Source organism: Nansenia antarctica (assembly GCF_963989245.1).
Source record: "Nansenia antarctica genome assembly, chromosome: 1".
Lineage (NCBI taxonomy): Eukaryota > Metazoa > Chordata > Actinopteri > Argentiniformes > Microstomatidae > Nansenia > Nansenia antarctica.
This window is the reverse complement of record NC_137674.1, coordinates 1,417,373-1,488,847: the sequence shown is the minus strand read 5'-3', so window position 1 is coordinate 1,488,847 and position 71,475 is coordinate 1,417,373. Positions and strand designations below refer to the sequence as shown.

Sequence of the window (71,475 nt, the reverse complement as noted above, 5' to 3'; positions counted from 1 at the left end):
CTCAAAGGTCTGGTCCTCTTTGCCTGGTTCGTATCGCAGACGCTGGAAATCTATCCAGCGGTATCGCTGTTTGTGGCCACCTCCAATTCCATGCGTACGAATTTTACCTATACGACACAGGTAAAAAAATACATTCAAACTTACAGTTTTAGTTGTGAAGAGTCTGTCAAATGGATCAAATCGGAACCCTTACGCCACCTGTGTGATCTCGGCCCCCAGTCTTTTTCATCCCGATTGGCCTGATCGTGTATTTCTCCCTTTGCTTCCAAAAGGTTCGGTTCTGATCCAGAGGAGCGGTTGTGAGGAACCCTCTGCATTGTCTCAACGCCCCGCAGAAATGTAAAGGTGTGGTGGGAATAAGAAGAGATTTGGAGTTGGCCTGAGCTCTGAATACGGTCTGTCCCACAGCCTGAGAAAACACAATGAAATCAGCTTAGAATGTGTCATATAATACTAACTGACACGACGATGTATGATATAGAAAGGCGTAGCCTACCTGAGAGGGTAACAGAGCCGCTCTGGAGAGAGAGAGAGAGTGCAGAGCCCGAGCTAGAGATGACACCGCCATGAGGATCCCCCACTGGACGTCGACGCTGATGATTAAACAACTAAGATGAGTCGTTTAATAACTGACAGAGAAAGGGTTGGGTTGCATGCAAAACCCCCATGTCTACCCCTGGCGGCTGGCGCACAACAAGCTCTGACATTAGAAACATTTCATAGTCTAAATAGTTGAGATTAGTTAGACAGGAGACAAAAATAGCGGATAATTCACGTGATTAAATAAATAGGCACGACACAGACTACTATAACAACACACCATATGTGTCACAGAATAAAGTGATGAAATGTAATCGAGGAAGGAGGTTGTACTGGGATTGAGACGGGATATTGGCAACTATCCAGGGCAGAAGACAATCATAGTCCTTCCCGTGCCATCCTCTACTCTAAATGGAAAACAGCCTGGACCTACAGACTAGGGCTGTTACGATTAGTCGACGTCGCCGACGTCATCGACTACGTCAATACGTCGGTTTGCGTAATATGCGTCGGGTAGTCGTCAATTTTAAAAAACAAACTTTTTTTTTTTTTTATAAGCAAAAAAAAAAAGCTAAAATGAAATGGCCTATCACAGAAGTACGTCTGCAATGAACGAGCACCTCAAGCGAAAGCATCCTGGAGCTCTTTGTGAAGACAGCCGCAAGATAGCACCACCGTAAGTCACCATTGTATTTCTGTTCACTTTTCCGGCCGTGTATGAGTGAAAAATGGATAGCTACTAGCTAATGTTACACAAGCAATGTAGCTCACCACAATTTGTATGTCTTGTCTTCTGGTGTTAGTAACGTTAGCTATGTAGCTGGCTAGCTACGGTAGCCTATTGTCATTGTGGTGCTCGCACCTACTGTACGTTATCTAGCTCGTAGCTCGCATGCTACGTTAGCATCAATTTAGCTAATCATAACATAGCAGCGAGAGTAACGTTAGCTAGCTATGTAGCTACTAGCTAGCTATGTGTTGTGGTGATGGACATACTTCTAAATGGCCATGTTGGCATTCAAGTTGGCTAAACATAGCAGTGAGGTGGAAATTAAGGGGCCTACACATGTTTTATTTTTGTATTTTTTTGTATTTTTTTCCGAACAGTAAAAAAAAAAACTTTAAATTAGTCGTTAGACTAATCGACTAACCGAAAAATAATTGCTAGATTAATCGTTAGAAAAATAGTCGTTTGGGACAGCCCTACTACAGACCATGGTTAAAAACATTTGCACAAAGAAATGCACTGCGTCACTTCAAGTGGGAATAGGCTGATTGCATTTGACTACATTTAGTTACATGTATTACTGTCTAGTGCTGAAATAGCAATAATGTGTGTGGCTGCCTATCAAGATGGACAGAAAGTTTAGTGGTTCGTAAAACCAACCTATGCCAAATAATACAGTCCACTCTCAAAAGAGCAGCCGTGTACCAGAGAGTACGTATACGAGGGTACCTATAGCTATAGTCTTTATTGGTATTTATTAACTTTAAAATGACACTTGCTACTTCGTGATTGAGTGCCTGACGCATTTGATTTGATATTTGTTTGGGGGTTGGAGGGAGGGACCCGAATGTCGACCTTGCAAGGGGCGGGGGGGCCCCAGACAGACTGCCTGTCTCCTGCTTGTTCATCATCGTTAGGCTGCACAGCTGATCCGTCTGTTAAGACGCCATCACACATCAGATGAGGAACACTGAGGTTTGGCTGACAGCAGCATCCCCGGGACGTCACTCCCCCCAACAGGATGAACATTGCTGTTTTTGCACATAGTACATATATGCTACTGTACATGTTATTGATAACCACTGCATTGTACATATCTACTGTATATCTTACTGTACTTACCTCGCCCCTGCCTGTACATAGCCTATATCTGTACACCTATGGCTTCACTATGCACTGGCTGGATGCCAAATGCATCTCGTTGTCACTGACACTGTACTTGTTCTATGGCAATGACAATTAAATTGAATCTGAATCTGACACACACACACTGACACACACACTGACACACACACTGACACACACACACACACACACACACTGACGCACACACTGACACACACGCACACACAGTCGCACATGTGCAGCAGAGACATCTCGCTTTCTAACTATATTGTGCGTTCCTTTGCTGAACCCCAGGTCATCCCTAACATGACCTAATGACCCCGTAGTGACCTGTGTTATAACGTTCCTACCTTTCACGTGTTTCAGACGCACAGAGCTGCAGATGTGTGTGGCTGTGTCCTTCACTGGATAAGTAAACGCCAGCACACTGCGTCGCGTGTGGATGACGTATACATCCGCAGATCAGAGTCAAAGGGTTGCCAGATGGGATTGACAATTTCCAGCCTAACCACACAGTCTAAAAACCGCTAAATCATCTCGCGAGATTTATCAAAATAAACCTGGATATTTTAGAAGTCTCGCGAGATTTATCAGAATAAACCTGGATTTTCCATTAGAGACCTTTGGAGTATCCCCCAGGACATCTCCCGTAAGAAAACAATCATATTTACCAACAGTATGAGTATATGTATTTTGTAAACAGGTGCTGTTCTGAACAAAGAACTGCATAACTGCAAGTCCATTCTAAAGGTCAAGTCTCATGGGTGGACGTGACCCCCCCCCCCCTGGACACTGCCCCTCTGCTGAACAGCCTCTGTCTGTTTGTCAGGCCTCTGTCTGTCTGTCTGTCTGTTTGTCTGTTTGTCAGGCCCCACTGTGGCCTGAGTCTGGCTGGTGAGTCACACGCAGGTGAGAATGGTTTCTCCTTAACAGGTCCATCGTCTGTTCTCACTAGGTAGGACCTAGGAGCTGCAGCCTGTTCGATATCACTGTTCCCCGAGTGTTGCTCTGTGGGCAGCCGTACGCTCTGGCCTGGGTGCATAACAGGAAGGCGACATACGGTACTCTGTGACTCGTGTTGTAGCGCTGCTTGTCGCTCCTTCCCCAAACATTTCTGCTCTCCAGAACTGCCCGATGTTGGGCCAGTGTGGAGCACTTTGGCAGCTAAGGAGAGAGCGCTCCAAAGCGCTTTACAATGGCCTCTCATTCACCTATACATTCACACACCAATGGCTGGTAAGCTACCATGCAAGGCGCCGGCCCGCTCTTTGGGAGCAATTTGGGGTACAGTGTCTTGCCCAGGGACACTTTGACATGTGGCCAGCCGGGGTTCGAACCGCTGATCTGCCAACCTTTTTTGTTATTACACTCTTCATTCCATTGGACAGATACAGTGAAGACAGACAGGAAAGCAAGGAGAAGAAGGGAGAGAGAGGGCATGTCTGCAGGGTATGACCCGGACTCTAACCCGTGCCGACATGGGCATATGTGTGCACTGCAGACCACGGTGCCAGACCACTGGACCACCCCAGGCCACCCACAGCCCTTTTATTGTAGCAACAGCTATAACAACAGCTATAACAACAGCTATAACAACAGCTTCTCCAATTGCTTGGGGACATCGGGGGCTGCTGGTGATGTGAGTGAAAGCGTACTCAGTAGCCTTTTCAGTAGCAAAGTATTTGAAGATGGGGCACAGACATACTGCGGCCCGTTGTCTAACATCACTGTGACATCACACACCCCATGGAGGCCCCAGGACCTTCCTCAAGGCCGATATTACAGCGTTGGCTGTAGCTTCACAGAGATAAATGGTAAATGGACTGACTTATACGGCGCCTAATTCCAAAGCGCTTTACAATGGCCTCTCATTCACCCATTCACACACACATTCACACACCAAAGCTACCAGGTGTAACAGAGTTGGGAATGTATGTTTAGCTGTGGTGAATGTAGATGAGTTTCGCCGTGCTTTGAGCAGCCCTGGTTGTTGTTGGAGCCCCCCTTTGGAGTTTGGGTGTACTGCAGGTCTGCACGTTCGTTTGTCCTTCTCTTGTTGCCGTACTTGCGGTGGTGCGTCAGAAAATGGCCGCCAGATTAATGGGTATGTGCGCATGTAAAACGCTCCTCGTGTTTTGTTATTTGTATGGAGAATCTTGTAATGTAGGGTGAAAATGTTGGTGTAGTACTGTGCTGTTTGTTTTTACATGTATTGTGATGTATTGTGATGATGTGAAACAGAACATTTATTGTATGTTGTTTTGAACGTGCAGATTCACAAGCAGACCAGAGAAGAATTGTGTTCTATATGTCTTCTCTGCAGGTATGTCGCTCCACATGTTGTTTGTAATTGTTATTTGTAATGTTTGAGGGAAGTTTGTGTTCTTTCTGTGAACAAACTGTCCTGATGTGAAATGTACATAGACGGTGGACCGAGAAAATGGCCGCCAGATTAATGGATTCACAAGCAGACCAGAGAAGAATTGTGTTCTATATGTCTTCTCTGCAGGTCAAATAAACGAATTAAATGAAAGAAGTTTGGCTGTTTGACCATCGTTACACTGGTGCCGTGACACGTCGATCTCAAGATCAGCTGAACGCCGATCTCCGTGGATGCTGCGTGGATGCCAGGTCTTAGTGTGATAGATCAAGTGTGGTCAGAGTATTATAGTAAATGGTCATTCAGTCTGAGGTCTGTGATTATATCAGTTTAAAAAGTGCTTTGATTGTTTTGGTTTTTATGTCCTGCTGTAACTTTATATTTTTTTTTAACATTATTATTATTATTATTTTTTTCATTCAGTAATATTACACAACGCAAGTCTGTACCACTATGGCTCAGAGGCCAGGTTTTAATGATGAGATTTTTGCCAGTCCAGTGTTGCCTATGGGGAGGGGTGCATGGGGGGCATGTCAGAGCAGAGCAGACAGTGCTGTCATAGACATTGACAGTGCTGTCAATAGTAGGGAGGTGGGGTGTTCCCAGTTGTTTACTGACAGTGGTAGAGGCACAGGGTCAGGTCAGGACCCAGGTTGTGCTGCTGTCGGACAGTTTACAGGGGAGGCTCCTCCCACATCCACACCCAGTGTTAATGACACTGAAGCTCTTCATCACCTTTCAGACATGATGGGTCAGCTAGGTGCTCAGATTGGCGAGTCCATTGTAACCAAGTTAATTTCAGCTGGTGTAGTTCACTCAAGTAGTATGAGCAGTGCACACCTCAACTGCACATCGCCTCCAGATCCTGTAACTGATCCTAATGTTGTTAGACAGGAGGTTCCGTGCGTTACTGTGAATGTAACATCAGACAGGGAACCACCAATGTTCCGAGATGATAGTTCTGATAAGTGTTCAGTCCAGGACTGGATTGACATGTCTAAAGCTTATCTGAGAAAGCAGAAATGTCCAATGCATGAACAGGCTGAGGAGATACTGGCAAGGCTGATGGGTAAGGCAAAGGATGTTGTGAGGGTTGGTTTGCGAAGCGATCAGACACTTGATGTGAAGCAGAACCCTGATCTCATCTATGATATCCTTCTCAAGTACTTCAGTGATGTGTCATCATGCCTCCCGTTGTCAGATTTCTATGCCACTCTACCCAGACCCAATGAGAACCCTGTAGACTACTGGTTGAGGATCAACAAAGCAGCTGATGTAGCTGGTGAGGGCCTTCGCAGACAAGGTAGGAGGATGGAGAACGTGGGTGAAGAGGTAGCACGGATGTTTGTCAGGCATTGCCCGGACTCTGGACTATCCCGTATTCTGGAATGCAAGGCTATTGAGGAGTGGAGCTCACGAGACATACAGTTGAAGATTGATAATTATCAGAGAGAGCTGAGAGCCTCTGGCAGGACCGGTAGTTTTGTGCCATTGAAGAGCCATGCCACCGCCCTCCACACTGTGCAGTCTCATCCAGAGCCTTCGATTCAGTCTGTGTCTGAGCAGTGTTCCACCCAGTACCCCCCTTCTCCTGCCCATAGTCCAGTGTACCACACACAGTGTCCGCCTTCTACCCTCATTCCTTCCCAGGACCATGCTTTAGGCCAGCTTCCGTGCCACTCCTCCGCGACTGCTGTGGCCCAGAACACTCAGCAATCTGAAGACAGGATTCTTGCTCGCATTATGGAGAGGCTGGAGCAGATGATGGGGAAAGTGCAGCAGCGTGACAGTGCTCCTCGTGGCGGAAGATACCAGGGTGGCGCCCGTGAGAAGGCCTGCCGAGTCTGTGATGACAGTAGACACACTACCATCTCACACTGCATGTCAGAGAAGCTGTGCTTTGTCTGTTTAGCCCCAGGTCACACAAAAGTTGAGTGTCCCACCAGGTCGTCCCGAGCACCTCAGCCTCAGGGAAACTAGGTGGCCTGTATTCAGAGGGAGAAAGTATAGGTCGCCAAGTAAACTCCCATTGTGAGGACGAATCTAGTGCTGAGACAGTGTATATAGCTCTCAAAAACTCAAGTGATAACTCTGAAGATATTGTTTATCAGAATACGCATACAATTAGTGGTAGTGACAGCCTTTTCTACACACCTGTGACAGTTGGTAATACAGTGACTCTAAATGCTATGCTAGACAGTGGGTCTATGGCTTGTACAATGAGTAAGACGGCAGAGGGAAAGCTTAGAGAGGTTGGAGTTGCTACAGAGCATAACCAGTTCAGTTCAAATGTGGTGCTTGTTGGCTGTGGTGGTCGCCGTGTCAAGCCTGAGTCAGCTTTCAACGTGGAAATGGAGGTGTATGGCTGTAGGATTATGGTTCCCACTCTGGTAGTTGAAGGCCAGCATGATGAGTTGATACTAGGCACCAATGTTATTAAATATATCCTCCGGCAGTATAAGCAAAGTGATGGCTACTGGAAGGCTGTGTCTACGCCCTGTCCTGCTGGCGATCCAGAATCTGAACAGTTTCTCTCGATGCTCGCTGGTCTGAACCGTTGGCGAGGTGACGTCATACCTGACAAGATAGGCACAGTCAGGTGCAACTCAGCCGTGTGTCTTGAGCCTGGTCGGGAGTACCTGATGTGGGGCAAGCTACCCAAGTCCACTATTGTGTCTCCTGGTAGCGCTGTGATGACAGAGCCCACATCGTGTCGCTCAGCTCCAAGAGGGGTTCTGGTGGCCAGAGTTGTTACTCCTTTGTGGGGAGACGGATGGGTTCCATTGAAGCTGATCAACTCGTCCGACAGGCCCGTCTTGGTAAGACGCAATGCTAAATTGGCCGACGTCTTCTCCTGCATTGCGCTCGAGGACATGGATGAGACCGGACCTGCTGAGGTCCCACTACTCAGTTGCTGTCAAGTAACCCCGTCCAGTGAAAATGCGGCCCGCACTGTTGATGAGGAACTGAAGTACATGGGATTGAGTGGGCTCGACATACACTCCTGTGACGTGTCTGAACAGTGTAGAAGCAAGATGGCTGACCTGGTTGTGCGCTACAAGGACATCTTCTCACGCCATCACCTGGATTGTGGAGAGGCAAAGGGCTTCATACATCGCATTCACCTCTCAGATCACAGGCCATTCCGGCTCCCATTCAGACGAGTGCCCCCCAGTCAGTATCAGAAGTTGCGCCAAGTACTGAGTGAGATGGAGGAGAAAGATATAATCAGGAAGTCAACCAGTGAATATGCATCTCCGTTGGTTCTTGTATGGAAAAAGAACGGAGATCTCCGTATCTGTACAGACTTTCGCTGGCTGAACAAGAGGACCCTGAAGGATGCTCACCCTCTCCCTCACCAGGCCGACTGCTTAGCTGCACTTGGAGGTAACTCCTTGTTTAGTACTATGGATCTAACCTCAGGGTTTTATAACATGCCACTACACGAGGATGACAGAAAGTACTCTGCCTTTACAACACCTATGGGCTTGTATGAGTATAATCGCCTCCCGCAGGGCCTCTGTAATAGTCCTGGGAGCTTCATGCGTATGATGACTAGCATTTTCGGAGACCAGAACTATCTGAGCTTACTGGTTTATCTGGATGATTTATTGGTGTACGCCCCTGATGAGAGGACAGCTCTGGAACGCTTGGAGATGGTGTTCAGTAGACTGCGTGGTCATAACCTGAAATTGGCCCCCAAGAAGTGTTTTTTTCTCCGGAAATCCGTCAAATTCCTCGGCCACATAATTAATGACAACGGTGTGTTGACTGATCCCAGCAAAGTTGAGAGCATCGCAAAGATGACAAGTGCTGACCTGATGGAAGCGGACGGTGTAACCCCCTCACAGAAACGAATCAGATCTTTCTTGGGGATGATCAATTATTACCAGCACTTTGTGCCTAGCTTCTCCGCTATTGCAAAGCCTCTCTTCTCTCTGTTGACGGGCCAGAAGAGAAAAGGGAAGGTGAAACAGTCCAAACAAAGGTCACAAAGCAGGAAGTTGAAGGTTACTGACTGGACCCCCGAAACGGAGCAGGCTTTCCAGAAGCTGAAAACGGCGCTGGTTGAGACGGCTGTCCTGGCTCACCCTGATTTCAGCCGTCCCTTCATGCTGTCAACGGACGCGTCCCTTGATGGCATCGGTGCTGTCCTGTCGCAGATCCAAGAGGGTGAAGACCGAGCGAGGCCAATCGCATTCGCCAGCAAGTCCCTCTCTCAGTCTCAGAGAAACTACCCAGCCCATCGGTTGGAATTCCTAGCCTTGAAGTGGAGTGTCTGTGACAAGTTTAGCCATTGGTTGAAGGGGCATGATTTCACTGTTTGGACAGACAATAATCCATTGACTCATATCATGACGAAGCCCAAGCTGGACTGCTGCGAGCAACGATGGGTGGCTAAGTTAGCGAGCTATAACTTCGACATCAAGTACGTGCCAGGCCCACAGAATGTTGTCGCTGATGCCTTGAGTCGTGTGCCTTTCGTCAAGCAGAGAGTCAGTCACAGATTACTTGAAGAGCCCTACAAGAATCTCCTCTCCGAAGTCCAGGATGTGTCGAGTGCTTCTGTACAGGACGCCTTCCGGTCGTCCAATGATAGTGGTGACACTCCACGCCAGGCAGAGAGTTACGCTCAAAGTGTCCCATCACCTCTGCATGTCCACGCTCAGTCTATGGAGATGGATGAAGTGTCTGTTGTTCTACAGTCATATGACGATCTGTGGGAGGTCGGAGCAAGAACGCGTGCTGTAGCAGTCTTGCACCATTTGCCTCAGTTAGTCCCAGGTGGTCAGGACTCACTTCCTGCTTACAGTGAGAAGGAACTCCGGGATGAACAGCTCAGAGACAGAACTCTCTCTCGAGTCTTGTACTATGTGGAGAGACATCGGAGACCCTCCAGGAGAGAGAGAGATAAGGAATCAGTCACAGTCATGAGGTACCTGAAGCACTGGGAGAAACTTGTTGTGAGCAATGGGATACTCTACAGAGTCTCGAGGGATCAAGTCGTGAAGTCAAAACGCCGCCAGTATGTGGTTCCTGAGTCTAAGAAAGTTGAAGTTCTGAGAGGTGTTCATGACCATGCCGGCCATCAAGGTCAGTTCAGGAGTCTTGGCTTGGCCAGACAGAGGTTCTTCTGGCTCAACCTCGACAGAGACGTAAGAGACTACGTCCGTAACTGCCAGCGGTGTATTGTCAGTAAGACTGTTGAACCTGCTGCGAGGGCGCCTTTGCAGAGTATCACATCAACCAGGCCACTTCAGCTGGTTTGCATTGATTTCTGGTCAGCGGAGGACTCAAGGAACAAGTCAGTTGATGTGTTAGTTGTTACTGACCATTTTACAAGAATGGCCCAGGCATTCCCCTGCAAAGATCAGTCAGCCAAACAGGTGGCGAGAGTTCTATGGGACAAGTTCTTCTGCGTCTTTGGGTTCCCAGAACGTATCCATAGCGACCAGGGAGCTAGCTTCGAGAGTCAACTAGTGAGTGAGCTGCTCAGAGTCTCCGGTGTCAGAAAGTCGCACACAACCCCGTATCACCCGATGGGTAACGGTAGTGTGGAACGTTTCAATAGAACTCTCGGTAACATGATCCGAGCGCTTGAACCAGAGGCAAAAATCAACTGGCCGAGGCGTTTGCAAACTCTGACGTTCATGTACAATAGCACAGCGCATGAGTCAACTGGCTATGCACCTTTCTATCTGATGTTCGGGCGTACTCCTCGTCTCCCTGTCGATATACTCTTCCGGACAGTCCTGAATGATCCAGCTGTGGTCAGCTACGACAAGTATGTGATGTCTCTCACGAAGGATCTGAGAGAAGCTATGGTCATAGCCCAGGAACATGTCATAAAAGAACAGCACCGTCACACAGAGCTCTACAACAGACGAGTAAAAGGGCCCACCATTGACGTCGGAGACCGTGTGCTGTTGGCGAACAAGAGAGAGAGAGGAAAGAGAAAGGTGGCTGATCGTTGGGAGTCTACTGTATACACTGTGGTGGATAGGAACTCTGAGACTCACACATATAGGATACAAGACACTGTCACTGGACGAGAGAAGGTAGTCCACCGTAATCTATTGTTGTTGGTGAACTTTCTGCCGGTGTATGATACGAGTGTGATCTCTGACCCAGTTTCATCCCTGTCTGCTGTTCATACATCAAATGAGCCAAGTGATATGTCCGTGTCGGAAGTGGAACAGGATTCCTTGCCTGGGGAAGTGAGTAGAGGAACCGCGTTCGAGTCGGAGAGAGTGGATTCCTGTCCTGGGAGTGAGGGAGGGGAGGTTGAAGACATGGAGTATGGGGGAAGAGCTGTTCGGGAGAGGGATGTTCCCTTGACTGTTCCAGAGCCCAAGGATCCCAAGGGAAGAACCCTGGAGTGGGTCACCCAGTTACCATTCCCTGACCACTCACGGACAGAGGCTACTAACACTGTAGTGTCTTCAGTCTCGTTTGCCCCTCAGAGGGTTCCCGAGCAGATGGCTGAGGAGCAAATGGTAGATCAGTCCATTAACTCTGATTCTAGATTTGTGGTTAGCGCTGATGATTGTACTGATGTTTCTGGTAACACAAATCAGACAGATGATGCTAGTGACACACAGCGTACTGACACTTTAGCTTCTGTCACACAGTGTGAACATCCTAGTACAGTCACACAGGTCAAGTCCAAGTTTGGTCGCCTTATCAAACCGGTTGACAGATTGATATATACTATGTCAGGACAAGACATTATTCAAGACACTAAGTCAAACATTCGAGCTGTTTGCAGGTCAGTGTTCCAGGCTTCCCACAGTTAGATAAGCCGAAGCTCAGTTCAGTGCATGTATACACTGTGCACACTGACATCCTATGACATATAGGTTTGTTCGTTATTCTGATTGTTTCATAAGAGGTTGTGGCCTCTTGAAGGCTAGTAATACACAGTGAAAATAGGGTCTTGTGGGGTGTAGAACGCATCCTACCGCCAGTAGTTGGTTGGAGAGGTAGTTTACCTCTCTTTCCACTTCATCCTTATAGGATACTTTTCAAGTTGGCTGTCCTGTCCTTTGGCGGCCCTATGTAATAGTGTAAAAAGTAAAAAGTAGTATTTAAATGTATAGTTGCTGCTCAAGGTTGGCGAAATTCAGGGGAGGTGGGTGTAACAGAGTTGGGAATGTATGTTTAGCTGTGGTGAATGTAGATGAGTTTCGCCGTGCTTTGAGCAGCCCTGGTTGTTGTTGGAGCCCCCCTTTGGAGTTTGGGTGTACTGCAGGTCTGCACGTTCGTTTGTCCTTCTCTTGTTGCCGTACTTGCGGTGGTGCGTCAGAAAATGGCCGCCAGATTAATGGGTATGTGCGCATGTAAAACGCTCCTCGTGTTTTGTTATTTGTATGGAGAATCTTGTAATGTAGGGTGAAAATGTTGGTGTAGTACTGTGCTGTTTGTTTTTACATGTATTGTGATGTATTGTGATGATGTGAAACAGAACATTTATTGTATGTTGTTTTGAACGTGCAGATTCACAAGCAGACCAGAGAAGAATTGTGTTCTATATGTCTTCTCTGCAGGTATGTCGCTCCACATGTTGTTTGTAATTGTTATTTGTAATGTTTGAGGGAAGTTTGTGTTCTTTCTGTGAACAAACTGTCCTGATGTGAAATGTACATAGACGGTGGACCGAGAAAATGGCCGCCAGATTAATGGATTCACAAGCAGACCAGAGAAGAATTGTGTTCTATATGTCTTCTCTGCAGGTCAAATAAACGAATTAAATGAAAGAAGTTTGGCTGTTTGACCATCGTTACACATGCAAGGCGCCGGGCCCGCTCATTGGGAGCAAATTGGGGTTAAGTGTCTTGCTTAAGGACACCTCGACATGTGGCCAGCCGGGGCTCGAACCGCCGATCTGCCAACCTTGCGATCATTAGGCCCTGGCTCAACCTCCTGAACCACAGCCGCCCCAGAGATGAGCCACTTCAATGTAGGGAGCTTCCTTCTCCCAGAATAAACAGGTCAGTGCCAAGGCCTCTCTGGTACGGGTGCTGCTGTTATCAGTGGTTCTCTCTGTACTGCTCTGTGTTTCACACAAGTGTTGCACCGTTCCACTTTCTGGCTGATATGGACAGACAGCCCCGGTCTCACTTTGATGGAATACCCCCCAGGCCACCGACTGAGTTAAATAAATAATTGGGGAGAACATTTATTATTATTATATTATTATATCATATATAATGTATTATTATAATTATAATACTTTAATAGCAACAACAATAATAATTCATAATACATAATACATAATAATTATAATTCCATGGAATGACGCCAGTCACAGAAGAGAAACAAACCCAAACAGAAACATGCCCCCGCCGCCCAACACTGTTGGGTTAGACTGGGGGACTGCGTTCGTACATTTGCTCTGAGAAATATGACCAGCACTCATGGAATGGCCTCTTGTCCAATCAAATTACTCGGTCCCCTTTATGACGTTGAACCCAGTGTTGCGTTCCGGCGCTTTCAGAGTAAGTTTACGAACGCAGCCAGCCTTTCGAAAACAAACGACATGACGTCATATTAACCCTATGCATGCAAAGCCTGCTGGGGGATCTTTTCACCAGCGGCCATTTTGGATTTAAAGGGGCTGATCCAGCTGTCACGGACACACTCCCTCGGTGAGTCTCTGTTTCATATCTAACATACATACTTACATATATCTGATGTTTAATATAAATATAAATATGTTATAGGTTGGCTAAGATATTAAGATACGATGTCCCGGAGTGAAGCCGGTTGTAATCGAGCTAACTGGCGGTCCGCTCGAGGGACTAGGGCATAACTAACCGGTTAGCTTCTAGCTGCGACCTGGCTAGGCTAGCAGGCTAGCTACCACCGCAGGGTTCTCTGGTTATCACTGGGTGAGATAGTCAACATTACAACATGTCGTGACGTTAGAATTATAAGGTTCTATCTCCATTTCTGGTCAAAATTTAGTTTTTTTTCTTACATAATCTGATCCATTAGGTGTTTATTAATGCCTGTGTGGTGTTGTTTTTAAAATGTTGACATTTTTTAGTTAGTAATTCATAAAATACAAAGGTTCCATCTCACAGAACATAATGGAATGTAAAAACGTTGACGCTCAATATCTCTGAACTGCCCTAAACGGAGATAGAACCTTATCATTCTAAACGGAGATAGAACCTTATCATCCTAAACGGCGATAGAACCTTATCATTCTAAACGGCGATAGAACCTTATCATTCTAAACGGAGATAGAACCTTATCATTCTAAACGGAGATAGAACCTTCTCATTCTAAACGGAGATAGAACCTTATCATTCTAAACGGAGATAGAACCTTCTCATTCTAAACGGAGATAGAACCTTCTCATTCTAAACGGAGATAGAACCTCATCATTCTAAACGGAGATAGAACCTTATCATTCTAAACGGAGATAGAACCTTATCATTCTAAACGGAGATAGAACCTTATCATTCTAAACGGAGATAGAACCTTATCATTCTAAACGGAGATAGAACCTTATCATTCTAAACGGAGATAGAACCTTATCATTCTAAACTCACGATTTGTCATACATGTTTTCTTTATAATCGACAAAAAAAGGGTTGTTCGACTGCTAAACGTGATGCTTTTCGGTGAAACGGGTTGAGGCATGACGTCATGATTTAAGCCTTAACCTAGTCAGCTGGTCTGTCTGTGAAAGATCAACACTGATGTCATGTTGTTTAGTCTGTCTGTGAAAGATCAACACTGACGTCATGTTGTTTAGTCTGTGAAAGATCAACACTGACGTCATGTTGTTTAGTCTGTGAAAGATCAACTCTGATGTCATGTTTAGTTGTCTGTGAAAGATCAACACTGATGTCATGTTGTTTATCTGTGAAAGATCAACACTGATGTAATGTTGTTTAGTCTGTCTGTGAAAGATCAACACTGATGTCATGTTGTTTAGTTGTCTGTGAAAGATCAACACTGACGTCATGTTGTTTAGTCTGTGAAAGATCAACACTGATCATGTCATGTTGTTTAGTCTGTCTGTGAAAGATCAACACTGATGTCATGTTGTTTAGTCTGTGAAAGATCAACACTGACGTCATGTTGTTTAGTTGTCTGTGAAAGATCAACACTGATGTCATGTTGTTTAGTCTGTGAAAGATCAACTCTGATGTCATGTTGTTTAGTCTGTGAAAGATCAACTCTGATGTCATGTTGTTTAGTCTGTGAAAGATCAACACTGATGTAATGTTGTTTAGTCTGTGAAAGATCAACACTGATGTCATGTTGTTTAGTCTGTGAAAGATCAACACTGATGTCATGTTGTTTAGTCTGTCTGTGAAAGATCAACACTGATGTCTGTGAAAGATCAACACTGATGTCATGTTGTTTAGTCTGTGAAAGATCAACTCTGATGTCATGTTGTTTAGTTGTCTGTGAAAGATCAACACTGATGTCTGTGAAAGATCAACACTGATGTCATGTTGTTTAGTCTGTGAAAGATCAACTCTGATGTCATGTTGTTTAGTTGGCACTTCAATGAAAGATTCGCTTATGTTTTCGTCCCTGTATCCAAACACTGCAGAATGTAAACATTAACCGGAGACGCTGGTCATGTTTGGTGACAGGCAACAACGTTAACGATCGCCAGAAGAAAACGTTTTACTAGCTAATTAGTATATACAGTAATTTACTTTACCGTTAATAATTGACGACTCCCTGCTGTGACACAATTACTGGGCAGAATGCATATATTATATTCTGAAATATAATCATATTAGTCTATTTTACCAGCTATATGAGTCAGGGATAGTTTACCCAAAGTAGGCATACGGTTCGGTTGTAAATAAATCTCAACATAGCGTATAGAAGAATGTGAAATCAAAATATTTGTCGCCCATTCAAGCCTGCCATATGGGGAGAACAGCCTTCTGTTGCAAGAGCCGACTGGCAGTGTTGAATCACAGGCCACTGATGGGCCCTCAGCTGCCCCTGTGTCCTGCCACGCCCTCTCTGTTGGCTGGGTCTCTTTGTCTGCCAGGGAAGTGTGTGTGTGTGTGTGTGTGTGTGTGTGTGTGTGTGTGTGTGTGTGTGTGTGGCTGTCATTAATGTATGAATGTAGACAGATCATGTTACATTGTTTTGTGGTTTCCAGCAAGAGTGACAGAGGACAGGAAATGGTGTACATCTCTAGTAAATGTGGACAGGAAATTGTGTACATTTCAATACAGTAACTGTCTGGTTGCAATGCTGGTGTTCTCTTGCTATTTTCTTCTTTTCTACATTTACAATATCAATGAATGGTGACTGGTGGATATAACCATGGTGTTGTTGAGGCGTAAAGAATATCTCTGTCAACTTCCCAGTTGTTTTTTCGGTTTGACAGGATTGTGCTAAAATTCTGTTTTGGAGTTTTGGAGAGGGTGGGATTTTGTCAGCTGTTGGCTGTGAGGATGAATGATGAATGATGTTTATATTTGACTTCTGAAGTCAAGGGAGAGTAGGCGACTTTGAGTGACAGTGCACTGGATGAAAGATGGTGGTGTAAGGGTGATGTGAGGGGAAAGGCCAGCCTGATGATACTGATGCAGGGTGGAGCCCTGTCGGCCTGGAGACACAGGGAGGTTAGGGAAGGGCACTCAGACCTACCAGTGCCAACCACTCAGAGGATGGACCAGCAGCTCTGTCTGATCCTCATGTCCTCTCCCTTACGCAACCTCTCTGGGCAGCCAGCTAAACACATGCGCACACACGCCACAGAGAGGCTGTTAGTAATTTTGCAGTCCTTATGGCGAAGGCAGATAAACTAGAGCAGAGTGAAGTGCAAACCCAGCCATGGCATTTAAGCAGCCTCTCGCTAACAACTCAGACCGTATCTTAGTAAAACGTTTATTAATAAACATCTTGCTTCATTCACAGGTTTCTCCATCACTCTCCTTTTATGGAGGTGTGCTACATATTTATAGGGGACAACATGTTTACTGTACACTTGTTTTTGTTGTTGTTAGGCCATTTCAAGAGAATGAGAATGCAGATTTATTTCCTACTCGTTGAAAACAAAGATAGACGGGTTATTTGTTGTGTGATTGATGTGTCTGTTGCTTTTTCTCTGTTCTCTATTATGCTTTTTAAATCTAGGTTGTCTGAAGGGTTTATATAGCCTAATTGTTGTTATTCTTTTCTTCCAATCATTCTTTTGGAGATTTCCATCTTTTCCCCCCTCTGCTTTTATTTAGTTTCTTATTCCCTGTTGCCATACACAGGTCGCAGTAAGATCTCCCAGTATCAATAAAGGATGCATAAAAAACAAGTGTACAGTAAACATGTTGTCCCCTATAAATATGTATAGTAGCACGCCTCTATAAAAGGAGAGTGATGGAGAAACCTGTGAATGAAGCAAGATGTTTATTAATAAACGTTTTACTAAGATACTCTGGCTGTCTCTGTTTTACTTTTTTCGCTTTTGTTCTTAACAACAATGCTGTTGGAGATCAAAGACAGCTACTCTAATCACTACTAAATATACCGCTGAATCTGCCTTGAAATGTAATTCAGATTCACAGCGTGGTGCAATCTGGCTGCAATCTTTGGGGAGAGCCCTGACTCAGCAGTTTGATCGCTCGGTCATGTCCAGTATCTAGATCAGGACAGCTTTCTCCCCCTCCGTTGAACCTGCTCCTCCCTTCGCAGTGTGGGTGGGGCCGTCCCCGTCTCTGTTGTGTGCTGAGGCTGCTGGCTGTTCAGAGATCTGTGGGAAGGTCACACTTCTGAGGCAGCTTTTGTCCTCCAGAGATCCAGAGATTCTTACCCACATCCGCAAGGAGCCTTTCTCTTGTTTGTATTAGCGTAGCTCGCTAAACGCTAGATGTGATGCAGTTTCTATGGTGACTGCTGTTTTTTCCGGGTGTATTACTGGTGGAGGAGTCATTATTACATCAGCCTCTCTTCTCTCTGCCAAGCTATGAGGATCTGATTTGCTGCTGAAGCTGAGGTTAGTGTTCTGCTCTGGTGCCCGTCTTGCAATTTTCCCTTTTAAATGGTGGCCAGATTGCAGCAGTGCCTGTGGACAGAAGACATTTGTCTGGTTGCTTGTTGACATTTGTTCCCTGTAGCCTGTAGCTGTGGACACCGTTGTTGTCTGTACTTTAACATAGCCAGTAGCAACATACTGCTACTGTAGGCTAGTGTCATTTTGTCTGAACTTTTGTGAAGTTTTAGGCTACTGAAAAAGCAAAATGAAGCTTATTATCTACTCTGCAGTGTGATTAGCTACATGGCAGGATAAACCCATGTTATTATCTGCTTGTACTAACGTTGTACCGTCATCTGCATACAGGAGTGTTCTGCTTTATTGCGCTGATGAATAGACTCCTCCCTAGAACATGACTGGCTTTGTCTCGTGTGTTTGTTGTTATTATTAGGCTACTAGGTATCATACCTCTGCTTATATGAGGATTCAATTAATGGTAGGCAAAGTGTTTGTTCAGAACCAGAAGATCAGGTTTTACAGAGTAATGCCTAACATTGATTTCCTATTGAAGGCAGAGGGGGGGATGGAGGCTGTGTTTTTGCTTAGCCTATAGGGATAAGCGTGTCTGAGCATGTGCATTCTCAAGCCGCTCTGTTGCTGCAAACCTCTATGCACCTCGAAGGAGAAACATGCAGTACCAAGCCCATGGAGAGAATTACTTGGCGCCTGACCACTGTAACTTAGGCTAATGCAGAATTATCAAATGTGTGTAGCTTAATCTCTTTGCCATGGAAATCATTTGGCTCAAACTCTTAGTTTGACAATCGTTTTAGTCAGGTAGTCTCATAAGGTAATGATGTAGGCCAGTACTACCATGTATTACTTAGGCTACAATGCCAGTAATGAGTTCTCCTACCTGTGCCAATTAGAATCAGCTGGGTTAGTGCATGTTGGTGGATACTAGGGATGTGCATAACTCAACATTTTCATGGTCAACATTTTCATTATAATAAGTGGGTGCTACGAACGATGAATAGATTTTTCGATATGTGCCGACATTCACAAAGACAGTGGGTTACAGCAATCGAGATGGCGACGTACATTTGAAAAGTATTTCCATCTTTGGCTATCACCTTGTTCATGCAAATCCTACACACAGCCTCGTCAACGTTTCCTTGTCATTCGGTCAGAAACCGAAATGCGTTGTCCATATTGCGGAAGTTGCTTTTTTTCAGGGACCAACTCGCTTACCTAACACTGTTGCCAGGGATTGATAGATTGATTTCCAGCCCAATGTGATCATAGGTATCCCAATTGGGAGGGAATACGCCCAATCAGGCAACGCTGTTCCCTAATTCTCCGTTCTGAGGAGAAGCTGTCACGTGATGCATCTTTTTAGACAGTTAATTTATTGACAAATTACATTGTTTACAAAAATCACTTTCATAGCATCTTCAACCACACACTCTTAAGGCGTTATATAGCAATTTATGACGTTGTGATAAATGTTACAAATAATAAAGCTAAAAATGAAAACGTTTGGTTTTATGACGGATTTTGATCAAAACCGCCATAAAAAACTATTTTTAGAGGCCGCGGTTTTCGGTTTATCTGTAAAACCGTCCAACCCTATATGGCAGAGCTACAAGTATAGCCTGAAATCAACTTCTCCAAATACAATGATAGCCAACGCTATTCATTGGATATAGTTTAGCCTACACACCTCGTATTTGTCTCATATGCTGACATCTTCCCTGTCTCTCATTTTCTAATAACATGTAGGAACATGTACTAGCATGTTAACAAACTAAATGCTTATGATAATCCTATTTTAAAGCCTATCCTTTAAAAGCAAACTTCTCAAGCCTCTCGCTCAGTAAAAAAAAAGAGAAAAGGGCAAGAGTTTGTGATACCAGAATGCTTCACAGATTAAAACGTGTCCTGCTCTATGTAAATTCAGATCAGAGCTACAGTAGATGCAAAGGCTTGGGCCCGCACCCACACACTTATCTGCCAGGCTGGCATTTTACAGACATGCTTTCACATTGAAATGACACATCAAACTACGGGGCTTATCGTTGGCATTTGAATGCAGATATGCAATTGGAAAGGAGCAGGTTTTCATAGTGTCTCGTCTCACTTTCAAATGCAACACTATTAGTTTCAGCTATGCACTTTTCTGGCCAACAGTATCACTCCTGACAGCAACATGTTTGCTCTTGTCTAGTGAGTGACTGGCTAGGTTTGCGAGATGCAGCGATTATGAATGTTTTAAATGTTTTGCTGACTTTAAGGTTGCCTGTTCATTGACTGCATAGGCTGTGCTATGTCTGGACGCTGTCCACCACTCACTTTTCAGTTGCATTTAGCCGACACACGCATACGTATGTCTGTGCTCTCCCTTTCACAGTTAGGTATTAAGAAGTTTCATACATGTTATGTCTATTACATTAACAGACATATGATTTATAATTTCACTGCCAATTTCACAGCACATTGTATCCTGCGTGTGGATCAGGGCTCGACAGTGCGACTGTTTTGGTCGCATTTGCGAGTGAATATATTTCTGTGCGACTTGGAAATACATTAAATCGCACCAGTGCGACTACTACTGTCATGCGCAGTCAAACGTATGTGTATAAGCGATGAGGGAATGAAAACAGTGAACAGAAACGCGTGTCGCAGAAATGCTTCACGCGAGTCCTATATGCGCTTAAATATGCACATAATGGGTATATGGGATACAGCTCTCATAGTTCGTAGCGCTGTGTTTTGTTAGCCGCTAGCTGCTAGCTGCGTTTGCATCCGGTTTCATTACAAAGAGGTTAACCCTATATGTGCCTGACGTCTAACAACATTCAAATGACTAACTTCATATTTTTTCGGAATTCAATGTATGACACATCATTTGAAAGCTTATGATCCGTAGTTCCAATCCACAACAAGTCACATTTGAAAGTGTTTATGTAATTTTTTTACATTTGAAAGTGTTTTTTGTTTATATATATTTATATTATACAATTTACCAGTCATATTCTGGAATGTGTCTAAATGTTAAAGTTCCATAAGTATAAGCAAAATAAAGTAACAGTTAGTACTTTATAGTGGTAGCATTAAAAAATAAAAAAATAAATGCGAACCGTGAACCGTGACCCAAAAACCGAGGTTCATACCGAACCGTGGGCCAACTGAAATTAATATTCTTACTTCCCCTTTACATTGTGTGAGTCTCCGTTTTTATTACGGCCAAGAGCCGGTTATGATCATTTTGATATGTTATGATTATGATCATTTGTTGTCGTTGACGAAAATTGCGCAATTTTCATTGTGCTACTGAAATTCTTGGTGTGCTACAAAATTTTTCAACATGGTAGCACAGTGCTACCTGGGGAAAAGGTAAGCGTCAAGCCCTGGTGTGGATGTTGGTTGGTCCTGCGTGTTAAAATGAGACGGTAGAGGAGGGACTGGCTGGGTGCTTCGTGACTCACCTGAGACTACAGTCAGCTGCTCATACAACCATTTTCCAAGGTCGGCTGTCTGCACAGTGTAGAACAAACAAACTTCAGCTCTAGGAAATGTTGAAAAAGAACCATCACGTTAGCGGTACTGTTCTAGAGAATGTCATGAAGCTAACTGAATATGTCAAAAGTGCATTTACCTATCTTATCTTTACTTATCTACTTATCTATGCTTTTATGAAAAAGTGAACGATTACCCTAAAATGTTGCACATATTACCCCCACTATCTCTAACACAGACAGAGGAATGCTATAGTAGGATTTAACCATGGGGACATTTGAACACTCTGTACATATTTCTCTTCAGGCCCGACATGGGCTGACGATTTGTCTTGACTTCTTGTATGCTGTGGTAATGGATGGAGGAACTTAAACATGATAAAGCACTGATAGACTGCAGCTTGGCTCAAAGCCTCAGACATTTGTGTTTCCATTTCCAAGAACGGCCCAAAATAAGCCCAGGGCCATGGCCCAAAGGTCCTACCCTGACCATGGCCCAAAGGTCCTACCCTCACCATGGCCCAAAGGTCCTACCCTTACCATGGCCCAAAGGTCCTACCCTCACCATGGCCCAAAGGTCCTACCCTCACCATGGCCCAAAGGTCCTACCCTTACCATGGCCCAAAGGTCCTACCCTCACCTTGGCCCGACGGTCCTACCCTCACCTTGGCCCAAAGGTCCTACCCTCACCATGGCCCAAAGGTCCTACCCTCACCATGGCCCAAAGGTCCTACCCTGACCATGGCCCAAAGGTCCTACCCTCACCTTGGTGTTTTTGTGGACTTTTTTGGGGTCTTGGGTGGGGGACTGGGGGTTGTCTGGCTAGCCTAATGTATGGGATGACTGCTACTTGTATGCATTAAGTTATCTAATGGGGACATTTTCTGGCTGGCTGAGCAATCTCTGCTAGGTTTTGTGTACATTTCCAAAGTCACATTCACAACCACAAAACTCCATGGCCAGTTTCAATGTCATGTTACTGAGAAATTCGCTAGAGTGAATAGAGCAAGCTGCACTCCTACATTTTACATTTACATTTTTGGCATTTAGCAGCAGACGCCTTATTCCAAAGTGACTTACAATCAATACATTTCACTAAGCAAGTGAATCATCAATCCACAAGTCGTAGCAGGAAGAGTAATCTAGCTCAGGCCCGGGGCCATTGGCAGTCTCAATGATAGAAGGAAAAGTTTTTTATAGACACTGGAGAACAGAGAAACAGTACAAGGGGGGCAGTAGAAGTCATAGGGGACACAGTAAAGGGGAAAAGCGGGTGTCTCAGGAGACACAGTGCTGGGGGGTGGTAATGTCTCAGGAGGAGCAGTTAAGGTGTAACCTGAAGAGATGGATCTTCAGTCTACGACGGAACACTCCTCAGAGCATGCTGCACATGACATATCACGCTATGCACCTGTATTATTGGAATACAGGCATGCCTTTCCTAGACATTTTAGAGCAGCTTTTTGTTCAAGGACACCAGGGACATCCTGCTGGGGGCTGTCGTGCTGCTCAGTCATCCCTCAGTCCAGTGTCCATGACGGAGCAGACAGACAGGCAGACCTCCCCTGTCTCTGTCCATGACGGAGCAGACAGACAGGCAGACCTCCCCTGTCTCTGCAGAGCCCTGCCACCACCACACAACCTCTGTTACATTCATCTGTCTTCCCTCTGTCGCACGTCAAGATGCAATCCTGCCCCCGAACCTACTTTTGTTATGCTTCAGCCAAACGTGCTGAATTTTTTCCTGTCCCCACCCCATTGTCGGTGGTGATGTCACCACCCATTTTAGTGATGACGTTTGAATCCCTTCATCTAGTCTTCATGCCTCCATAATCTGACTCTCCACACTGACATCGGGGAGGGGACTGTGGAGCGTTTGTTTCATGACATCCGTCCAATTGTCACACACCACTGGTACCATTTTGATGGAACTTGGGTGAATGATGCGTCTTGCCTTAGAGATTCTGTGTTGGCTTGGGAGTAGAGCCAGACAGATATATCGGATTATACATGTTCTGCACTACAAGCTCCGGTAACTGTACGAAGCAAGACTGATCAAATAAAATAAAATTTCAAAACAGAATCAAATAAGCACTACACATTCCAGTAACTCTTCAGTCTGACTTGTGGAAGCGGTAACCCATTTGGAACATGTTTACTGTATACGTGTGCATGTGTATGGCTGTCATATAGCATCGTGGATCTTGTTGTGATCTTATCATTACCGTAGCAGATAGATTACACGGTGCCTGTCACCCAGGAACAGGGCCCTCTATTATGAAACACTAAGATTAAGACGTGTGTGTGCGTGTGTGTGCATGTGCGTGTGTGTGTGTGTATGTGTGTATGTGTGTGTGTGTGTGTGTGTGTGACAGCTCCTCTGCTGTCAGTCACAGTTACATGGGAAGACTTGGTGGGCCAACAGTGTGAAGAATCGGCTGTAATTGAGCCTAGAGGGTGAGGGAAATACAAGGTTACATGCTCTGGAGCCTCAACTGAGCCAGATCTGAAGGCAGGATAATCACAGCAGTGTTTGAACGCTCTAGTCAAAAATAAAAACAGAATCTGCGTGGCAGGCAAGAGGAGGAGGGTGTCTGCTTTGCTACAGAACCCAGACCTAGCCTATATTAACCCAGACATTTTTCTTCTGTGTTCCTGAAGGCAGGATAAACACAGCAGTGTTTGAATGTCTCTAGTCAAAAATACAAACCAAAATCTGCGTGGCAGGCAATAGGAGGGTGTCTGCTTCTGCTACAGAACCCAGCCCTGTTATTAACCCAGACATTTCTTCTTCTGTGTCTTCTGAATGCAGGATAAACACAATGCAGTGTTTGAACGCTCTAGTCAAAAATAAAAACCAAAATCTGTGTGGCAGGCAATCTCTTCAGGCTACACCTTAACTGAGACATTACTACTGCGTACCTGCTTTTCCTATATTTTCCTTTTCTCTATACTATGCTTCCTAAGACTTCTCCTGCCCCCCTTGTACTGTCTCTCCAGTGTCTATTAATAAAAAATATTCTTTATTTTTTATTTTTACAACGACTGCCAGTGGCCCCTGGCCTGAGCTAGATTACTTCTCCTGCTAGAACTGGTGGATTGATGATTCACTTGCTTAGTCTAATGTATCGATTTTAAGGCGCTTTGGAATAAGGCGTCTGCCAAATGCCATTATGTAAATGTAATTGTGTCTGCTTCGCTACAGCACCACCCAGACCTATTATTAACCCAGCCCATTTGTGTCTTCTGCACCTATATTAACCCAGCCCATTTCTTCTTCTTCTGTGTCCCGTTTCTTCTTCTGTGTGTCTCCTACAGGTCCCCCCCTGCGGTAGATGTCGTCCACCATGGTGTACCCACGGGAAGAGAAGCTGGAGAAGCTGTCCCAGGAGGAGATCATCTCCAACACCAAGCTGGTGATCCAGGGCCTGGAGGCGCTGAAGAACGAGCACAACTCCATCCTGCACAGCCTGCTGGAGACCATCAAGTGTCTGAAGAAGGATGAGGAGGCCAACCTGGTCCATGAGAAGTCCAACCTGCTGCGCAAGAGTGTGGAGATGATCGAGCTGGGGCTGGGCGAAGCACAGGTGAGAATGATGATGATAATAATAGTAATAATAATACATTAGACTTAGTCTGTGGAGATGATCGAGCTGGGCCTCGGGGAAGCACAGGTGAGAATGATGATAATAATAATAGTAATAATAATACATTAGACTTAGTCTGTGGAGATGATCGAGCTGGGCCTCGTGGAAGCACAGGTGAGAATGATGATGATAATAATAGTAATAGTAATAATAATAATAATAATACATTAGACTTATATAGTCTGTGGAGATGATCGAGCTGGGGCTCGGTGAAGCACAGGTGAGAATAATAATAACTTGTATTATAGCGCCTTTCATAAAACCCACATACAATTCTAAAGGGAATGGTCAGACAGACAAAACAGAAAACAAACACAGAAACAGTGACTAGGGGCCAAAGGCCTTGGTGAACAGATGGGTTTTGAGGGCTGATTTGAAGGAGTCCAGGGTGGGGGCGTTGCGGATCACTATGGTAAGATCGGGGACCGGACTGGGGAGGATTCTCAGTGAAATAAGTCAGTTTGTGACACATTTTTCCACCTCTCAGGATTTATTGCTGGTGCAGACAGGAACTCCCTTGTTCTGTATAAAGCTGAAAATAGTGACCATGACTCACCGTGAACCCAGCTAGCAGCCGTCGCTCTCTGTCTTACACCAATAACCTCTCTCCCTTGGCTTCTCTGTCATTTGGTAAACGGACTGACTTATATAGTGCTTTTATCCAAAGCGCTTTACAACGGCCTCTCATTCACCCATTCACACACACATTCACACACCAATGGCGACAAGCTACCATGCAAGGCGCCGGCCCGCTCACTGGGAGCAATTTTGGGGTTCAGTGTCTTGCCCAAGGACACTTCGACATGTGGCCAAGCCGGGGCTCAAACCACCGATCTGCCAACCTTGTGATCATTAGACAGCGGCTCTTACCTCCTGCGCCACAGACGCCCCATTTGCTTGTTCTCTTACCTCTCTTCATAATACTGATGTGGTACCAATTGTCTGTGTGTGAATGTGTGTGTGTGTGTCCCTGTCCAGGTGATGATGGCCCTGTCCAACCACCTGAACGCGGTGGAGTCGGAGAAGCAGAAGCTGCGGGCGCAGGTGAGGCGGCTGTGCCAGGAGAACCAGTGGCTGAGGGACGAGCTGGCCAACACCCAGCAGAAGCTGCAGAAGAGCGAGCAGAACGTGGCCCAGCTGGAGGAGGAGAAGAAGCACCTGGAGTTCATGAACCAGCTGAAGAAGTACGACGATGACGTGTCTCCTACTGTAAGTGTCCAGAAGTGTTTGTGTTATAACACACTTCACACAGACGCACCGTCGGGCTGTTGGGGTTTGGATTGTACATTGCATTTTTAAAAATGTATTTTAATTTTATTTAGCCTTTATTTAACCAGGTCGGGCCCATTGAGACACAATGATCTTTTTTTCCGAGGGAAGCCTGGCCAAGACAGCAGCTTAAAACATCGACTTTCGACAGTTGAAACAGACAAAGCAGAATTACACAATAAAACAACACCAAGTTAACAACAAAACATAGACAACATACAATCTGGCCAGAGCAATAGAATAAAATAATGGGACTTTCATATAAAGCAGGAGCAAGAACGATATGAGGCTGATTCCAAGTTACTCACAAGGTTTTTAAATGTTCCAAGAGAAATTAGTTCCTTCAGGTTCAGAGTGCTCTGTAGTGAATTCCAGGCAGCAGGTGCAAAGTGTGTGAAGGAGTGCTTGCCGAATTCAGTGCGAACTTTGGGGACATTTAGCAGATAACAGTCGTTGGAACGTAAGGAGTAAGTACGGTACTCTGGGTTCTTGAAATATAACCACATAAATATTGGGGGCGTCGCCTAAAATGGCTTTATATGTAAAGGTGTGCCAGTGTGAGAGACAACGTGCAGCCAATGAGGGCCACGGCCACTCAACTCTGCCATATAAGATACAGTGGTGAGTGAGGGCTTTGTCCATTGCATCTCAGGTTTATTGCGAGCTTTCGGTCATAGACCTTCTTCAGGCATAAAGCAGACAAGACTCTGCTTTATGCCTGAAGAAGGTCTATGACTGAAAGCTTGCAATAAACAACGTTTTTTTTTTTTTTGCACAGTGTTTTTGAGTGTGCGGATGCTGTTATTTTGCCCTCTATTGATACTCTTCAGTTCCAGCACCTCAGCAAAGTCTGAACATGGATGAGTGGTGGTGTTTTCACTATTTTGATCTCAGGTTTTTTGTCAGCTTTCGTGTTTTTGTGCCTTGAGTGCAGATCGCAAAAAGGGAGCAGGATCCTTTATGTCCTGTGCTGTAGATCGCTGTCTACAAGAGAGCAGTGTATCAGGCTCAAATGGGTCATTATGTTTATTGATTTCTATGTTTGTCATTAGCTAGCTTTGGTGTTGAAACGGAGGCAAGAATGTGTTATGATAGGCTTAATACTTGCAGAAATATCAGAAAAGATTAATACAATTCCTGTTTAATTCGTTTTGATTATAATGGTGATTGTAATAGAACACACATGATCACTTATTTTACTGGTTCAGTACAGCTTCACTTGGAAACTCAGTGAACCAGCGAGGAAATCTAAAATGAGCCTGAACTTACACAGTTGACGCGTCTCTACTGGGAGGAAGACATTACCTGCAGACCTGGAATGTGATTGACCAGGACCGTATTGATCAAGTGGTTGGGATGAATTCCCAGATATTCCTTCCTTATATTATTACCCTCTCCTGAGTCAGCAGGAATGAGTATTCTTTTGAGGCTGCCCAGCAAATAGGATCTTTTATGGCCCTCCATATACAGCGCCTATAGAAAGTCATCAGACCCCTTCACTTTTTTCACATTTTGTTGTGTTATAGACTCAATTTAAAATTGATAGAAAGAAATGTCATCAATCCACACACAATACCCCATAATGACAAAGTGAAAATGTATTTCTGCAAATGTATTAAAATTGAAACACAGAAATGTGGATAAGTATTCATACCCTTTGCAATGACACTCTTAAAATAAGCTAAAATGCAAAAATGCATTACAAATGCATACAAATCACTCAATACGTTGAATTGAGTCCATCTTAATGCAAGGATAATAGTTCATGTAATTTTGGAATCAATATCTTTGTTTTTATAGAGTCTCTGGTTTTGCATAGGAATCAATTACATACACCTGTCATACTCACCACTGAGGAATTGTGAAATAAAAACACTGAAGAATAGAGGACGGGTTACATTTATTGGTCTTAAGGTTCCTGTGTTGGCCGGTCTAATGGTTCATGGTCTTAAGGTTCCTGTGTTGGTCTAACGGTTCATGTGGTCTGTCAGCAGGAGGAGAAGGACGGGGAGCCCCCCAAGGACTCTCTGGACGACCTCTTCCCCAACGATGAGGAGGAGCACGGCCCCGGCAGTAAGACCAGCCATCCATTTAACAGTCCTCTTACACAGTATTGTAGAGCACCACTGTGGCTTATATCTCCGCTATACTGCAAATGCAGTGGAATTCAGTTGTTACTACCAATGAATTTAAAGTGGAAAATGTACCTTCCCATGATCAACTCAAATCAAATGTTATTTGTATAGCGTATTTCTCACAAAATGTGACCCAAGGAGCAAAAAAGATAAAGCAACAACGAAGATGGACATTTAGAAGGCCAGATTGAATAAGTAGGTTTTGAGGTCTCGCTTAAATGTTTCTAGAGTTTTGGACAATCTCAGGCTCTCAGGTAGGATGTTCCATAGTCTCAGAGCATATATACTGAAAGCTGTCTCTCCGTATCTCTTGGTCCTGGCATATCCCTTGATGAGCCTTTGACCTCTGTGTGACCTCTCTGTGACCCCACAGTGCAGCATCCGCACAACAGTGCGGCGGTGGCCGCGGCCCAGCAGGGGGGCTACGAGATCCCGGCCCGTCTGAGGACCCTCCACAACCTGGTGATCCAGTACGCCTCCCAGGGGAGGTACGAGGTGGCCGTGCCCCTCTGCAAGCAGGCCCTGGAGGACCTGGAGAAGACCTCTGGACATGACCACCCCGACGTGGCCACCATGCTCAACATCCTGGCCCTGGTCTACAGGTGAGCTGACAGAGCTGACAGCCTGGGAACCTGACACCCAACCTGGGATTCAGAGCTCCCTGCTAACCCCTTAATGTCTCTGTCTCTCTCTCACACCCTCTCTCTCTCTCACTCTCTCTCTCTCTCACTCTCTCTCGCTGTCTCTCTCTCTCACTCCCTCTCTCTCTCGCTGTCTCTCTCTCTCTCACTCCCTCTCTCTGTCTCTCTCTCTCTCTCTCACTCTCTCTCTCACTCTCTCTCGCTGTCTCTCTCTCTCTCTCACTCCCTCTCTCTCGCTCCCTCTCTCTCTCTCTCACTCCCTCTCTCTCTCTCGCTCCCTCTCTCTCTCGCTGTCTCTCTCTCACTCCCTCTCTCTGTCTCTCTTTCTCTCTCTCTCTCTCTCTCTCTTTCCGCGTTGTTGAAAATCAACGATACATCGCTAGTCAACTATCACAGCTTGTTTTGTGAGCCTGCTAACAATGTAAAGTAGTGTTATAGTTAACTAGGTAGCAGTGGGGATTACTCACAGAATCCATCGCGTTGCAGTATTTTGGCTTGACTAGCGAGTTTGTTCCGTGTTTCAAAAGAAAAGTCTGAACATTTTGATTGGTTGCCGACATGCGGACCAAACAATCAGACTGTGTCACACATGTGTAGTGTTGTAAAGAAACAAGCATATCCTCAGTGCATAACGTGCATCATTTTAATTCCAGACTTTCTATTGTGCTGCTAGGAAGACTGCACAGTGTTAGTGGTTTGTGTAACTGCAGTCCTCTGAAGACTGCCCAGTGTTAGTGGTGTGTGTAACTGCAGTCCTCTGAAGACTGCCCAGTGTTAGTGGTGTGTGTAACTGCAGTCCTCTGAGATCATGAAGACTGCACAGTGTTAGTGGTGTGTCTAACTGCAGTCCTCTGAAGACTGCACAGTGTCAGTGGTGTGTGTAACTGCAGTCCTCTGAGAAGACTGCACAGTGTCAGTGGTGTGTGTAACTGCAGTCCTCTGAGAAGACTGCACAGTGTCAGTGGTGTGTGTAACTGCAGACTGCCCAGTGTCAGTGGTGTGTGTAACTGCAGTCCTCTGAGATAGGAAGACTGCACAGTGTCAGTGGTGTGTCTAACTGCAGTCCTCTGACTGCCCAGTGTTAGTGGTGTGTATAACTGCAGTCCTCTGAGAAGACTGCACAGTGTCAGTGGTGTGTGTAACTGCAGTCCTCTGAGATCCTGTTTGACCGTGTTCCCTCCTGTCTGCAGGGATCAGAAGACTGCCCAGTGTTAGTGGTGTGTGTAACTGCAGTCCTCTGAGATGAAGACTGCACAGTGTTAGTGGTGTGTGTAACTGCAGTCCTCTGAGATAGGAAGACTGCACAGTGTTAGTGGTGTGTGTAACTGCAGTCCTCTGAGATCAGACTGCACAGTGTTAGTGGTGTGTAACTGCAGTCCTCTGAGAAGACTGCCCAGTGTTAGTGGTGTGTGTAACTGCAGTCCTCTGAGATCCTGTTTGAAGACTGCACAGTGTCAGTGGTGTGTTTAACTGCAGTCCTCTGAGGAAGACTGCCCAGTGTCAGTGGTGTGTCTAACTGCAGTCCTCTGAGATAGGAAGACTGCCCAGTGTTAGTGGTGTGTGTAACTGCAGTCCTCTGAGATAGGAAGACTGCCCAGTGTTAGTGGTGTGTGTAACTGCAGTCCTCTGAGGTCATGTTTGACCGTGTTCCTTCCTGTCTGCAGGGATCAGAACAAATACAAAGAGGCCGCCCATCTGCTGAACGACGCCCTGTCCATCCGGGAGAAGACGCTGGGCAAAGACCACCCCGCGGTAAGGGACTCGCTGTTGTCATGGAAACCGCACACACGCACTACGTGGGCAAAACGATACGGAGTTGAAAGGATTTGTCATCAAGTCAAAGTGTTGGTTTATCATCTACCAATGTCAAGGAAGAAGGTTAACTACTCACACAGCGGTTTGATATGGATTTATCCCTCGTTTGGGTATGAATTTCTGTCACTGGTTTTATTTGCCTGAAAGCCGTCGATCGCGACTGCTCAACACCCCTCTTGTCTCCAGAGCTTACAGAATTGTCAGAAGTCCATAGTATAGAAAGCATCTTAAGACTTCAGACTAATCTAGACAAATCACTAATAACGAATAGCTTTGTGGAGTCTAGCCTACACGTTGACTGTTCAGGAAGGCAGTTAAAGTACAGTGTTAGTCAATGCAGCTCATCTCCTCCCTACCTCCCTTATTTCCTGTGACCCTGTCTCTCCCTAATCCCTCAAGAAATACCTTGCAGGCTGCACTCATACCAGGCTGCACTTATATCAGGCTGCACTTATACCAGGCTGCACTTATACCAGGCTGCACTTATACCAGGCCCAAGTGACTCACTGCTTTTTAGGGGACGATATCCTTTTTCATCACCTGATGACATTGGATAGATATGAGATAGATATAATATATCAATATTTTGGATGAATAAATTGCCATATCGATGGCCGAAAGGCAAAACCTTGTATCTGAAAAAAAATCTAATTTTTTCCCCCACTGTCAGACCCATCATGTTTAGCCTTCCTTGTTGTCGTCATTTGAAGTGAAAACAGCAAATCAGAACATTTTGCCGATGGGAGGTTTTGCATTTCGGCATTTATTTAAGAAAAAAACAGGTTCCTGGTTAAGTAGCAGTACTCCTACCAGTGATCTGACCTGCACTTGTTTTGTTGCGTGTCTCATCCAGGTCGCTGCTACGCTGAACAACCTGGCCGTGCTCTACGGGAAGAGGGGCAAGTACAAGGAGGCTGAGCCGCTGTGCAAGAGGGCCCTGGAGATCAGAGAAAAGGTACACCCTTGTTGGACGTCGCCAAACCTACTACTGGTTCACTTACATCGCCCACGTCACCTCAGAGCATGCTCCCATCACTGCAGGTGGAGGCTCTTTAGTCAAAGAGAATTAATTGATTGAATTAATAATTAAGGGAGATTTATTTTTTGAAATGTCAGTGGAGCATTGTTACACTTGTTACTTAACCTAGGGGAAAAGGTCAAATTATGTTTTTATTGCGTCTGTGTGAAGTTTCAATCAGGTTGTGCCTGTATTTGAGGGAGTTAAAGGGATTAATTCATTGGCTGCAGAACACTGCAGACTGAACAGACAGGCTCTGTTCTCTAGAGACCCAAGCAGCACGCTCTGTATTGATCTGGCTTTTATTAGATTCTTAGGTCAGCCTTGAGTGAAAACAACATATGCTTAGCTTACGCAGAGTGAACATGTTGCCTGTCGAAGGCGACAGGGGAAATGGAGTAAGAGAGGCTAACGCAATGTAAAAGCTAGGGATAGTGAATCGAGAACCGGTTCCAAATTGTTTCGATCCATCAGAATCATACTTCTCCAAGGTTATCGGTTCCTTTTATCGATGCCGGCATTTTTTCTGACACTTACGCGTTGTGAAAACTCATGCGTCATGATGTCGAACTCTCCGTCTGACGTCTGATCGATGTTCATTAATATGCATCGTCCCTTTCCAAATAAAATAAACGTAAACGTCAAACTCTGCGGTGTAGTATCGGAGTGTGACGTTTTATTTAGTCACAACAAGGACGGTATTCAAGCACTCAGGCTATGCCACAACGCCTGGTGTCCGTTCGCAGACTTTGTTTGAGAAAGCTGATAAAGTAGCATGTTATCTATTTAAAATGTGACAAAGTCAAACAAAACGTAAGTAATGTTGTGGATTGTAAGTGGTAGACGACCTGCATGTGGCTGCCACTGAATAATAACGCGCCCGTTGATACTTTGCGCCTCGTGCCAGATAGTGCTACCAATGTGTTAACGTTGAGAATCGATGATGACATCTTATCAATCCCCATCCCTGGTAAAAGCTGGAGCTTCAAAGGTCGAGACACGAGCTAAAATGGTTGTTAGAAGGGAGGCAACAAAACTGCCCACACTGCACTCACTGTGTGATACCTCCCGCAATGCAGAAAACCTGGACAGAATCATGAAATCCAAACAGAATTAGGCAAGTGTGTACGTTGTGCACCAACTGCAGAGCTGGCTTTAAGTCAGCCAGTTAGGGGCTGTTAAAGATATTTGAATGAACTTCATCACTTATTTAAAGGATCAATAGTCCTTTAGACTTTAGACTTTGACAGGGTATGCAGTCTTTGTTGATAGATGTTGTTGTTGTTGTTGTTGTGGTTAGAAGATGTTAGATGTTGTTGTTGTATAGTGAGAAGACAGACTGATTTAGTAGCCTAAATGCAGCTTTTATCTTATGTTCGCCTGGGGTAAAAGGCCCTGCTAACATGTTTTCTTTCTTTTATTTTTTATGATGTCGTATTTGATGTAATGTTTTCTTCTTTTTTTGTAATCAATTATTTATTGCAAAACAGTACACGTGAAAAACTCACATTATTACACCAAACAAAATAAGTGTCTGTCCTGATTTATTTATTTATTATTATCTTACCCCCCCCCCCCACTATAAACACATGAGTAACCCCCCCCCCCCATGGGGATAAGATGTAATGTTTTCTTGAGTGTAAAGTGTGATGTTGTTATTTCCTGTAGTTCTGTTTTAAATTGTTTATAACATCTGAGGCCATATTTACCTGCCCAGGGACTGCTGATGCAATTCTGCTACCCAGCTAACTCAGGGAGAATCAATGACTGTCCATTGTCGCTTTTAAATAAACAAATAAATACAAATGTACAAGGTTCAACATTATCTGCAAATGTTTTTTTTATAGGGCATTTTTTGCAGGTCTGCTGCATCTCCACCTCTTTCTATCGTCTTCCCCACGCAGCACCAACACATTGACTGATGCGCCTGGTTAATGTTACTGACTGTGCTTCATCCGCGTGCGTCCCTCTCAGGTACTAGGCAAGGACCACCCTGACGTGGCCAAGCAGCTGAACAACCTGGCCCTGCTGTGCCAGAACCAGGGCAAGTACGAGGAGGTGGAGTACTACTACTGCCGCGCCCTGGAGATCTACGAGTGTCGGCTCGGCCCCGACGATCCCAACGTGGCCAAGACTAAGAACAACCTGGTGAGGGAGGGAGGGAGGGAGGGGGGGAGGGAGGGAGGGGGGGAGGGGGGTGGGGAGGGAGGGAGGGAGGGAGGGAGGGAGGGAGGGAGGGGGGGAGGGAGGGAGGGGGAGGGGGGTGGCCAAGACCATGAACAACCTGGTGAGGGAGGGAGGGAGGGAGGGAGGGAGGGAGGGGGGAGGGAGGGAAGGAGGGAGGGAGGGAGGGAGGGAGGGAGGGAGGGGAGGGAGGGGGAGGGGGGTGGCCAAGACCATGAACAACCTGGTGAGGGAGGGAGGGAGGGGGAGGGAGGGAGGGAGGGAGGGAGGGAGGGAGGGGGGTGGCCAAGACCATGAACAACCTGGTGAGGAAGGGAGGGAGGGAGAGGGAGGGAGGGAGGGGGAGGGGGGTGGCCAAGACCATGAACAACCTGGTGAGGCCTGCTGGCACACTAGCTCACTCTGGGGGAGGGACGTAGCGTTAGCCTCATAGCATAATTGCTTCACTTGTGGTCAGCCGAGCCATCTTTGTATGTAGTGTCAAAAATGCCAAATGTCAAAAAGATGACTTGGGCAGGAATGTAACAAGCAGGCTGATGTCATAGGCAATACTGCACAGTGAATCAGCAGTGTTAGGAGAGTAGAGTTAGGCAGATATCTCAATTTGGCCATAATATGACTCAGGCAATTATGCTATGAGGCTAACGATGTGTGACAGCAGCTGGTGAAACCGATAACAAGTCGCCAGCCGACGGACCGTTAAGACTTTTATTCTGAAAAATGTAAATACATTTCAGCCTACACTAACTAAGGTAGCAGTGGGGATTACTCACCCAATCCATTGCGTTGCAATGTTTTGGCTTGACTAGCGTGTCACTGATTTTCAACAACGCTGAAATGTATTTACGTTTTTCAGAATAAAAGTCTGAACTGAAAAGTTGGTTGTCGTCGACTTGTTCCCGGTTTCACCAGCTGCTGTCACATATTTAGTTTCAAACTGTGTGTGTGTGTTTCCAAAACATAATTGTCGGTGTGTTAAATGAGTCACATACAGTAATGCTAGGCTAGTGAGACCAGTCTGGTCTGAGAGTCAGTTTTGATGTGCACAACCACTCCCACACACCCGTGGGTGGAACAGTAAGACCGTGCGTGTTTTGGCCGGTACGGTACTTTGTGTTTGACGTGCTTTGTTCCTGAAGAAGTGGCTTGTAAGCGCTCGCTGTGGACGTGTCGATGTTTCGCCTCATTCAGGGCAGATTGTTGTGTTTGAGTGTGTGTATAGAGCTTCACCTTGACGCCTCAGACTGCTGAGTTCTCCTCCTTACACACCGTAGTTTATTAAATACAAAAGCCTATTCAATAGAAATCTCCCTTTTTTATTTGTTCAACTTGTCAAGTTTATGAACATTCCAGAGTCCTTTTTAATGACTCAATATTCCATTAGAGCTTTAGTAAAGGTTCTGAATTCAATGTGATCGGTATTCAGAGAACAGATTGTTTAGAGCAAGGTTTTTTCTCCATTTCCTGGAACGCTCGTCTGAGGCAGCGCGATTGACGCTGGCAATGCAGCTCTTTATAGTTAACTGAATGTCTCTTTTCACAAGTGGGAAATGCTTGATGGTTTCATTGAGCCTGTAGAAGCATGCCGTGTACAAGGACACTGGTTCTGCCTCCTCTGCCAGCTCCCATAGCTCTGCCGCCCACTCGTATACTGTATGATATCGTCTGCCTTGTGACTGAGGGACTGTGTACTGTTGTTAACACTAAGCCTCACCGTAGACTGTATGAACGCTCCATTTGTCATCTGGGGGGGCAGGCTGAGGTAAAAATAATAATTGTGATTAATATAAAATAAAACCACTATAATGTGATTTAATATGGTCGTTCAGTCAGAATCTAGATTTCTCATAAGGCTATTAGTTGATGAAGGTGACGTTGACCTCTACACTTAAATTAAACATGAAAAGGGGGCATGCCCCTAATTATGACACATTTTATTATTCAATATTTTTTTTAAGACACGCTACAGCGACATTGTGGACAATTTACCCACACATTAACCGTTAGAAATGCCTTTGGCAAGTATTATTGGTTTCTGTAGCCTATAAACAAATGCTTAACCAGGCTGTAGCCTACAGTAAATCCATGCACTCATTATTGGAAAGCTGATCACCGATTATATACAATGACATTACCTTATCTAATCACAGACAAATGAAGCTAAATCCACTGGATGTTCATCATAATAATAATAATAATAATAATAATACATTAGACTTATATAGCGCTTCTAGACACTCAAAGACACTTTACAAACTGAAAAGATAGAGTAGTAATAATAAAAAGAAACAAAAGCAAAATAGAAGAAAGTATAGGGGCCTAATTAAGGTAGTGCTGGGGACACATGGGAAGGAGAGGGGGAGAGGGCTAACTGGTGAAGGCAAGCTTGAAGAGGTGGGTTTTGAGGGCCTGTTTAAATGTTGGGAGGGTGTTGGCCTGTCTGATGTGGTTGGGGATCGGTTATACAGTGGATCTGTCTGGAAATCAGTCTCCATAACGTTGCAACCCAGAGGAAGGCACAGAGGTAGCATGTGATTGTTCATGAGCCTATAATATGTGCAGGGGAAATATGTGGATTGAGTAATAGCCTCCATTTGATACAACCTTGATACCAGCAGGGTATCCACAGTGTCTTGAAAAGTATTAAAAGTTGATAAATCAATTTTGGGAAAATCAAGACCCTTAAGTATTAAAGTCTTTTCACGATTTTATGAGGTCTTGAATTTTGTAGGTATTTTTCTGAATTAGACTCTGTCCAAAGAGTTTGAGTCCTAAAAACTTTTAATAAATGTTTGTGAATGTATTAGAATTTTATTAAAAAACAAAGATGAACCGGAAATTCTGTTGTATCATAGTGGTCTAGTCTATTGCAAACTAAGTTAAAGGTCTCACTGATGTAAACGGTTACAGCTCGAAGTGGCGGTGCGGTCTGGAAAATATTGACACAGTCTTTAAAAAGTCTTAGAAAGGTATTGAAATTAACCTCAAGATTCCTGTATATACCCTGACATGTTTCTCTGTTCTCCTCTCCAGGCATCTTGCTTTCTCAAGCAGGGGAAATACAAGGAGGCTGAGATTCTGTACAAAGAGATTCTGACCCGAGCCCACGAGAAAGAATTTGGATCTGTTGATGGTAAGTCTTGATGTTGGTCTGCACGACAATTAAGAAGGGAGGTATATCGTATGATTCCATCACAGAACCTCCATTACAGATCAGGACAGCCAAGCAGTCTAAGGCGCTGGGTTCAGGTTGCAGTCTCTGGAGGCGTCGGTTTGAATCCAACCTTTTTTCCCCCTCAGTAATATAAAATACAGTGGACCCACTGCTTACATGTTACTACCGTAAATATGAACTATGGTGGACATACACAGTACAAACACGGTTTGTCCGAGCATAAAGTAAAACAAAACTAGGATTCCTCTAACCACTTTGTCATGCATTTCTTTATTCCAACACCTCACATGTTTTTTGTTTGATCTCCCCTCAAAAATACAAGTACGGTAAACACTAGTATTTTTAACTTGTGATTAATGATGCTTAATCACAGCCTATTATTGTGAGAACTTGATTGAACATGTTAATGGATTGACAGCACTAATATATATTATATCCATCTATCTCTTGTTTCATATCAGTGAGAGAGGCCACTGATGGACACAGGGTTAACAAGTGGACAGTGTTCTAATCTAGACAGAGTTTCATTGGTCCAGACCAGGCTCTCTCATTGGTCCAGACCAGGCTCCACCACTCAGAGGAAGGAAGGGTCGTGACTCTCAGAGGATTTCTGAACAAACAATCTGAATAAAAGACTTCTTTCCTCAATTAAGAGATTAACTATTCTTGCTGTTATTGCGTCAGGGTGAGCTCAGCTATTTAATGGTCTGCCTTTAGGGATTAAATTACCTAGTGTTGCATTAGTTTAAACATAAATAAATAAATACTTTGCTGAAACTGCTGTGAAGCTGTTTTGCTGAGCAAAACTAAAAAGGTTTGGTGGGTGATTTTAATAAAGATAATGTCAGTTAAACTATTTAGTATTAAGTCCTATTATATAATGCTCTGAGCAAGAGGAGAGTGTAGCCCTTTCCAGACCCCACCTCTGGGTCGATCATCACAGTTTAGAGTGTAGCCCTTTCCAGACCCCACCTCTGGGTCGATCATCACAGAGGAGAGTGTAGCCCTTTCCAGACCCCACCTCTGGGTCGATCATCACAGTTTAGAGTGTAGCCCTTTCCAGACCCCGCCTCTGGGTCGATCATCAGTGTAGCCCTTTCCAGACCCCACCTCTGGGTCGATCATCAAAGCCCTTTCCAGACCCCGCCTCTGGGTCGATCATCAAAGCCCTTTCCAGACCCCGCCTCTGGGTCGATCATCAAAGCCCTTTCCAGACCCCGCCTCTGGGTCGATCATCAAAGCCCTTTCCAGACCCCGCCTCTGGGTCGATCATCACAGTTTAAAGCCCTTTCCAGACCCCGCCTCTGGGTCGATCATCACAGTTTAAAGCCCTTTCCAGACCCCGCCTCTGGGTCGATCATCACAGTTATATAAAGCCCTTTCCAGACCCCACCTCTGGGTCGATCATCACAGTTATATAAAGCCCTTTCCAGACCCCACCTCTGGGTCGATCATCACAGTTATATAAAGCCCTTTCCAGACCCCACCTCTGGGTCGATCATCACAGTTTATATAAAGCCCTTTCCAGACCCCACCTCTGGGTCGATCATCACAGTTATATAAAGCCCTTTCCAGACCCCGCCTCTGGGTCGATCATCACAGTTTTAGGATCAAAACAACTCTGATGCCCTTGAGCAGTGATTAGCAGTTATGTGTGTTTTAGTTGTTTTGTGGTCTTCGGTGGTCAGTAACACGGGAGGAGGAGGGGCTACAGGAGGGGGAGGAGCTACAGGAGGAGGAGGGGCTACAGGAGGAGGAGGGGCTACAGGAGGGGGAGGGGCTACAGGAGGGGGAGGGGCTAGAGGAGGAGGGTCTTCGGTGGTCAGTAACACGGAATCAGGCTTAAAAGCTATAGTTTTTGGGGGTTTTTAAGTATTTTTTTCTGAGTGGGGCAGTCCCACGCATATTTGTTTATTTTATTTTATTTATTGGACAGATACAGTGAAGACAGACAGGAAAGTAAGGAGACGAAGGGAGAGAGAGGGCATGTCAGAAGGGCATGGGGCCGGATTCGAACCCGTGCCGACATGAGCATATGTGTACACTGTAGACCGCGGTGCTAGACCACTGGACCACCCCAGGCCATGCTTAAAAGCTATTGTGACATCATATGTTGCATAACTGTGTAACAGACATAACTGTAAGCCAAGGCAAGTTTATTTGTATAGCACATTTCATACAACAGCGGCAGTTCAAAGTGCTTTACATACAGTACAGGCCAAAAGTTTACATACATTATTAAAAAATACAGCAAGACTGTAGGCAAACAACTGCACATCCACAATGTCCTGTTAAGCCTCTCAACTCTCCAGTCCTTGCTCTCATGGGCTGTCTCAAATAGGCCTAATGTAAAATTAAATAAAGCAAGGTTGGAAAGGCAAGCCTAATGATGTTCTTGTTTAATATTTTATAATCTATAAAGAATAATTTATGAAGAGATATTAGCTTTTGTGTTTTATATGCACGGTCATCACACTGAGAGGCTTTGTCAAATGCATATTTTATGAATTACCATTAATGAGTGCATGTTTAATGAATTAATTTGGGGAGCTTGGTGTCGACCATGTAACCGCAGGGTTCCCAGTTTGATTCCGGCCCTATCCTGCATGTCACCCCTTCTCTAACTTGGGGAAATGTATTAAAACATTTAAATACAAAAATATCTCATGTACAAGTATTCAGGCCCTTTAGTATGACACTCAAACATTTGCTCAAATACAAAAATGTCTTCAAGTCACTCAACAAGTTGATTTGAATCCGTCTGAGTGCAAGGATAATAGTTCATGTGATTTCTGAACGAATAGTTTGTTTTGTTTTTATAGTCTCTGGTTTGCATAGGAGTCAATTACACACTGTGTGGATTAGGATGTCACTACCAACTCAGAACATTTCATAATTATCTGTTGACCAAAGAAACACATTTCCAGCCACTTTCTTTGCTGTATCACTTGAATTAATTGATGCAAACACAATTATGGTTATGAGAAATTATTTTCCACTAAGGAATATGTATATCCTACCTTCTCTTCTCTATCTGGCTATACTACTACTACTACTACTACTACTACTACTACTACTACTACTACTACTACTACTACTACTACTACTACTACTACTACTACTACTACTACTACTACTACTACTACTACTACTACTACTACTACTACTACTACTACTACTACTACTACTACTACTACTACTACTACTACTACTACTACTACTACTACTACTACTACTACTACTACTACTACTACTACTACTACTACTACTACTACTACTACTACTACTACTACTACTACTACTACTACTACTACTACTACTACTACTACTACTACTACTACTACTACTACTACTACTACTACTACTACTACTACTACTACTACTACTACTACTACTACTACTACTACTACTACTACTACTACTACTACTACTACTACTACTACTACTACTACTACTACTACTACTACTACTACTACTACTACTACTACTACTACTACTACTACTACTACTACTACTACTACTACTACTACTACTACTACTACTACTACTACTACTACTACTACTACTACTACTACTACTACTACTACTACTACTACTACTACTACTACTACTACTACTACTACTACTACTACTACTACTACTACTACTACTACTACTACTACTACTACTACTACTACTACTACTACTACTACTACTACTACTACTACTACTACTACTACTACTACTACTACTACTACTACTACTACTACTACTACTACTACTACTACTACTACTACTACTACTACTACTACTACTACTACTACTACTACTACTACTACTACTACTACTACTACTACTACTACTACTACTACTACTACTACTACTACTACTACTACTACTACTACTACTACTACTACTACTACTACTACTACTACTACTACTACTACTACTACTACTACTACTACTACCTGACCATGTTATATGTATCCTCACTTTCTTTCAACCTCTCAGCCAACATTCCTTTTTCCTATTCCCAGTCACTACTCATTTTATATCTCCCCCCTTTTTCATCTATACATCCCCTCTTTCATCTATTTGCCTGTATGCTACCCTCTGACCATCTTCTATTGGGCCATACTACACTCTACCTCTCTTTCAACTACCCAGCAACTCTATCTATCATCCTAAACTTTTTACACTACCGAAATAAGACTTTTCAATACCATAAACTTTCTTCTGGAACCTATTTTTCTATATGCCCAGGGTTTCTCAAAAGTTCAAGTTTGATCCTATTGAAGAATGATAATCTAGACTTAATGAATAAGTGCTCCAGTCCCCCCCCACCCCCACCCCTGTAGTGTTGTGACAGTGCTCCAGTCCCCCCCACCCCCACCCCTGTAGTGTTGTGACAGTGCTCCCGTCCCCCCCCACCCCCACCCCTGTAGTGTTGTGACAGTGCTCCAGTCCCCCCCCACCCCCACCCCTGTAGTGTTGTGACAGTGCTCCAGTCCCCCCCCACCCCCACCCCTGTAGTGTTGTGACAGTGCTCCAGTCCCCCCCACCCCCACCCCTGTAGTGTTGGGACAGTGTTCACCCCTGTAGTGTTGGGACAGTGTTTCACCCCTGTAGTGTTGTGCTCCAGTCCCCCCCACCCCCACCCCTGTAGTGTTGTGACAGTGCTCCAGTCCCCCCCACCCCCACCCCTGTAGTGTTGTGACAGTGCTCCAGTCCCCCCCACCCCCACCCCTGTAGTGTTGTGACAGTGCTCCAGTCCCCCCCACCCCCCACCCCTGTAGTGTTGTGACAGTGCTCCAGTCCCCCCCCACCCCCACCCCTGTAGTGTTGTGACAGTGCTCCAGTCCCCCCCACCCCCCACCCCTGTAGTGTTGTGACAGTGTGCTCCAGTCCCCCCCACCCCCACCCCTGTAGTGTTGTGACAGTGCTCCAGTCCCCCCCACCCCCACCCCTGTAGTGTTGTGACAGTGTTGAACACTTCTCCTCTCTCTCTATTTACAGCTGAGAACAAGCCTATCTGGATGCACGCAGAAGAGAGGGAGGAGAGCAAGGTAGGGTGTGTGTGTGTGTGTGTGTGTGTGTGTGTGGGGGTGTGTGTGTGTGTGTGTGTGTGTGTGTGTGTGCGTGTTGTGTGCGTGTGCGTGTGTGGGCGTGCATGTGTGTGTGTGTGTATGTGTGTTTCTAAAGTATACATTCATGGATGGAAACCAGTGTCAAGGTTATGTATGATCATGTTGGGTGAGTGCGTGTCATGTATGCTTAAGGTCATGTTAGTTGTAGTTGTAGTAGAGCTCTGTAATAACTGTCGACCGCAGGAATGTAGTAGTTCTAGTCTGACGTCCCTCACCACTCCTCCTCTCATCCCCTCTTCTCTCTCTGACGTCCCTCACCACTCCTCCTCTCATCCCCTCTTCTCTCTCTGACGTCCCTCACCACTCCTCCTCTCATCCCCTCTTCTCTCTCTGACGTCCCTCACCACTCCTCCTCTCATCCCCTCTTCTCTCTCTGACGTCCCTCACCACTCCTCCTCTCATCCCCTCTTCTCTCTCTGACGTCCCTCACCACTCCTCCTCTCATCCCCTCTTCTCTCTCTGACGTCCCTCACCACTCCTCCTCTCATCCCCTCTTCTCTCTCTGACGTCCCTCACCACTCCTCCTCTCATCCCCTCTTCTCTCTCTGACGTCCCTCACCACTCCTCCTCTCATCCCCTCTTCTCTCTCTGACGTCCCTCACCACTCCTCCTCTCATCCCCTCTTCTCTCTCTCCCTGACGTACTTAAAGGGCAAGCATAGAGACAACACCCCGTATGGCGAGTACGGAGGCTGGTACAAGGCCTGCAAAGTCAACAGGTGAAGCTCACACAGTCACACACACATACACACACACATACACACACACACACATACACAGACACACACACACACACACACACACACACACACACACACACACACACACACATATACACACACACAGGACTGCTTATGTAACTGTTATTCAGAATGCCTGATCTGCCAGATCTGAGATAAAGATTTGTAAATAATGGATAGTGCTTTTAGAAGATATGTATCAAGTTCTCCCGCGATAACAATAATGCTGTGCATTTAAGAGGCCATCTCAAGGACAATGTTTGACTTCTTGTGTCAGTATGAGTGGTGACGACTGATAGCGGTTGAACACAGATGCAGTACCTGCAATCTCACACACCATATCAGGAAGAGCAGCGCTTGAATACAGTTGCAGTAATAACACTTTTATCGAGGCTATATCTTTTTATTCATTCTCTTATTATGTTGTTAAATGTCTGTCTATTTATTTTCTATATATGTATATATTCTTTTTCTATTTTTCTTTTTTCTTACTATCCTTCTTTTTCTGTATTTTTTAATACTTATATGTAAAGCACTTTGAATTGCCCCTGTTGTATGAAATGTGCTATACACACAAAGACCACTAGTTGGCGGTATACAAATAACCCTGCCTTGCCTGTGTGTCCCCAGCCCCACGGTGAACACCACGCTGAGGAACCTGGGAGCTCTGTACCGCCGGCAGGGCAAGCTGGAGGCAGCTGAGACCCTGGAGGAGTGTGCCATGAGGTCCCGCAAGCAGGTCAGGACCCTGGAGACGCACACACACACACACACACACACACACACAACATCACATCACACACGCATATGCATACATACTCACAGACACACACACACATCACATCACATTCTCACACACACACGCATTTGCACACACGCATATGCACACACACACACATATGCTCACACACACGCAGACACTCACTCACACACACACACACACACACACACACACACACACACACACACACATGCTCACACACACGCAGACACTCACTCACACACACACACACACACACACATATGCTCACACACACGCAGACACTCACTCACACACACACACACACACACACACACACACACACACGCTCGACCTGAGTCAGAGTGAGATGTTGTAACTACTTAGAATACCATAGGCGATATAAGCATATCATTATGGAGTAAGCAGCTTTCACTTTCTTTTTTTTATCATAATGATCCCTTAAACATGTCAATCAAAGTGTTAACCAGAATGGTTTTGTTAGAGGACTGGCCTTCAATGTTAGGGCTCTGAAACTGATGTTACTTTTGTCTCTTTCTGCCTTGTTTTGGATCCAGAGCAACACAGTAAGTGGTTTGTTTCTAACGGCTAGTCTTACCAGAACCTCCACCTCTCCCCTCTGACATCACTCCTAGTCTTACCAGAACCTCCACCTCTCCCCTCTAACATCACTCCTCCCATTTCACTGACGTTTCTTTGTGTCCTTGTTTCTGTGAGGCTCCGTCGTAGCCTCTCATAGCATCATAACTCCACACCCCCTCACTTTAGGTTACTAAAATGCACGTAGCTATTGACTTTTCTATAGGCTTCTGATAACTAAAAAAATTGTCTGTGTGCCTGGTGCGTACGTGCGTCCCTGTGTGTCCCGTGTGTGTGTGTGTGTGTGTGTGTGTGTGTGTGTGTGTGCGTGCCTTTGTGTGTGTGTGTGTGTGTGTGTGTGTGTGTGTGTGTGTGTGCGCCTGCCTTCGTGTGTGTGTGTGCGTGTGTGTGTGTGTGTGTGTGCCTGTGTGTGTGTGCGCACTCTCTCTCTCTCTGTCTCTCTCTCTCAGGGCATAGACCCCATCCATCAGACACGCGTGGTGGAGATCCTAAAGGACGGCGAGGGGGAGAGGCGAAGGAGCCGGGACAGTCTGTCCAGCGTCAAGTACGAGAGCGGCTCGGAGACGGGGGAGGAAGTGAGTATGGGCGTAGAGTGGAACGGGGTGAGTACAAATCCACTTCGGTGATTCAGAAACCCAAATACCCATTGGCCTTACCGCAGGACAGAGCACAGTCATACATACATACATACATTCATACCGCTGAGCTGCTGGGCTGGTACAGAACTGTTCCTCCGTGGCCATGACCTTCGACCCTGCCCACCGCGTCCTCTGTAGCCCGGGGAAGGACTAGTGGGTCAAGGGGATCCTGTCATGGGGGCGCGTAGCTGGCGTAGCTGGCGTAGCTGGCGTAGCGGGTTAAGCGTCGACCACGTAACCGCAGGGTTCCCGGATCGATGTCCTGCATGTCATCCCTCCTCTCTCTCTCACCCATCCCTCCTGTCTACATCTATACTGTATCTGTCAATAAAAGGAAAAATAGGAGTGGGACTGCCCCACTCAGAAAAGAAATAACTAACTAATAAAAAGCAAAAAATAAAAAGGCTGTCCTGTCGTGGTCGTGGCGCTGCGTATCGAGCTCTTTTGCGGGTGTCTGCACTAGGGCTGCGACGATAAGTCAATGTAATGAAGTTATTATGTAAATTCATTGATTTGCATATTCATCCCTGCCGCATAGGGAGGAGACAAACCCTGTTGTCTGTGCTGAGGAGGGTTCGTCTGTAAAAACTCTGACCCAGAGCCTCTGACGTGTGGGAATACTTTTGTAAAGAAGCCCGAATATGATTCTTTGTTCACTGTTCGAAGCCCAAACACTACAACTGCAACGCACACGACACTTGACAGGAAGCACGATGACACAGCGCTGTGTTGAGGCTAGCTGTAGTTTTAATAATGGCAAGATTGCTGTGACATTGAAGTTTCTGCATTCAGTGTCTGTCCCTGAATGATGAAGTACCCCACACTTGAATGCATTTGGAAAAAGTACATCAATATCATTGCGTAAATTAATTGTTTAGACCGATTGATTAATCAATAAAATGATGAACACATTAGTCGATCTGTACCAGTCCACCAGCTTGCTGTATGAGTGCCCTGCCCTGCCTAAGTGTCAACTGGAAAGCCTTCTCTGAAAGCACACAGCTGATTGAGTGTCCTGGCATCCTCTGTTGTATAACCTCTGTTCAGTTAGTGTGTGTTTGTGTTTGGTGCTTGCAAAGTCACATTATTACTTTCCTGTTTTTTAATGTCGTATCTTTCATTTTTTTTTTTTTTTGCTTTTAAACAAAAGAGAAAACAATGGCACAGGCTCACTTTGGGGCATCGTGGGAATTTTCCCAAATTCCTGTCAACACCGTTATTTATTTGCGACCCAAACCCATTGAGTCGTTAAAAGCCCGTTAGTGAAATGTCTCTCAGCTGTTTGTCTTATTGGGCATCTGGACATTTAATGCTGGGGTGAGGCTTACTCCCCTCTCCTCTTCTGGCCCTAGGGGAACGAGAGATTTAGTTACCACAGTACACTTAATGGGGACTTACAATGGAGGCCAAACATCTTTTACCGCCTTCCCCTCAAAAGGCTGTGCCTTCTGCCAGATCGGCATTGTAAATAAGAATCTGTTCTTAATTGTCTTACCTGGTTAAATAAAGGTTAAATGAAATCAAAATCTGCTGTTGTCCGATAAGAAAAGGTTTGCTCCAGCACACAGTATCGCTATATTGTCAGCGTCTTTGAGCCTCAGAAAAAAGCTATATAAATATAATTAATTATTATCACTGGTAGAGATCCCCCCATCTGAGTCTGTGCCTCTTCTCTCACTAGTGCACTCACCCCCCCACCCTTTCACTACACCTCCTCACTCCCAACACGCATGTGCTGCCAGCGACAGCCTGTGGGGGGCGCTCCTCTTAACACGCTCAGTTAAGACCCAACACCACCACGGTCAATGTGTTCAGTCGTGTTGAGATGCACTACTACATTACCCATTAACCTGTTAATGGCTGGTTCATCTCTACCCTGCGATGTTTTGGTGTAATTGACGGTTAGCATGTATGCACATTTATATTCAAGCCCCACTGGCCTACTGAACTAAAGCCTGCAGGAAAAGGTTTCAGATCTACTGAGCACTTTTTTCCTGTAAGCAGCCATGATTTGTTAAAACACCTCACTTATCTATGCAGAATGGTTAGGATTAGATTACAGCTGATTCGTTTCCAATGGTAATGCTCAAATAGTTCATCATTAGTCAACAGAACGGAGTGGATTGTTGGCTCGTGCTTGCCTTTATGATCTTGGTGATGGCCGCGGAACATCTTATGACCTCAAACTTAAAAGTCTGTTCAGATTGATAAACTGTGCAGATATCCTAGTTAAGCACCACCTATACTTATAAATGGCTTGTAATTTAGAAACAGTATTCCTAATCATCACAGTGATTATTATAAACAATAAGTTACAATATCTATCCATCCATCCATGTATCATTCACCAATGGCAGTATTATATTATATCACTGTAGCCAAGGTATTCCCTCCATGCCGTACATAACCCTGTAGACCGTGGATGTTTATGCTGCCATAAAATGCAGAGATGGTCATCTCCCTTTTGTGTGTTAACTGGGCCTCTATGGCAATACCAGTCACATACATGTGTTTGTCCATCGTTCCACCATTGAGCCAGCAATCAATCTTTACCACAGTTCCCAGCACAGGTCCTGTCTTGGGACTACAAGCTGATGAAATGTTTTTGTTCGCTGGTGCTGTTAAACTCTTCTGTGGTGAACACATCTGAGCTGGACAGATTAGAGGCTTCCGTGGGGCCAAACACATGTAGATATACAGTCATCAGCTTTATTCGTTTCAGAGAACTGCAGGTGTCTGACCGAGGTCAGCGTTGTGTTGGCTGTAGGGGTCCTTCACTAGCCCCCCATAGTTCCTTCCCTCTAGCTCGCTGTGTTTGACCAGCGACAGACAGACGTAGCGGTGAACTCTGTAGCATGCTTGACGTTGTACTGTGGCCGTATCGTGGTTTTGTCGGAGTCTGTGCGCCTGCTTAAAATGCACGATTTAAATGTCTCCCTGTGATGGAGGCTAGGTGGCTTCTGCATTGTTTGATAGTTTGCATGCCCTGTCCTCCTCCTCCTCCTCCTGCCTTTCAACTACCCTCCTTCCTATCTGTGTCAATAACTCTAATCTACGTTTGTTGATGACCTTTCTTCTTGCCATGGCAACCAATCAGCCTGTAAATCAGATTTCCCTTTTTTTCATCCAGTGGATTGTACTCTTCCCTTCTCCTGTTCTCCAGACAGTTTGGACCAAAGCTTGCAGGGTTGGGGTGGGTTAGTGACTGTCAGAAAACAATATCAGACTAGATTAGCCTACTGTCGCTAATGTAGCGGAGGAGGGAGGGGGTGGCGGGGGGGGGGGGTGTATAATCCTGGCTGCTATCACTCCGATACTGCAACACATTCTTTAATCTCATCATTATTTGACGCTTGCTGCATCACTGCAGTATACCTTTGGAAAACAAGGGAGGAAAGGGGAAGGTGGTTAATATTCAGGTAGTTGTCCACCTCCTCTCTCTCTCTCTCTCTGTCTGGTCTGTGACTGTGCCACATTGCTGATGCTGCTTGCAGATGTTCTCTGTCTGCAGTGCGCAGTCACTGGCTGGGCGCCGTGTGCCAAGTTCACCCCTGCCCAGCCGCCCAGACAGGAAACTGCTGAGTCATAGTGACGGTACTCACAGCACCGCTTCGCCAGTAAAAGAAAGATGCAGCATCATTGAAAAAAAAGTGTCCGCAATTCATCAATTGTGCATCGTACACTAGCAAATTATTTAAAATCACAGCTCTCTACAGACCTCTCTGCAGTGTAGTCTTGCCTTGAGGATAGATAAATACGTTTTATAGGTCAGTCTGGACCGGAGGTAGGGTTTATTTAGATGGCCGTCCCCAGAACGTTTAATCATATGGTTGTGTCTGTCTTTTTGTCTGTTTTCTCTCTCTCTCTTTTTTTCATTAGGCCTAAGCCATCAAGATTATTCCTCCATCCTCCTTCTCTCCTTCCCCCCAACAAAATAGCAAAAGGATGTGTGTTGCCCCCCTCCCGGCCTTCTCTCACCTCCTCACCAAATGAAACGCTCCTCCTCTACCATTCCTGGTGCCCTGGGCGAGATGCTCCTGTTGTCGCCTCTGTCTCCCCTGTGTTGACAACTGTTGGGATGTTTGGTCTGCTCTCCTCTGCTCTCCTTTACTAACCCCTGTCTCACTCCTCCTCTCACAATTGTTTTCCTCCTCTCTCTCTCTCTCTCTCTCTCTCTCTCTCTCTCTCTCTCTCTCTCTCTCTCTCTCTCTCTCTCTCTCTCTCTCCACATTTCCATAACACAATGTCATGTACCACCACACTCCCCCCCCCCCCCCCATGAAAATCTTTCACACTCTCTCTCTCTTTTTCTCTTACACTCGTCTGTATTTCAACTGTTTGTATGCAACCTGCGACCTGCCGCTGCCCCCCGTCCCCCGTCCCCCCGCCTCCAGTCTGCTCTGCAGTTAGATTTTTTGTTTTGCTTCTCTTTAAGTCTTTTCACGCTTCATATTCAAAACTTGGCTGCCCTGTTTTCTTTTAGCCATAGTATTTTCTTAGTGAAGAGGACACTTTCTTTTATTTTGCTACCTTTTATTAAGTTCATTTCGTCATTTGAAATGTATCCAAACAGCCTGAGATCAAAGACCCTGAGCAGTTGGAAAGAGGTACTGCGGTAAAAGGCTTATGACTTTGTTACATAACTGGGATTTTATGATTATATTATAATTATATAATAACTCCAATTAACTTTTGAGTTGATAGGGGTCGGGGACATGTTGTTGATTCAAACACTATTGTCCTCTTTTTATATTTTTTGCTATTCAGTTTTTATTTTGTATTGTTTTGACTTTGTTTACACAATATTTTCTTATGCTTGCTGTGTATTAACGGCTGGACGAGGCGGCACTGTGGTCATAACTGTCACAGCCACCGCTCCTTGGTCTTTAGCCACTCAGACCCCCCCAGCCTGCTCAGCCTAGGAGTCAGAAAGCTCTCAGCTCTGCTTCAGATCATTTCAGCTCTGTGGCACAAAAGCAAAACGGTCATCTTCACCTTTTACTCCTTTTGAAACAACAGCTCACAATTACCTTTGAGCTTGACTTCTTGTGACCACACTGCTTTGCTTTCCCCCCTTTGTTCACTAGTGTTCAGATAGCCTCTGTTTACCTTGCACAGGATGTGTTTGAAGTAAAGACGTAATGTGCCAGATTATTAAATGATTAAAAGGCTAGCACAACAAGAACTCCCACCCATGTACTGGAACACCCAGCATACATAGCTGTTCATTTTCTGTGAGATTATGGCTTTGGTCCGCGTCCTAGCCCAGAATATTGCCTTTGAATGATGTGTTGGTATTGAGAAAGTAGACGCCGTAGTTTCGCAGTCAGACCTACTGTATGTCTGAGTAGTATTATTAGTGTGTATTTGTGTGTGTTTTAATGGCTCCAGGCTACATATTCTGACACCCAAGCTTAATGAAGTGTGTTGCCTTTCCTCACCACAGTTCGTTGCAGCTGAACTTTGATTAGGCTTTGGTTTTTGGACGCTAAACCCCACAGTGAATGTAATTTAATTTCAATAACTATGCTGAAGTGCTGAAGTGTAATTTAATAAGTACTGATGAATCTTAAGGGCTCTGCACACAGCGTGCGATTTCTGTTGCGCGTCAACATTCCATTTTGAAGTTTGAATGGAAGTCTATGAGAACATCGCATTTCAACACACACGGCCCCGATTTTAATCGCACGGCGAAAATTCGATTCCATTCATTTTGAATGGGACAAAGCACACGGCGTGCGAGTTTTGTCGCACTGTCAAATTTGTGCTTTTTCCCATTCAAAATGAATGGAATCGAATGTTCGCCGTGCGATTAAAATCGGGGCCGTGTGTGTTGAAATGCGATGTTCTCATAGACTTCCATTCAAACTTCAAAATGGAATGTTGACGCGCAACAGAAATCGCACGCTGTGTGCAGAGCCCTTTAGGCTTTTGGAGATGTGACTTGCATTGATTTGCCATTCCTTACTATAAGAAAGCATAGCCGACTTCAAAGAGTGCAACACATCAAACATTCAAATAAAAAGAGAGGAAAACAGCATTGTCCTCATCAAGTAATTCAGACAATTTATTGTTGTTAGTGGAATGTTGATTATTTATTGAACTGTCTGTTATTGATATAAATGGCAAGCATTATAAGCACTATCTTAGAACGTAGGACTGCATATATTTACCATTCTGCATTGTGATGATTGTTGCATCGACACCTGTTGAGATTCTCAAATAAAGTTTTTCATTTGTGAAGTTTGTCATTTCTCTTCACCGCCGCTCCAGATAAGGGGGGGGAAATGTGCATGTTATGAATATTTATCCATTTATCCATTTATCCATGTTGTGGAGGACTAAAAAAAAAACTATCTGTAAAATATGTAGATGTATTCTACTGCAATGCCACACTAACATCGCCTCGCCTCCTAAGGAACCTTGTGCCCCCTTCTGGATCGTTTGTGTTACTGCAGTCTGTATGCTGAATGCTAATGCTGAACCGTCCTGGTGTCAGAGGAAGCTATGTATCTAATGTCAACTTACTTATTTGACCGTTGCGGTTGTATCCCTGCAGTAGTAAAGGATTCGGCCTCACAGCCTCTGCAGGAAGTGCAATAAGATTGTTCAGACAGCAGGACAGAGGGGACCGCCAGTGTAGGACAGACACAGAACATGAGGAAAGTGGTGCATGGATGGATGGATGGGTAGTTAATGTTAATTGGGCCTCATCAAGTCACTGCTACCGATCCTCCTATCTAGTCTATTCTAATTAATAATTCCATATAGGTTACCATATAAGGTATTGTTGACTACCTACATACAAGGAACACTTGTGAGAATGGGTTAGGGTTAGGTGATTAGCTCTGAGTGAACGGGACTGTCAGTCTGAGGGTCACACAGAGCAGAGATATAACTAACACCTCCTAGGCCTAATGGTCTTATGTAATGGCTTATCACTAGAACAGCCATGGGTGGGGTCTTTTGACCTAGTGAGTAAAAAATAATGTTTACCTTTGCACTCGATCACATTTCAGGACCCTCCTTTCATGACGTTTCCTAGATATGTGCGTTCTACCATCCAGTATCCTTACATTTTCAAAATCACATCAGGATGAGCCAGTATAAAGCTATTTTGCAGTTTTTCTGTGTGGGAGACAGGCTAATTTACAAGAGGTGCCATCTAGTGGTCTTTGTGTGTAAGTAGCAGCTTCCCATTGTAAAGACTGGTGACTATTTGACCCCCGAGGCGGCGCTAAGAGGAAGTGAAATAGGCACGGCTGTCCTAGTGTTATTCAGTCACTGTGATCAGAAGAAAGGAATAACACAGCCAAATCCCGTTACAATTTAGAAAGACGAAGTTGTCTAAATGAGACGTGCTGCATTGAATATAATACAGTACATGTCTGAAAATGTTTGGATAGTTGAGGTTCATTGTGGAGACTGAGGTTGGATGACAGTGTGGAGACCTGAGTGAAACTGACACCACACAGTCTAAATGTAATAGAATCCCTCTGGGGGACAGCGCCATGGAACCAGTCAGACACAATCTGATTTTCAGCCGTGAGGTGGACTCTAAATGTTGGGCATCCCACATGTACCCAAACGTCTGTCCTATCAACGCAAACACACTCTTTATCCACATTTATCACCTGATATGGAACCTATTAAAACACAACAACAACTGGAAAAAATCAAACACTTCTCTTCATCAAATACAATTTCATTTAGTCCTTTGTGGGTGTGGCTGAGTCACATGGGTGTCTTTGACTGTGGATTGGATGTGGTGTATGGTGTGGATATGTGTGGTGTGGATGTGTCTGGTGTGGATATGTCTGGTGTGGATGTGTGTGCAGGGTTGTTGACCGCGTGTGTGTCTGCAGGATGGCAGCGGGGCGCTCCAGCGCAGCGGGTCCTTGGGGAAGCTGAGAGACGTCCTGCGCAGGAGCAGCGAGCTGCTGGTCAAGAAGCTGCAGGGCAACGGACCTCCGGAACCACGCAGCACCAAGTAAGAACAGCACCAGCGCCGACTGAAGTCTGATCAAGAACTACAAAGCCTCCACAGCCTCTACAAGCCTCTGGGGTTCTGTGTCAGATGTTTACTCTGAGAAATACAATGTGCTAGTAAAAGACTTGATGAGTTTCGCCTTCTTGTGTTTTCCAACAGCATGAAGAGAGCTGCTTCCCTGAACTACTTGAACAAGACCAGCGATGACTCCTTCCGGGTGAGACCTCTAGTCTCAATGGCTCAGTCTGGGCAGGGGGATGATGTCAAAGAACGACGGCAGCACTTGGCGACAAGGGGATTGTTACCTCTCAGCATATAATGATAATACTTTCTCTCTCTCCCTCTCCTTTTCTCTCTCTCTCTCCTGTCCTCTCTCTCTCCTGTCCTCTCTCTCCTGTCCTCTCTCTCTCCTGTCCTCTCTCTCTCCTGTCCTCTCTCTCTCCTGTCCTCTCTCTCCTGTCCTCTCTCTCCTGTCCTCTCTCTCCCCTGTCCTCTCTCTCTCCTGTCCTCTCTCTCTCCTGTCCTCTCTCTCTCCTGTCCTCTCTCTCCTGTCCTCTCTCTCCTGTCCTCTCTCTCTCCTGTCCTCTCTCTCTCCTGTCCTCTCTCCTGTCCTCTCTCTCCTGTCCTCTCTCTCCTGTTCTCTCTCTCCTGTCCTCTCTCTCTCTCCTGTCCTCTCTCTCTCTCCTGTCCTCTCTCTCTCCTCTCCTCTCTCCCTCCTGTCCTCTCTCCCTCCTGTCCTCTCTCTCTCCTGTCCTCTCTCTCTCCTGTCCTCTCTCTCTCCTGTCCTCTCTCTCCTGTCCTCTCTCTCTCCTGTCCTCTCTCTCCTGTCCTCTCTCTCTCTCCTGTCCTCTCTCTCCTGTCCTCTCTCTCCTCTCCTCTCTCTCTCTTGTCCTCTCTCTCTCCTGTCCTCTCTCTCTCCTGTCCTCTCTCTCCTGTCCTCTCTCTCCTGTCCTCTCTCTCTCCTGTCCTCTCTCTCCTGTCCTCTCTCTCTCCTGTCCTCTCTCTCCTGTCCTCTCTCTCTCCTGTCCTCTCTCTCTCTCCTGTCCTCTCTCTCTCCTCTCCTCTCTCTCTCTTGTCCTCTCTCTCTCCTGTCCTCTCTCTCTCCTGTCCTCTCTCTCTCCTGTCCTCTCTCTCCTGTCCTCTCTCTCCTGTCCTCTCTCTCTCCTGTCCTCTCTCTCCTGTCCTCTCTCTCTCCTGTCCTCTCTCTCTCCTGTCCTCTCTCTCCTGTCCTCTCTCTCTCCTGTCCTCTCTCTCTCCTGTTCTCTCTCTCCTATCCTCTCTCTCTCCTGTCCTCTCTCTCCTGTCCTCTCTCTCTCCTGTCCTCCCAGGGCCCAGGCAGCAGCAGTTTGAGGGACAGTCGGGGGTTGAGTTCCAGCACTGTGGACCTGTACAGTGGAAACTAGCGACAACCCAGGGTACAGCCACACATCACCCCAGTCTCAGTTGAGCTCCGCACCCACTGCCCCCCCCAAAAGAAACACCTCCTACTACCACACTACCACTACCGCCCTTGGGAGCCATAACCCCCCCCCAAAGATGCTGCCACCTCCTCCACCACCACCACCACCACAGATAAGGTATAACCACAACTTCTGCCCCCCCCAAAGACACAGTCAGTCAAACTGCCCCTCAGCCATCTTAAGCCTTTGACCCAAAGACATTGACTCTCCCTCATTCTCTTCTGAAACTCTTCTGGTCCCAAAGATGCGTCCAACCACAGCCCCTCTCATTCGTCAAGGTCACCTCGCAAAGACCCCCCCTTCCTTAGACCCCTCACCACCACCACCACCTTCCTCCACCATCTCCATCTACCGCTCAGTGATTGAATGTTTTCTCCGTCTGGCCAGAGGGGTTTATGTGCATATTCATCTCTTAAAGAGCAGGAAGACACAGTAAACTGTGTGTGCAATGTGCTCCGTATACTTTATGTGAAATAAACTAGCTGTGTAGATGATTTTAGTTAGTTTCAAATGGAATCCATATCGCCTCAGTGTAATTATAGACAGTGCATCCCTTCGATGTTTAAATACAATGCTTTTTGTCTTCCTGTGCCATCGATATTCTATGTTTTATTGTTGCAGTTTCTTTAGCATTTTACCATAAGATGCTGTAAAAAAAAAACATGTTTTACTTTAGACTAACATGTTTTTCTTTGGCTGGAGGAACTGGACTGGACTTGTCATTTGCTTGTAAATTGTTTTTAATTTCACAAACTGTGCTGATTGAGCTTTTCTCTGGAGAAACGTGCTGGTGTAAAGCTTTGAATATATCAATGAACATGGAAAATAGAATGCAATATTTGACCCACTGGAAATGTCAAAAATCGTATAAATAAGAGACAGATTCTTATTAATGAACCAGACTCAGCCAAGTTAGTCCAGATACTTCTGAAGTGTCTAACGAGGTCTGAACCTCACTGGCACAGCTGGAGGTTTGGGTTGCTGTTGGAGCTCTCTCTCTTCTGGCTTATTTATTCCAATTTCAAACATAAACACAAGCAGCTGATACGTTGTTACCCAGAATGCAGTGCATGAAGATTGCTCTCTCCTAAATGAAATAGAAGAGTAGTGACTAGCGATTTGAACATGGGTGTTAATAAACTCATCATGGATGAAGGTGCCAGGAGATTGTCATTTAGAGAAAGGTGGCACAACGCTACCCCTTGGTGCCTTTGGGGCCGCTGCTGAAATAAGATGTTGGAAAGTTCATTGAGATCACCTGATGATTTCACTCAGACTGAGGTGAATGAAACCTCTGTCCGCAGTCACATCGCCATTGACGGGCGCTACACTCTCTGGATGTTCTGTTTACAGTGGTGTTACTGTGTGTTATACATGTGTAAATATGGTAATTTTATGAATGGTAATTTTGCACAACTCTTGGATGGGTCTTCTCTCTTTGATCAACATAATCTTTTATTTTATTTTATATATATATATATATATATATATATATATATATATATATATAAACGTTAACATTGAACACAACTGGCATGTTCTCATCCAGAATTGATTCATCTCTCTCAATCTACACAATACGTTTAATATTATTACCGTTGTTTGTAATTCCCATGCTTTCAGGGTTTTTAAGATGTTAGTGATGTAAAATCCAAAAATGTGTCAATTTATTGATTAGTCTCATAAGATGACTCGTACTCTGACTAATGCTGATTTATGTTGGTGAGAGATTCCACCTGTTTGGATCTATTAGGTTTCTATCGATCTCTTTGGTTTGGTTCTTACGGGTAATACTGTACGTGTCATTTGTCAATCTTTTGATCATTGTCCACTCTGCTTTTTCTGTCTTCCAATAAAGATACATGTTCCCTGGCCAGCTGGTCTGAATTCTGTCTTTGTGTGAACAATTCAAGAGAATTGCATATCGATGGCCGAAACGCAAAACCTCCTATCTGCAAAATTCACTTTTTGGGGAAAACAAAAACAACTGTCTTGTTTTCTTGCAGAATGCTATTTTGTTAAGGATACCCATCACATAATACACTGTTTGGGGACTATATTACTATAGTATGTGTTCATAAAAATACAAATAAATTGCAGATAGGAGGTGTTGTGTTTTGTGTTTTGAAAAATGTGCAGATGGGAGCTTTTGCGATTTTTGCCAATCTTGACTGCACATCACACCCATCATTTTGCTACAAAGATGTTTGTTTTTTTACATAATGGTTATCATCATGTCATCGTATCTCAGTCTAGTAGTGAAGTTCACTGTGTGTTTAATTTACATTCAGATCAGAGGACACCAAACATGTTCTTGCCACAACGAATCAAGTGTGACTTCTATTCCTCTGTTGGAAATAAAACTAACCAAAAAGCATGAGTACAAAACCGTCATCCAAATGTGATTGTTCTCCTGCCCCAGTGTCTCCTCCTCCTGTGTCTCCTCCTGAGTCTCCTCCTCCTGTGTCTCCTCCTCCTGGGTCTCCTCCTGTGTCTCCTCCTCCTGTGTCTCCTCCTCCTGGGTCTCCTCCTGTGTCTCCTCCTCCTGTGTCTCCTCCTCCTGTGTCTCCTCCTCCTGTGTCTCCTCCTCCTGTGTCTCCTCCTCCTGTGTCTCCTCCTCCTGAGTCTCCTCCTCCTGTGTCTCCTCCTCCTGGGTCTCCTCCTGTGTCTCCTCCTCCTGTGTCTCCTCCTCCTGTGTCTCCTCCTCCTGAGTCTCCTCCTCCTGAGTCTCCTCCTCCTGCGTCTCCTCCTCCTGTGTCTCCTCCTCCTGTGTCTCCTCCTCCTGTGTCTCCTCCTCCTGTGTCTCCTCTGTGTCTCCTCCTCCAGTGTCTCCTCCTCCTGTGTCTCCTCCTCCTGTGTCTCCTCCTCCAGTGTCTCCTCCTCCTGTGTCTCCTCCTCCTGTGTCTCCTCCTGGGTCTCCTCCTGTGTCTCCTCCTCCTGTCTCTCCTCCTCCTGTGTCTCCTCCTCCTGTCTCTCCTCCTCCTGTGTCTCCTCCTCCTGGGTCTCCTCCTGTGTCTCCTGCCTCCAGTGTCTCCTCCTCCTGTGTCTCCTCCTCCTGGGTCTCCTCCTGTGTCTCCTCCTCCTGAGTCTCCTCCTCCTGAGTCTCCTCCTCCTGCGTCTCCTCCTCCTGTGTCTCCTCCTCCTGTGTCTCCTCCTCCTGTGTCTCCTCCTCCTGTGTCTCCTCTGTGTCTCCTCCTCCAGTGTCTCCTCCTCCTGTGTCTCCTCCTCCTGTGTCTCCTCCTCCAGTGTCTCCTCCTCCTGTGTCTCCTCCTCCTGTGTCTCCTCCTGGGTCTCCTCCTGTGTCTCCTCCTCCTGTCTCTCCTCCTCCTGTGTCTCCTCCTCCTGTCTCTCCTCCTCCTGTGTCTCCTCCTCCTGGGTCTCCTCCTCCTGTGTCTCCTGTGTCTCCTCCTCCTGTGTCTCCTCCTGAGTCTCCTCCTCCTGTGTCTCCTCCTGGGTCTCACAGCCTGAGTCAGAACAACACTGTTTGGGAGTAGCAGCCCCAGTTGAAACGCCCCCCCTTGCAGCCGTGTGTCTTACAGGTAAACAGATGAAATAGATGAGAGTTTGATCTTATTTTAGCTCTAAAATAGCCAAAAATGTCTAAAAAGGTGTCAATAAGGATGCATCTCTCTGTCAATGTAGCACAAATATTTTATTTTCCCTTTTACTTTATTAAGTCCCTTTAAAAAGAAAAGTTCTGGAGCTGTAGCAGGATGAATGAATGACCGGCATCTCAGGACCAAACATTACTGTGTGTGTGTGTGTGTGTGTGTGTGTGTGTGTGTGTGTGTGTGTGTGTGTGTGTGTGTGCGTGTGTGTGTGTGCGTGTGTCACAGCTGGCTGGCCAGGGTGGTGTGTGTGTGTGTGTGTGTGTGTGTGTGTGTGTGTGTGTGTGTGTGTGTCACAGCTGGCTGGCCAGGGTGGAGCCCATGATGTCCTCTAGTGTGTCCACCTGGGAGAGAAGACAAGGAGACTCTCAGCTCGATGGCCACAGATCTGTCTGATTGATTGATTGATTAACAAGATATGTAACAATAGTCCCCCTCTACGCCTCCTGTCAGGTTACGTCCCCCACACCCACCTGTGTCCCCCCACACCCACCTGTGTGTCCCCCCCACACCCACCTGTGTTCCCTCCCCCACGCTGAGGTTCTGCAGCTGGAACACGCTGATGCAGCCCACGCTGTCCCCCACCACGATGCAGTCTGTCTCCGTGGCGAACAGCAGCGAGGTCAGCTTCACCCCAAGGCTGGCCTCGCTCACGATGGTGGGGTCCAGGCTGGGGGAGTGAGGGGGGGGGTGGAGGAAGGGACATGGTGTCATAAACGAGAGAGAGAGAGAAATGGAAAGAGAGAGAGAGAGACAAAGAGAGAGAGAGAGAGATAGAAATGGGTAGAGAGAGAGAGATAGAAATGGGTAGAGAGAGAGAGATAGAAATGGGTAGAGAGAGAGAGATAAAAATGGAAAGAAAGAGAGAGATATCTAGCTGGTTCCCTCACATGCTGGCCCCCAGGTCCCAGATCTCCACCCTGCCCTCGTTGACGGCCCCGAACACGGTGGCCCACTTGGGGGACCACATGACGTCGAACACGGCCCTCTGGGTGGAGGTGAAGCCCAGCACGGGCCTGAACAGGTCCTGACGCCACAGCTGGATGGTCCAATCAGAGGAGCAGCTCAGGAACACGTCGGGGCAGAAAGGAGACCAGGTGATGCGGTACAGAGGGCCCTGGGGAGGAGGAGAGAGAGAGGAGAGAGGAGGAGAGAAGAGAGAGGAGGAGAGAAGAGAGAGGAGAGAAGAGAGAGAGAGGAGGAGAGAAGAGAGAGAGGAGGAGAGAAGAGAGAGAAGAGAGAGAGGAGGAGAGAAGAGAGAGAGGAGGAGAGAAGAGAGAGAGAGGAGGAGAGACGAGAGAGAGAGGAAAAGAGAAGAGAGAGAAGAGAGAGAGGAGGAGAGAAGAGAGAGAGAGGAGGAGAGAAGAGAGAGAAGAGAGAGAGAGGAGGAGAGAAGAGAGAGAGGAGGAGAGAAGAGAGAGAGAGGAGGAGAGAAGAGAGAGAGAGGAGAGAGAGAGGAGGAGAGAAGAGGTTAGGAGTCAGCGAACCTGGGGATTAAGATACGGTCTTAGAAGAAAAAAAAGGGTTCCAAAAAGTGATCCTCGGCTGTCCCTGCGGAAGAACCCCTTATAGAACCCTGTTGGGTTCCGTTCAGAAGGTTTTATGGGAAGTAGAATCCAAAAGCTTGAAGCCCCATCCTGCCATGAAGACCCTGTGTATTTCTGTTCATTTAAGCAGGGGAGCAGGTAACTCTGTACTGCAGGGAGGGTGTATATGTATGTATGTGTGTATGTTATGTATGTGTGTATGTACAGGTGCAACTCAAAACATTTGAATATCGTGCAACAGTTCATTTATTTCAGTAATTCAACTTAAAGGGTTAAACTTAGATATTATATAGACTCATTACATGCAAAGCGAGATATTTAAAGCCTTTATTTGGTATAAATTTGATGATTATGGCTTACAGCTTATGAAAACCCCAAATTAAATATCTCAGAAATGTTTAATATTACATGAAATCAATAAGAAAAGGATTTTAAATACAGAAATGTCAGCCCTCTGAAAAGTATAATCATGCATATGTACAATGCAATGAGTCTATATAATATTTAAGTTTAACCCTTTAAGTTGAATTACTGAAATTAATGGACTTTTGCACGATATTCTAATTTTTTGAGTTGCACCTGTATGTATGTAATGTATGTGTGTGACGATCCACTCTTGGTCCTATAGTGGGCGCTATTACACCTGTTGTCCTGTCGACCTTCCAGATGGGCTCAGGTGTGGTTGATCATGCTAATTGTCCCAGGAACCTTAAAGAGTGGGTTTAGATTCATGCTCTCTCTCTTCCTTGTCGACCAGCAGCCGTTTTTGGTTGTCGTTACTATTTTCTTTATCATTATTTCTATTCTACATTATTACAGAATAAATCTCCTATTATTGTTATCCATGTGTCGTCTCCCTTTTTGTTACCTTGTCAAGAGCCAGGCAAGCGTAACAATGTGTGTATGTTATGTATGTGTATATGTATGTAATGTATGGCACAACAACAGCCCTCTACCTTGTGTGCTCTGTAGGTCTCCAGGAACTGTTCGTTGTAGGAACAGGAGCACTTGTGGATGTGCCCCTCCTCCGTGCCTGCCAGATAGATGTTGGAGTCCTGGAAGCACAGCCCAAACAACAAGCTATTAAAGAGGACAGTTCACCCAAATGACAAAATCACACGGTTCTTCACCCTGAAAGTCTATGTCGATGGACAAGGACTTCAATCTAGGTGTGTAACCATTCGATACGTGGGTCGATATTTATCTACAATACAAATCAACTTGAAAAAACTGTATCGTGAGAAGCCAAAACTGGGTAGAAAACTTCCACAGAAATAAAAGGTGTCGTGGCCTGGGGTGGTCCAGTGGTCTAGCACCGCGGTCTACAGTGCACACTAATATGCCCATGTCGGCATGAGTTTGAATCTGGCCCATGCCTTGCTGACATGCCCTCTCTCTCTCCCTTCTTCTCCTTACTTTCCTGTCTGTCTTCACTGTATCTGTCTAATAAAAATAAAAAATGTGAGCGGGACTGCCCCACTCAGAAAGAATTACTTAAAATAAATATGTTTGGTGCATGTAAATAGTGCATGGTGGTGTGTGTAAATGGTGCATGGTGGTGTGTGTCAGGTGTGTAAATGGTGCATGGTGGTGTGTGTCAGGTGACCTCTGGGTGGAAGTCGAAGCAGAGCCCGGGGGCCTGGCGTGAGATCAGCGCCTCGCTCTTCCTCTCCTTCTCCCCGCCCTGCTTCTTGTCGTCCCGTCTCGTCCTCTTCAGCGTCATCAGGTCTGCGGGGAGGAGGAGAGGAGAGGAGGGGAGGAGGAGAGGAGAGGAGGGGAGGAGAGGAGGGGAGGAGGAGACACAGGGTACAGAGGCATACCGTGTTTGAATCACACATCATTCAAGCTAATAATGTGACACGTTCTAATGCTTTGGTCCTCATGTCGGGATCCGACGTAATGATCAGACTTTTCTTTCGAAAAATGTGAATACATTTCCGCGTTGTTGAAAATCAATGACACATCGCTAGTCAACTAACACAGCTTGTTTTGTGAGTCTGCTAACAATGTAAAGTAGTGTTATAGTTAACTAGGTAGCAGTGGGGATTACTCATCCAATCCATTGCCTTGCAGCATTTTGGCTTGACTAGCGAGTTTGTGTTGTGATTCTCAACAACGTTGAAACGTAGTTCCGTGTTTCAAAAGAAAAGTCTGAATGTTTTGATAGGTTGCCGATATGAGGACCAAAGCATTAGAACATGTCACATATGATGACATATGAACGCTTTTGACACGTTCAGGGTTAGTAGCATCACTTCAGTCAGCGTCTGAGTTACCGATGCAGTTCAAGCCTTTACGCAGGAACCACTTGCTGATCCGCCCGTCAGCAGACACAGACATGAGGGTCTCCCCCTTGTCCTCCCCTGACGGACCCCTCTCATGGTCGATCCACTTCACCTGCCACACGGGGCTGGTGTGCTTCTGGGCGCACTCACTACACGGGAGGGGGGGCACAACAACCAACATTCATCAAGGGAGGCCGGAGGACAGGAGGCAGAAATCGGAGGACAGGCTCATTGTAACGCACGGAAGGGATGGATTTACAATGAGCCCGTCCTCCGATTTCCACCTCAACCGGCCTGATTAACATATACTGTACTTTTTTTTTTTTTACTTTTTTTTTTTTTTACAGTTGACATGTTTGACACCATTCCTGATTCCATTCCATGTATTACAATGAGACCGTCCTCTGGTTTCTGCCTCCACCAGCCCTCTGTTGTAATTAGTGGTGACTCTACATGTCTTGTCTGTAAGGGACCATCAGTGCCAGTGGATGTTTCAGTATACAGTATACTAGACACGGAGATCATACATAGAAGACAAGAGGACAATAAGTCACGGCCTCTGACATCCCAGGCTGTGTAGCCAGTCATCACAACAACAACAACAACAACAACAACAACAACAACAACAACAGTTAGATTGTGGTGAATTCTGGTGGAAATGCGTCACAAATTAGATTTCGCTTTTCTAATCAGCTACTATCAGAGAAAGGCTGTGGAAACAACGGTGTGTGATGTCACTGCCAATGTTACGGCTTGTTAAATGTTTGTTTTGGCTGGGAAGTCTGCGGTTGTGTCCTTTACTACATCATGGTTGGCCCTTTCCCTTTTCACAGTGTATGCATCCTGTCTCTACTGACACCCAAGTACCTGTCAACATACTTCCAAAAAGTGAACAACGTCCACACATACAAAACCAGAGGAAGCTCCACGAACCACGTTCAACCGCGTTGCACCACAAACAAGGGGTTAAACTCGTTTGCAAACTATGCAGTAAAAATGTGGAACGCCCTTCCTATAATCTTAAAGGAGTGCAAAACACTGCCCACCTTCAAAACCACTCTCAAAAAACATTTACAGGAGGCTGCAATCCGTAACTGGACCCTCTAAATCAAAAATCAGATTAAAAGACCCGAACTACCCACTGTACATACTTTGTGTTTTGTCCCCCGCCCCCACCTGTGGTGTATGTCCCCACCTGTCCAACCCGCTGTACATACCTTATGTTTTGTTGTATTGTTCTTCCCATGATGGATGTATGTTTATCTTGTAGATAGTAATAGTTATTTGTCTGTATTATCTTGTAGATAGTACTAGTTTTTTTTATCTGTCTTACATGTAACGATGAATTGAGAATCAAGGACCCCAATTGAAATAAGCCAGTGGCTTTCTTGGGTTTTTATCCTTTTAGATGACCTTGTATGTAATATGTACTTTCATGTACCTACTTCTGCAAATCTTCTAATAAAGTTTTCAATCAATCAATCAATTGGTGGATGTTTGCTACGCAGTGGCAAAATGAGTTGGCTGTCTGTGAGTAAACAGCTCCACCTGCTGTCCATAAGAGGTAGTGTAGAAATGAGAATAATAATAATGTTTTGATGCTGTCCACAAGATCTGCTGTTCCCTCCCTTCCACTCTGCCTCCCTTCCTCTCTCCCTCTCTCTCCTTCCCTGCCTCCCCTTTCTCTGTCTTTATCTCACTCTCCTGTCTCTCTCTCTTAATTTTTTAATTTTAATTTTAATTAATTTTGCCATTTAGCAGACGCTTTTATCCAAAGCGACTTACAATTACGAATTACAGGGACATTCCCCCTGGAGTAACTGAGGGCTAAGTGCCTTACCCAAGGGCACACTAGTAGTGGTGTGGCTTCAGGCGGGATTTGAACTCACAACCTTCCGATCACAAGTCCAACTCACTATCCACTAGACCACCACTACCCCTCTCTCTCTTTCTCTCTCTCTCTCTCTCTCGCTCTCCTTCCCTGCCTCCCCTTTCTCTCACTATCTCACTCTCCTGTCTCTCTCCCTCCCCCTCCCTTCCTCCTCTCTCTCTCCCTCCTTGACTGACTCCCCTTTCTCTCTATATATCTCTCTCTCCCTCCCCCTCCCTCCTCTCCCTCTCTCCTCGTCTCTCTCCCTCTGAGGGACCCAGTCCCACCCACCTGCTGTCTATGACGGGTGTCCTCTCCTTGGACTGCACGTTGTAGATGGCTATGCTGCCGTCGTACGCCCCCACGGCTAGCTGGCTGGCGTTGCTAGCGGAGAAGTCCAGCGCCGTGACTCCGCTCTCACAGTGGAAGATTCTCTCAGGCCACTGCAGAACAGTCAGACAATATGTGGTATATTTTAACACACACGCATAAACTGTATGTAATAGGCCTGTAGAATGTGTCTTATTACACACACATTCATGCCTGTGGGGGTTACACCCTTTTTTAGACCATTCCTAAAGGGGGGTTTTATGACTTAGCATTCCTTTGTCTTAAGCCACATGGTCAAGGCATTGTCCTCACATGTTCATTTCACAATGGCCTATCTTCCTGTGACCTTTAACCTGAGTGACACTGTGTATAGCCTGACCCCTTTTCACACCTTGGTCATTGGGGGTATAAAGGTGCGGACAAAACCCAAAGGGGGTTCCTCTTTCCCACCAGACCTCGCCCTTTCCACCCAGTTGACGAGAGAGAAGTGCTGTGATCTGTAATTGTAACTTGGATCAGAACTCAGAAGTTTTACTCGTGATCTATTTCAACCAAATTCTTTAAAGTCAAGATACTTCAAAGATAACTAGCATTAGCTTAGTCAACAGACCACAGGCCACTCAGACAAGATACTAGCATTAGCTTAGTCAACAGACCACAGGCCACTCAGACAAGATACTAGCATTAGTGTGTGAATGTATAAAATACCATGGGGTTCTTCAGAGACCAGCAGCAGACCAAGCCTGATTTCTGGTCTTTGAAGTCAAACTGTCCGTAGCCCACAGCCAGAAGGTCCTTCAAATGAAACACAACGTTTAAACAAAATGACCAATGTGAATGAATGAATACATGAATGAATGAATGAATGTGGTGCATCTGTGTGTGTGTGTGCGTGTGTGTGTGTGTGCATATGCGTGCGTGTGCGTGCGTGTGTGTGTGTGCATGTGTGTGTACGTGTGTGTGTGTGTGTGTGTGTGTGCATGTGTGCGTGTGTGCGTGTGTGTGTGTGCATGTGTGTGTGTGTGTGTGTGTGTCTGTGTTTGTGCATGTGTGTGTACGTGTGTGTGTGTGTGTGCGTGCGTGCGTGTGTGTGTGTGTGTGTGTGTGTGTGTGTGTGCGTACTGGGTTCCTCTTGTTCCAGGCCATGCTGCTGACGTTGCGTCCGGCCGTCAGCTCGCAGGTGAAGGACCAGAGTCTCTCCAGGGCCGGGGTCAGACACCCCTCCTCCTTCTCCTCCCCCTCCTCCCTCCTTCCTCCTCCTCCCTCCTTCCTCCTTCCTCCTCCTCCCTCCCTCGCTCTGGGCGTCTGCACACTGTAGGGGTCTTTCACATCCAATCAAGAAGAAGAAGGAGAAGAAGAAGAAGGAGGAGGAGGAGCCTACATTCAACATTTTTCTCTAATAATAGACATGCAAATGCAATATGTGACACGTTCTAATGCGTTGATCCTTATGTCGGGATCCAATGTAATGATCAGACTTTTCTTTAAAAAAATGTAAATACGTTTCCGCGTTGTTGAAAGTCGACTAACACAGCTTGTTTTGTGAGCCTGCTAACAATGTAAAGTAGTGTTATAGTTAACTAGGTAGCAGTGGGGATTACTCACACAATCCATTGCGTTGCAGTAGTTTGGCTTGACTAGCGAGTTTGTATTGTGATTCTCAACAACATTGAAACGTAGTTCCGTGTTTCAAAAGAAAAATGTATTGGTTGTCGACATGCGGACCAAAAGACTAGAACGTGTCACATATAAACAATTTCATATGTGTATCGTCCCATGTTAACATCGCTCGGCAGATAAGTGTTATAAAAGAAGTTAACTGCCAAAAAACCGCATGATGTAATGTTTACTATACCGTCCAGTGTTGGGAGCTGTCTATACGCAGCCAGCTTGGGCTGGTAGATGTTTTCCAGAACGGTCCGCTCCATCACAAACAAATCCTGCTGGAAGTTCTCTGACTGCAGAATCAGCTCGGGGTCCGGTTCCTCCTCTGACGGAACCACAGGAACCACAAAAGGCTCCGATTCGATCCGCGAGCTGGAGGTACTGGCTGGAACAGAGAGAGACGCCTGTCAACACTATTAGAGACAATACAACCTAATCTACACCACTGCTGCAGAGGGCTGGCCCTCAGGGCTGGCCACAGGACCTCACAATACCTACAGTATGTATCATGACAGCCCTCAAAACTCATCTGTTCACCAAGGGCTTTGGCCCCTAGTTTAGGTTTGTCGCTGTGGAAGATAATATTGCGCTAATCAGCTGTATTGATTTTATTGCATGGCCCTACTGCTGCAGCACCATAATAATAATGATTTGCTGTATGCAATTTTTACTATTATTATAATTAATTAATTAATAATAATCATCATCATCATCATCACCATCATCATATTTGAGTAGCGATGCAATACCATTGATACATTGAAACAGTCCTTTGAAGGGAAGCCAGCACCCATAACACGCTAGCTCATTCTCAACGTCCATCCCTCGATAGACATCCAGCCTGATAGGTGTGACAGTGTTACCTATGCTGGTGTTGGTGTTGGTCCTCTCTGACCCGCGGGTGCTGTCCAGCCTGTGGTTGGAGACTGGACAGCTGTCCACATCAGGAGACAAGGACGTCCCCTCCCCCGTCTCACCAGCACCGCAGAAGGAGTCATACATGTCCCAGGTGGTGGCCATGGTGGCTGGGGAGACGACACAACATGCATTTAAAACATCAGACCTGTAGGGGCTTTTACACCTTACAGGCCCGACCCCAACCATCCTGGGCTGGCATGCTTTCCTTTTCACATTGTCCTTTCCAGTAGTAGTTGTTTCAACAACTATGGTAGACAGTGTTGCCAGATGGGATTGTTTTCCAGCCTAACCACAGTCACACATAAGTAGCCCAATTGGGCGGGAATATGCCCAATCTGGCAACAACTGATGGTAGACGCATAACCTCAGCCAGTATTGTAAATCAGTAAAACAGACAAAAGTTCTAGAGGGGGATTGAGAGTTTAGCCTGACCTGCGTCCACCATGGTGATGCTCTCAGTCTGGACTTCTTTGCTCTTGGGAGCTCCATTGAACGTCTGCATAGAGCGCTCCACGTACTTGTCATTGCCCAGTCTGTTCTTGCATAGTTCCGTATACACCTTGTTTCTCTCTCTTTAGACAGACGACGGGGATGGGAAGAGGGACAACAGGTTGCATGCAAATGTCAATAAATAAATAAAATAAAAATAGAAAAGAAGAAGAAGAAGAAGAAGGAGGAGGAGGAGGAGGAGGAAGAGGAAGAGGAAGAGGAGGAGGAGGAGGAGGAGGAGAAGGAGGAGAATAAGGAGAAGAAGAAGGAGAAGGAGAAGGAGAAGGAGAAGGAGAAGAAGGAGAAGGAGAAGGTGCCTACTTCACAGCTTCTGCCTCCTCAGACTCCACAGACACTGAGACGGGAGGCATGTCCAGTATCCAGAGGGTCTCTGTCTCGGTGAGGAACCGATCCACAACCTCCTCCAGCATCTCCTCCCTGACCAGCTCCTTCACCTCCTCCCTCCTCACCTGGACGTCTGGCAGGACACAAACACGCACGGACATACTGGAGATAAAAGCAATTGTATGTGTATGTGTGTGTAATAATTGTGCATGGTTTCCTGCTAAGTAGTTGGGGGACAATGTGTAGCAGAGGTGGTTCGGAATCACGCTCCATCGCGATGAGGTAGCCCTGCCTGAGATATATGAACTGAAGTGTCGCATTTGGACCTTGAGTATGCGTTCTTGGCGTAACGGTAGATGCTTGTGTCTTCCATGTGGGAGACTTGGGTTCAAACCCCTGTCTGTCACAGGCATGCAACCCAGAGAGAGAGAGAGGAGACAGTGTGAAGAAAGTGTCTACCTGAGAGACTGATAGAGATGTCTCTTTTAGAGGACGGATCCTCGATTTCTTCATTCATGGACTCCATGGTAGACTGGCTGGATCTGGACACCGTGCTGCTGCCAAACACTGACCTGGTGATGATAATAATAATAATAATAATAATAATACATTAGACTTATATAGCGCTTTTCTAGACACTCAGACGCTTTACAAACTGAAAAGATCGAGTAGTAATAAAAAAAAGACACAAAACGGTTGTGGTAGGTAGTGCTGGGGACACATGGGAAGGGGAGAGGGGGAGAGGGTTAACTGGTGAAGGGGAGCTTGAAGAGGTGGGTTTTCAGGGCCTGTTTAAATGTTGGGCGGGTGTTGGCCTGTCTGATGTGGTTGGGGAGGGCGTTCCAGAGGGACGGGGCTGCGGCTGAAAAGGCCCTATCACCCCAGGGCCCTAACAACCCATAAGCAGGGTTGTCGTTGTAGTATCATCACAGAACATTCCAGACTGAGAAGATATGTGACACATTCTAATGCTTAGGTCCTCATGTTGGGATCCGGTGTAATGATCAGACTTTTCTTTCGAAAAATGGGAATACATTTCCGCCTTGTTGAAAATCAATGACACACTCGCTAGTCGACTAACACAATGTACACAATGTCGACTAGCCTTCTAACAATGTAAAGTAGTGTTATAGTTAACTAGGTAGCAGTGGGGATTACTCACCGAATCCATTGCAATTGCATTGCATTGAACGTTGCAGTGTTTTGGCTTGACTAGCGAGTTTGTGTTGTGATTCTCAACAACGTTGAAATGTAGCTCCGTGTTTCAAAAAGAAAAGTCAGAACATCTTGATTGGTTGCCAGCCCGACATGTGGACCAAATGATCAGACTGTGTCACATACACATATGCATATGCATATGCATCTATGCTTTTTCTAAAAATGTGTTTCTTTTTCCTTTCCTAAACACCAGGGGAGCCTCCCCTCCTAAATTTCGTTGTTTGGTACCTGTACTGTAGCAATGACAAATAAAGTCTATCTATCTATCTATCATACGAGAGCTATTACAAAAGGTCTTCCTGTCTGTCTGTACCGGTCTGAGTGTGTTACCTGGTGAAGGGCCCGGCAAAGCTCATGTTGGTTGTCGTCTGGTACGCGGTGGAGAGGAAATCGGACATGGTGGCACCAGATGTGTCATTGGTAAAGATTTTACTCTGTTTAGCATGCATGACCCCCGGGTCTGGCTGGAAGAGAGGCTGGGGGGTGACATCCTTGCCGTTCTCATCAAAGACCTGTAATAAGAGGCCTGTAACGTTAACACTGACTTACTAATAAGGGCTACAGGGTGTAACTAATTTGCATAGCACTAAATGTCTCAAACAACAACAACAACAACAACAACAACAACAACAACAACAGCGTGAGGAACCGACCACCACAACAATAATAATAATAATAATAATGCATTTTATTTGTATTGCACTTTTCATTCAAAAGAATCTCAGAGTGCTACAGAGTTAAAAACAAAAACAAAAAAAACAGCCTAAAAAAATATAGCCTAATAAATTAAAAACATAGTACAAAAAAACACTAAAGAAATCTCAAATAAATCACAACCACAACCACAAAACTGTATGAAAGAAAGGGATCTTACCTGAGCTACATGTTTGGGTGTTTGAACAGAGCTTTTGTCAAGGACTTTGCTGTCACCAGCCAGACTGAAGCTCTTTCGGCTGGAGCCGTAGACACTCCTGGTTGTGCTCTGCATCCGCACTACTCCAGATGTGGAGACGTTCATTGCTCGGGAGGATCTATGAATGAATGAATGAATGAATGAATGAATGAATGAATGAATGAATGAATGAATGAATGAATGAATGAATGGATGGATGGATGGATGAATGAATGAATGAATGAATGCATGAATGAATGAATGAATGGTCTTTATTGTCATTAATATAGTACAGGTACCATACAACGAAATTTGGGAGGGGGGGCTCCCCTGGTGCTAGGAAAAAAAAACTAAAAACAAGAAGGGAAAAGAGCTGGTTTACATAAATAAAGGCTATATACACTATCCACTATACTATACTATACAAATAAAACACTGTGCTGTACTCTATGCTATGCTATAAATATCCTAACATTTCCTATCTCTGAACCTTATGTACACAATCTAAAAAAGGCACTAAAAATCATGAGCCACAGTTTTCTCTCTGATCAACAACAGAAGAATAATAGATCCACATTAGCGAATAAGGTATATAGACAACATCCCCTTATCAATCATCAGAGAGCCACATACAGAAGACATATATATGTCATATATATATATAACATATACTAAGTATATACAGAAGACAGTGATGAACTTACGGAGATATTTTGAGTGTTGGTTTCTTCACTTTTGCTGTGGCGTTGTTGGACATTTCTATGAATGTATGTGTCGCCGTTAGAGGAATTACTTACTATGTACTATCTATTTTATTTTTTATTTTATATAAGATAACTTAGCCAAAGTTTTCGAGCTCATTGCTGGCAGTTGATCATGTTTGTGGTTACTATAGCAACATACTCCTCCCCTCAAATCCGGATTGGTCGAGAAGGAAAAACGTGTTGACCTGGCGAAACCTGGCGTTTCCGGGTCCGCGTCATCAGGGTTGCCAGATGAGGCGGGTTACCGTCGAATGGGCTACTTTTGATCACACTGGGCCGGGGAAAAAAGCTTTTGGGCGGGTTGGACTAGATAAATAGCATTATTTAGTCTGTATCAAAATGTCAGTGCCTGAAAGTTACAAAATGCGTAAAAAGTTAAAACACACACCCTAGTAGCTACATACAATGTGCAGGTTTTTACATTTTATTTTACAAACATCATTGGCAAAAGACATACAGTTTAGGGCGCTTAGGTGGCGTAGCGGGTTAAGCGCTGACCATGTAACAGCAGGGTTCGATTCCGGTTCGATTCCGGCCTGGGACACATCATGCATGTCATCCCTCCTGTCTAAATCTTCACTGTAACTGTCAATAAAAGATGAAAAATATGAGTGGGACTGCCCCACTCAGAAAAAATAACTTAAAAAAAATAAAATAAAAGACATACAGTTTAGGGGCAGGAGATGTTATTTTCTGACAATAATATAGGTTTTGGGCTGGTTTTTGGTGGATTTAGCGTTTTTTAGACAGTGATTAGGCTGGAAATTGTCAATCCTACCTGGCAACCTCGTGGTTCCTGGCAACCACGTGACGGCTGAGGCGCTTTTTTCGAAATGCCGCTTGTGTCAAGAGCCCAGCACTAACACCGTTTATCTGTTTACATCCGGTTCTTCTGTCCTGTCCAGTTTTCATTATGCATATACATATATGAACCATACATGAAGAACATGTAGGATAGAATACTTTATACAAAGTGGAGGAAAGTTTTGTTTTTGTTTTGTTTTTTATTCAATCCAAAAATTGATGCAAGTTGTGTGTCTATGTTTGTGAACTTTGTTATTGTATGTTTCTCTTTCTTTGTCTTTTGTTGTTTTGT

At 45.3% G+C, this 71,475-nt stretch overlaps 3 protein-coding genes across 7 annotated transcripts in view; 1 reads left to right on the top strand and 2 right to left on the bottom strand.

Annotated features, from left to right (window-relative positions):
- The window catches only part of mrpl2 (mitochondrial ribosomal protein L2), a 5,713-nt gene extending 2,893 nt beyond the window's left edge, over positions 1–2,820 (bottom strand). Inside the window, exons 1-4 of one of the 2 annotated variants that reach the window (XM_080542686.1) lie at positions 2,743–2,820; positions 497–593; positions 199–409; positions 1–107 (exon numbers count right to left, since the gene is read on the bottom strand). The exon at positions 1–107 is cut by the window's left edge and continues 35 nt beyond it. In XM_080542686.1, the coding sequence (XP_080398812.1) occupies positions 1–107; positions 199–409; positions 497–568 (390 nt within the window). In that variant the 5' untranslated portion in view covers positions 569–593; positions 2,743–2,820. Of the gene's footprint in view, positions 108–198; positions 410–496; positions 609–2,742 lie in introns of both variants that reach the window. The other variant, XM_080542687.1, reaches the window with a different exon arrangement.
- Positions 2,821–13,388: 10,568 nt separating this feature from the next.
- On the top strand, positions 13,389–56,321 carry klc1b (kinesin light chain 1b). 4 transcript variants are annotated; one of them, XM_080524434.1, is made up of 16 exons: positions 13,389–13,420; positions 24,570–24,838; positions 25,877–26,107; positions 28,162–28,240; positions 28,676–28,904; positions 30,608–30,695; positions 31,612–31,713; positions 33,751–33,924; positions 36,994–37,093; positions 42,131–42,180; positions 42,912–42,979; positions 43,631–43,739; positions 44,810–44,962; positions 52,864–52,988; positions 53,148–53,205; positions 54,317–56,321. In XM_080524434.1, exons 2-16 carry the CDS (start codon positions 24,587–24,589, stop codon positions 54,389–54,391), a joined length of 1,893 nt encoding a protein of 630 aa, XP_080380560.1. In that variant the 5' UTR covers positions 13,389–13,420; positions 24,570–24,586; the 3' UTR covers positions 54,392–56,321. The 4 variants fall into 4 exon arrangements, with proteins under 4 accessions (XP_080380560.1, XP_080380561.1, XP_080380559.1 ...); XM_080524435.1 differs by having other exon boundaries at positions 28,159–28,240; positions 44,810–44,935; XM_080524433.1 differs by having other exon boundaries at positions 28,159–28,240.
- A 2,028-nt stretch (positions 56,322–58,349) lies between these two features.
- dnai4 (dynein axonemal intermediate chain 4) lies at positions 58,350–69,741 on the bottom strand (the record flags this gene model as incomplete). The annotated part of the gene is made up of 17 exons (XM_080548917.1): positions 58,350–58,400; positions 58,573–58,726; positions 58,947–59,173; positions 60,560–60,658; positions 61,210–61,331; positions 61,880–62,037; positions 64,050–64,201; positions 64,797–64,883; positions 65,211–65,328; positions 65,814–65,820; positions 65,944–66,138; positions 66,617–66,778; positions 67,104–67,243; positions 67,482–67,638; positions 67,965–68,077; positions 69,054–69,235; positions 69,598–69,741. The coding sequence occupies 17 exons, from the start codon at positions 69,739–69,741 to the stop codon at positions 58,350–58,352; spliced, it is 2,268 nt and encodes a 755-aa protein (XP_080405043.1).
- Positions 69,742–71,475: the final 1,734 nt, after the last annotated feature.

Coding starts and splice junctions, on each gene's coding strand:
- klc1b (XM_080524433.1), top strand. CDS start 24,587: ATGTCGTCCACCATGGTGTACCCACGGGAAGAGAAGCTGGAGAAGCTG. Junction 28,241..28,675: donor GGAGGAGCACGGCCCCGGCA/GTAAGACCAGCC, acceptor GTGACCCCACAG/TGCAGCATCCGCACAACAGT. Junction 53,206..54,316: donor CCAGCGATGACTCCTTCCGG/GTGAGACCTCTA, acceptor CTGTCCTCCCAG/GGCCCAGGCAGCAGCAGTTT.